This window comes from Chenopodium album, chromosome 10 (assembly GCF_948465745.1).
Source record: "Chenopodium album chromosome 10, dcCheAlbu1.1, whole genome shotgun sequence".
Lineage (NCBI taxonomy): Eukaryota > Viridiplantae > Streptophyta > Magnoliopsida > Caryophyllales > Amaranthaceae > Chenopodium > Chenopodium album.
The window spans coordinates 33,722,270-33,794,358 of record NC_137843.1 but is presented as its reverse complement, the minus strand read 5'-3'; the positions used below and the strand labels follow the sequence as shown (position 1 = coordinate 33,794,358).

The window sequence follows — 72,089 nt, the reverse complement described above, 5'->3', positions numbered from 1 at the left end:
GGAAAATAAGAGATTTTGAGGAGATAATTGAAAATACAATTTACCAAAATAAATCACCCAAAAATCCATCATGGTGGCCGAAAATTTGAGCTTTCCTAAGCTCATATTTTCTGACCTCCCTTTAGATATTTAGGGAATTAATTTGCTAGTGTTTCGGGTGCTTTTATGTCCCTTTGGAGAGTTACGGCTCGAAGACTGGGCCCGACAAGGGTGCCTGTACCTGCAGAGTGAACAGAGCTCCGGATGGTCGGAGGTCCGCCTCCGAAGATTAAGTTAGTACGGATTCGGAGTTAAACGTGCGGAAAGTAAGTATCTTCTCGGATTCCAAGATTAGGTGTTCTCTGTTTTCGAGAGCAATAAATGATGTAATGATTAAGGCCTCAATTATTGGGGAATCTCTCTATTTATAGGGTCCTAGAAAAGTGTGCCCTTTACTAGGGTTTGATGACCTAGGAATTAGGGCGGCAACGTTTTGCGACTACATTGGGATTGGGACCTTGAAGGCAACCATTTCCCAAGTGCCATATCTGTATGACACGTGTCAGCATATGGGGGGTCCATTTGGACGCCTCTTAGAGCGACACGTGTTCACACGCTCATTGGGCCACTTGGCGGGGTATAAATACCCAAATCATTTGCCCCTCACAAGGGTGACGTGGCTCACCACGTGACGCCTGTGACAGGTGACGTAGGGAAAAGTAGGTCATTTTCTACCCTTTCCTAGAGCCAAAGAAAATTTATAAACACTCGACCAACCTAATACGAGTATATGGTAAGTCAAGGGTTGAACCCAAGGGAATGAGTAGGTGTAAGCTATAGCCTAGGTCAAGCTACTTCGAAGATTGAGGGAAGATGCGGTTGGTAACTAGGTATCAAGAAAACTAGATTAATCAAGAAATTCAAAATACTAAACACTAGGGATATTGGTTCCACATGCAAGCTTAATGATTATGCTAATTGAAGGATCACTCAATCAATTCAAACGTTGCAAAGGACAAACAATAGTTGCAATCAAAGGAATTCAAGAGCTATCTCTTATAAGCCAAACTAGGGTTCACTATGAATGGCTAGCTAGGAAAATCACTATCAAAATCAATCAATTAAAGCAATTCTCAAATCAAGGGTTCATGTCATTGAAATTTGCAATGCAATCTAGATTAATCTTATAGGTTGATCACACCTAGTCTAATTAATCACATGCACAACCATGTCAACCAATTTAATTGCAACAATTCAATCAATCAAGGATCATCAACTAGCAAAAATCATCAATCTAGCATGCTTCCCCTTCTCCCTAGCAACTAATCTACTCACTAATCATGGTGAAATTGAAAAACAAAACAAATTCAATCAAAATCATAATCATTTCAAGTTCAATCAAGAAGGAATTCAATCAAGAAGGAATTCAATCTCTCAACAAATTCCAAAGCAAGGAAAGAAATTCAAATCAAACATTCAAAAATTAAAGGAAATTGCAATAAGAGTAAATTCAAGGGAAATAAATCTCACAAACTTTCATTGTTGAGAAGAAAAAATCCAAGATCAAAATGAAATCCAAGATCAAATTCAAGTACAATCATGTAATCTTAAGCTTCTCTCTCTACTTTCTCTCTCTACTAAATTTGGAAAATAAGTGTCAATTACAAAATTAAGTCATCCCCCCCCAAAAAGGAAAAGATTAAGGGTATAAATAGAAAAAACGAGCGAAGGGGGCTGGGCGCCTGGTGCGCGCGCACCACTAGGCCGCACGCGCGCACAGGTGGGTCTGCGCACACGTACCCCCTTTGCCGCGTGCACGCACCCCTGCTCGATGCTCGTGGCCTTGCCTCCTTCGCTTGCTCGATCAATCTCCGCGCTCTCGAGCATCCTTATCATTGGTGCACTCGAGGCGATACTCGTGAGAAGGGCATCTCCTCTATCTTCCAAGCATAAGAATGCCTTGAGCCAAAGCATTACTTCTAAGGCCCTCGAGCTCGAGGAGCTAACTTGAATTGCGCTCTCGGAATCCCGAACTTTGCTCCATTAACTTTCTTGAACGCGCTTGAGCTTTCACCTTGGTGATCATACCTCCAGAAACTCAACATACCTACAAAACAAATTAAGGAAACCAAGAATCCAGAGAAGTAGTCGAGAAATGAACAAAATGACAAGAAAACCAATAAAAACATGCATTTCTCTAAACTTACACACAAACACGCAAAGCAAGCATTATTATGTAAAATCACGACAAAAAGGACTAAAAATGGGAATAAAACTATAAAGAAAACCTAGCCTTAGAGTGCCATAAATGACACTCATCAACAGGTGTCGGCCCATCATTGGGTGGATTTTTACTTTTTACTGTTTGGGGAATCTAGGGTTTTACCCTTGACTTTTCACCCTTTCTATAAATAGGGGTTTACCTCCCCCTTGGATTCACACTTGCGTGAATCTTGAGATAATCTTGAATCTTTGACTTCAAAGAACTTGACTTCTTCCTGACAGCATCCGACACCCGGCCGTTCGTCCGCCTATAAGCAGACATCCAGACCAGGCAACTCTCGTACCTTCATCTAAGGTAACCGTCTGATCTTCTCTTTTCTTTTTGCATTTTTCTTTTTCAAAAATGGTTTCCCAAACGCAACCGGCACGGCCTAGGTTAGTGATCAGCCGGTCACCGAGGATGGCTTAATCTAGAACTAGGAGTGCCGAATGCTCGTTCGAGGACTTCTCTTTGAGAACTTCTCCAAATCCGACAGTGTCTGTGCTCCTACAGGACACCATGGCTAGAACTAAGCAAACCAGTCGAACGTATAGGACGGATGGTTCCTGGTACCATTCGAAAAGTTCTACTGTTTACTTAGAAGGCTCCATTAAAGCGCCTGTTTCTGAGGTTCGCGAGGACCAGCCGAGCAATGTTAGCACCTCGAGCTCCTCAATTCTGGAGGAGTCGGATGACGAGAAAAAAATCCCCGGGTCGAGTGGATCGGTGCCGGATTTAGAAATGGGGGAGGACACTGCTGGCACTAGTCAGCAGGCCCCCAGCTTCCAAGAAGATTCTAATGATGACTCTAAGTCATCATCCTCTGACAACGCCTCCATTAACTCAAAGGAGGCGTGGTCCAAATTAAACGATGCCCGAGAGTCCCTTTTAGTGGACATGGGCGAAGGATGGGCGGAGCCATCTTCTTTGCGCCAGCTGGAATGTGCTCCCTATCTTTTGCATGTTGCCAAGAGCAGGCGGGAGAAGATGACGGCAGACTTTGGAAAGTTCATCTCCAATCATGTCATGGGACATGAATTTCTTCTGTCCGTGCCAGATGCTGAGGACACAGTCGTCTGGCCAGAGAAGGCCAGCTACGGCGATCAGTGCTTCGGCTGCTACGAGGCGGCCATACAAGCTGGTCTTCGCTTCCCTCTCTATCCGGCAATGGAGAGAATTCTTGATGGATACTTACTGGGTATCTGGCAACTAGCCCCCAATTCTTGGGTAAATATTTTGGGCTATGTTGCCGCCTGTGAGATGCTAGAGGTGGACCCCAGCTTTAAAGCATTCGCTCATATGCACTATCTAAGCAAGACTCCCCAATAAAGTGGGGCCGGCTGGTGTAGACACCCAAATGTGTCTCCCCAAAACCAAACCCAGTGATGAATACCTTTCATGTCATTTGATTATCGAACAAAGTGAAAGTGTGGAAAGTCTAATGTTGTGGTTAGTTTTTATAAAAACCTTTCTTTCTGTTTTCGGAAACCTGCTTTATTTTATGAAAATAGCCAATCCAGCTTAGTTTGGTCCATGAAAAGGGTCCAATAATGGTGTATTTAGATGGGGCTCGAGAAAAGCTTTCCAATAATATATTATAAGCCCAATTCCGATGAATAATGAGGAAGTTATGGCCAAAATACTAAACTGGGCCTGGTTTGGTTCTTATGTGCGGCCCAATGATCTAGAGGAGGGCCTATTATTAGTTATCATTCCTACAGCAATTAGGATTGATTATAGTCTTCTAGAATCTTCTAGAAGGTTCTTTCAAATCCTAATAGGGTTAGGATTGATAATTATGTTTTATGAGTATTATTTGGAATAAAAGAAGTGTTTTATATGAAAATACAATTTTACCCCTAACACGGATTTTACGTCTCGAATTTATCTAGAAGTGGATTCCGCGTTGAAAACCTCCTGCATCGCCAAACGACAGGTTCGTCGCCTGGGGACGAGCCCTATCGCTGGCGACAGGGAGGTGTTTTATTCCTTTTTTGATTCGTTTCTATCGATTTCGGTCTATTTTCTTATAAATAGGGTCCCTGGACCTTCGTTTTTAATCATCAACTCTCAACAACAATCATCTCTCTCTAAAGGCTAGAAGCTTTCCTTTTCTCTCTATTCTTTTTCTAAACCTTCCCTCAAACACAATTCCTCATACATTAGTTCTAGACACACCTAGTCAAGTTCGAAGTTGCCTTCGCCCTAGACGTGAAAGGTTTGATATTTCTGAGGGTTTGGTCCCAAATCTCTATTTTAATTATTTAATTTGATTGTTTGTTTTTATACTTTTCCTTGAAGTTACTAACGTGTGTATTTTGTTATTAGAAAGAGGTACGAGGCATTGAAGTAAGTGCTTTAATTGCTTTATTGATCTTTTGATACAGAAATCATGCTTAGATTGTTATTTTGATTCCTAGTATCATGTTTAGGGTAATGAATAAGTTTCTTATATCAATTATGATTTCTATGATGCTTCCTATTTTATTTCCTAATATCATGTTAATATCATGTTAGGGCTAAAGCTTTGATTTTTATTGTTTAGTGACAGGCTAGGGTTTGTTATTAATCTTGTTAGTATCATGCCTAGGATCTTGTTATTATTATGCTTTAGCGTTGATATGATTATGGTTATGATTACGATTGTTAATAATGATTATTATGATTGATTATTATGTTGTTTGATGTTTATTATTGTTATTTCTTGATCACCCCTTTTATGCATGTTTAAAGGGAATTTATACTTGTAATCATGCTTAATGTGATAATTAATAATCTTTTTTAGGGCTAATATGATTATAATTCAAGTGATTGCCAATAATAGTTTTGTTTGTGCATTAATATTTAACCAACATAGATTAAACAGGTTTAGGGTTAACCTAATGATTGCATGTTAGTCATAAAGCGCACATGAATACGAGTAGAATAAAGTAGAGGCCTATTTTATAGGGCGAGTTCTTTCTCTTTTAGATTGGATTCGTACCCTCATCCCCTTACACCAGTCATGGTTCCAGACCTATTGGAGTTGACAATCTCATGGATCGTTAAGATGTGTAACCTTCACCCTGTGAACGGTTTACAAGTTCCTAAAACTTGTTGGCGACTCTTTTGCTCTAGCTTCCTTCCCTTTGGACGCCACCATACTTAAGTGTATGATCACAGTGGGGCTCAATTGTAGGATGGCTTGAAATATTCCCTACAGTTTTTTGGCGACTCCACTGGGGAGGATTTCTATTTTAATTCCTGAAATTTATTTTGGCAATAATTTAGAATGAGTGGATGAGACTCGAAAAGTTCTAAGTATTTCATGTGCGTAATTTTGATTAACATTATTGTCATATGCATGAAAAAGGTTCTCATTGGAAAGACCATCTGTAATGAGTCAAAAACATGGGATTTTTACACGTAGGAAATTTGAGAAATATCTTTCACAACTAGAATCGAAATAATACTGCGAAAACTGGAAAATTCTAAGAACACAGAAAGCTGCTGAGGCATGTAGGAACTAGCGTCTAGAAAACAGAGTGCGTCGCCTGAAAAATGGCCTCGTCACCTGGCGACAACCTTGTCGTCTGGTGACGGAGTTATTTTCTGGCGACAGACTCTATTGTCTGGCGCCAAGTTCTTCCAATACCGAGCCAAAACTCTGCCTTCTTGTTTTGACTAATTCTAGCACTGTTGGCTTGATTCTACTTCCTGATTGAGTTTTTTTTCTCTTTTCTGAAACCCATATGTGTTCTACATATGGACATAACCCTCTGGGAATTCATGCTCCATCTACCCAATCGAATGCTCCTGGCAACGAAGGGTACGTCCAAGATTGTTGAATTCACCAAACCATGGATCGGAAGCGAGTTTAACTCGCGGGGTCCCATCCACACACACCAAACCTTCCAAAGGTCAGGCTTCCGCGCGGTGTATCCGGACTCATAACCGTGGACCCTCTTTGACTAACCCATATCTTGAACTTTAGAGAACTAGAGCCATGGTTAGGTTGCAAACTCATTGCATCATGTTGTGACTACTTGACTACTTGTGCATTATTTGCTTGTGCATACTTACATGTGATTAAACTAACCGTTTGGTTTGACTTGTAATTATGAATATGCTTAAATAAACTAACCAATGACTAAAAGACTTTTCTTAATTAATTGATTAATTAATTTGAGCAAATAAATATGTCTAAAATCGAGTCATAGTTCCTTTGAGTCATAAGTGTCAAATTGTTTTGGTCATAGCCGGAGTTCTAGGAAGAACTACGAGTCGTACAACCTATGGATCTGTAGCCCCGAGTGTTATATTTAATTTGGAGTTGGTTTCGTCTCAATCAAAGTCACAGATCAAAATTTATGACTAAAATACCACAGCCTATCCAGTTTAATGCATATATGTGAGGTCTTAACTTAGTCTTTGCTTGAGTCTAGTCACATAGTCTAACCACATGGTCATGACACGAGTCTTAACATGTCACCTACACTCACTAGTCTTAGCACACACTTTGTATATGTCACCATGACCATGTCTTAGGTTCATGCATGAGTCGTCTTCCGTCATTAGAGTGGGGGGTCCAATCTATTCCCATTCTCTTCCACATTCTCTTCCATGTTGAATAAATCTTGAGTCAAAATAAATAATTAAAAAAAAAATTTATCCCTAATTTCCCTTTCCACAGTACTTGGTCAAGGAAAGGAGGGCGATTAATGAAGGAAAACACCTTCGTTCAAGTTCAACTTTTTGATATACCGATTCGTCAAAAAAGAAAAGCTAAGAAGATCATGGCAAGTCAAGAAGAAGTCAATGAACTTAAGAAGGAAATGGCTAACATGACTGAGGTGTTGAAGGCTTTAACCCTTCAAATCAATGACCTTGTGAAACAAAAACAAATGGAGCTCATGCAAGAAAGCTTGAGCAAAATATCCAATGACTATAGATTCCAGGACATTAGCTCGCAAGGGGTCTTAGTGGACAAGGAACTTCTTCCGCAGAAGTTCAATGCCACTGACATCCCTAAGTTTAAGCCAACTGACAATCCTTACTTTCACTTAAGGGCCTTTGAAACTGTAATGAACATTAATGGGATTGGTAAGAATATTTTTCACTCTTTGTTCTCTCTATCTCTTGAAACCATTTTAACATTGGTTCTTCTCCCTTGATAAAGAGAAGACCTCTACTTGGGATAGAATAAAAAATGCTTTCATTGATAGATATAAGTGTAATATTTAAGTCGAAATCGACTATAGACAACTTGAGATCTTAAGACAAAAAGAGAATGAAGGTTTTACTTCTTTCTTTAACAAGTGGAAGGAAACTTCCGCCAATATGATAGAAGTTCCTACTGAAAAAGAATCCGTGAGGATGTTCATCAAAAATTTACAAGAAAAGTATTCAAAGCACTTAAAATATCAACACAACTTGAATACTTTCAAGGCCGTCTATGACATAGGCATCGAGATCGAAGATGACCTCGCAAAGCAAAAAGCTACTAACAATAGTAACCACAGTGGCTGGAAAGGAAAAAAGAAAGACAATCCTTCTTGTTCCGAAAACGCCCACTCTAGTAAAAATGTTAGTACCTTTGATCTCAGTGAAGTCTTAGGCATGGATAACCAAGGATCTAAGAAGAAACTAAGGAAAGACTTCACCTCCATTGGGATGAGCTATGATGTTGCCTTCGATCGACTCCATACTAAGGGACTCATTAATCCCATTAGACCCATTCAAGATCCCGCACTTGAAAAGAGATTGCCTAGTTGGAATCCAGATGCACGTTGTAAGTACCATCAAGGTAGGGGTCATACTACTGAGAGCTGCTGGAAGCTAAAGGAGGCCATCCAATATTTGGTCGACAATAACAAGCTTCCTATATCTCCAATTGGAAAGAAGACTGAGTGATGATAAAACACAAGACACGAAGCGAGCTTCAATGACAAGATTTCGTGACCTTTTTATTTTTTTCTATTTTCTGTTATTTATCCCTTCCCCAATAAGTCTAGCATAGACACCTTTTATTTTCCCTTAGATTTATTTTGTAGGATCATTCTTTCTCTCCCTTTAATAAAATGAGCATTTGTTTCCTTGCATATGATCATTGCATTGCATAAAAAAAAAATAATAAAAAATCCATTTCGAATTAAGAACAAGGTATACCCATGATTAGAGGCACCTCTTGTAGCCATGTTATACCTTTCACCCTTTCAAATATACAATCCTTTCTTTATAAACCACTTTGTGCCTCGTCTAACGATAGACCTTTCTTTCTTCAACCCACATCTACCTAACCTTGGGATGGGATGGTGTGTAACTTATGCAATTTCAAAAGCTTGAGTGATTTCAAAAAATTAAAATAGCAAAAACTAATAAAAGTGTGCAAAAGGGCAAGTGTTCCAATGTCTTTGATATGAAAATATCTTTGATAAGAACACGTCTCGGATTGCGTTTCTTATCGAGTGCTCGGTACCGTGCCTGAGAAACATGAATGCCAAGTGAGTGATAGACCGCATGATCGGGATTGCCCACACTTGTTTAAAAAAAAAGGGTTCAAAATAAAAAAAATGCAAAAGCAAAAAAAAAAAAAAAAAAAACGGGAGAGCAAAAATAAAAAAAGAAAGAGCTCAAAAGTGAGAAACCTCAAGCATAATAATACAAAGATTCAAAAGGAAGGTTGCACACCTTGGGGTCTTGTCTAGGGTCTTGAACCTTTATCCCTTTCTTCTTCAACCTTTAGCCTAACCACGTTACAACCCTTCAAAAGACCTTTTTAAGGTAAACACACTTGTGCGAGGTTCGGCTAGAGCTACGTTCGGCCTGATTCCTAACGTATATGTAGGCAACCTCACATTGGGGTGCGGCCGTAATAAAAATGCATTCATGTTTACGTTCATTATTGATCATATCAATGAACTTCCAATGCTCATCCCTATCCATTTAGAGCTGGACTTTGGGGCTTAATCCCTACATTGTTAGCTTACCCAGCCTAAGAGTCACCACCATTTGACTTTTTTCAATATATTTTTTCACACTTAGCCTTTGCAGCCTAGCTTTAGTGTCACTTTCACACACTGCACAGATACATGACCAAATAGTCCTTCCCTTAGGAACCCTTTGTCATGAAATCTTAACACAACGTTGAAGCATAATTTGTCATAACGAAATCACTCATCACTCATCATTGCATCACAAAGTATGAAGTGTTTAGCCTCCGTGCCTAAGTTACCCAAATACTTTCATCATTGAGTCAACAATTGAGATAGCCTAGGATGAATTAATCCTTGCACCTTGAGAGATAGTATCAAACAACATTTGACTAAGCTCATTCAACATGCACCATCAAAAAAACTTCTTCCTTTTTGTGTCTTTCTTTTTCGGGAGAAAGTCGGTACCCTCCACAAAAAAAAAATGACGGAATGTTTTTGCTTTTTTGCATTTTTTGAGTCGCACGATCACACTATAATGCACAGGCGAGTCATGAACGTTGAGTCATGTGTCAAGCACTTTGAGTCGAGTCATGACAAGTCATATGTGTTAAAGACACATTAAGTCTTTAATGAGCCTTAGGACAATCCTAAGATAATTAAAGAGATGAGCAAAGTCCTATAGTCAAAAATATAAATGCAGGTACATCCCAACAAGCAAGAACATTCCCGGATTTTTTCGAAAAATCGCGAATATGACACATGAAATTCTTCCAAGGTAAGAGGAGTTTGAGCAAAACTTACATGGATCAATAAATTAGAGATGAAGAGCTTTAATTTACAAAATATTTGAGTAGGATTTGGTTGAAAGGAAACGACCAAGTTTAAAGTTTGGAGCGAAATCGAGCAACAAACAGCAACAGCAAGGGCAAAATAGGGAAGACCCGACTCCAACGCCAGATGACAATACATGTCGCCTGGTGACAGAAGCAAAGTGCGGCGACACATTTTCCAGCGGGCGCTGGTGCCGCGACACAATGTGTGGTCCCCGTATTAGATTATGCGGACCTAGTGCAGCAATTTTCGGGTTCCTTGGTACGCTAGTTAGCCCCTATAAGCAATTTGACATGATTAAGTAGTCGGCTTGATTACAATAGCAATAAGTGATCGACTTGACAAAAGATTGTCTCACTTAGCTTAAAGCGCCTAAGCATTGGCTCATCGCAAGCACCGAAGTATTGGTTCACAAAGAATTCCTAGGATGGGAGATTTCCACAAATCAATTTGAAGCCTTTAAGAATCTTAGATATGGTTCTTGAGAAGGATTTTCCAAAGATGAAAGGGTCGATTTGAAGATTCAAGATGAAAATGTCTTCAACAGGGGGACTTTAAGATTAAAGAGTCTCTCGCTAAGATTTGAGAAGATAGCACGAGATGGGCGGTCTTCGACAGCATTCGCTAAGATTGTGGAGGTTGTCACCAAGATTTGAGAAGATAGCACGAGATGGGCGGTCTTCGACAGCATTAGCTAAAATTGTGGATGTTGTCACCAAGATTTGAGAAGATAGCACGAGATGGGCGGTCTTCGACAACATTCACTAAGATTGTGGAGGTTGTCACCAAGATTTGGGAAGATAGCACGAGATGGGCGGTCTTCGACGGCATTCGCTGAGATTGTGGAGGTTGTCACCAAGATTTGAGAAGAGCGGTTCGTGATGAGGCAGAAGACTATTACAGCGGAAATTGAAGGCAGCTGCAAGCGTGTTAGTCTTCAGGCAGTATCCCCTAGCTTGAGGAAGATCATTAAACAAAAAATTGGTTACTATAGAGACGTGTGCTTGACGGTGCAAGATACGCGTTTCTTAACTCTTTTATCTGTTTTAACTAACGCTAGTTTGCAGGTATAGACGTTGCAAGAATGATTTGGGATCGCAGAACGTTCTGAATCATTCTCCATCCCTATCTCTACTTTGACTTTTGTTTTCGAAACATAAGTTTCTCCAAACTCAGTCAAAGTGGGGGCTTCTGTAGACACCTAAATGTGTCTCCCCAAAACCAAACCCAGTGATAAATACCTTTCATGTCATTTAATTATCGAACAAAGCGAAAGTGTGGAAAGTCTAATGTTTTGGTTAGTTTTTATAAAAACCTTTCTTTCTGTTTTCGGAAACCTGCTTTATTTTATGATAAGATCCAATCCAGTTTAGTTTGGTCCATGACAAGGATCCAATAATGGTGTAGTTGGATGGGGCTCGAGAAAATCTTTCCAACGATATATTATAAGCCCAATTCCGATGAATAATGAGGAAGTTATGGCCAAAATACTAAACTGGGCCCAGTTTGGTTCTTATATGCGGCCTAATGATCTAGAGGAGGGCCTATTATTAGTTATCATTCCTAAAGAAATTAGGATTGATTATAGTCTTCTAGAATCTTCTAGAAGGTTATATTAAATCCTAATAGGGTTAGGATTGATAATTATGTTTTATGAGTTTTATTTGGAATAAAAGAAGTGTTTTATATGAATATACGATTTTACCCCTAACACGGATTTTACGTCTCGAATTTATCAAGAAGTGGATTCCGCGTTGAAAACCTCCTGCATCGCCAAACGACAGGTTCGTCGCCTGGCGCTGCAGTGCAGCGCCTGGCGACGAGCCCTATCACTAGCGACAGGGAGGTGTTTTATTCCTTTTTGAACTCTGATTCGTTTCTATCGATTTTGGACTATTTTCTTATAAATAGGGTCCCTGGAGCTCCGTTTTCAATCATCAACTCTCAACAACAATCATATCTCTCTATTCTCTCTCTAAAAGCTAGAAGCTTTCCTTTCTCTCTATTCTTTTTCTAAACCTTCCCTCAAACACAATTCCTCATACATTAGTTCTAGACACACCTAGCCAAGTTCGAAGTTGCCTTCGCCCTAGACGCGAAAGGTTTGATATTTATGAGGGTTTGGTCCCAAATCTCTATTTTAATTATTTAATTTGATTTTTTGTTTTTATACTTTTCCTTGAAGTTACTAACGTGTGTATTTTGTTATTAGAAAGAGGTACGAGGCATTGAAGTAAGTGCTTTAATTGCTTTATTGATCTTTTGATACAGAAATCATGCTTAGATTGTTATTTTGATTCCTAGTATCATGGTTAGGGTAATGAATAAGTTTCTTATATCAATTATGATTTCTATGATGCTTTCTATTTTCTTTCCTAATATCATGTTAGTATCATGTTAGGGCTAAAGCTTTGATTTTTATTGTTTAGTGACATGCTAGGGTTTGTTATTAATCTTGTTAGTATCATGCATAAGATCTTGTTGTTATTATGCTTTAGCGTTGATATGATTATGGTTATGATTACGATTGTTAATTATGATTTTTATGATTGATTATTATGTTGTTTGATGTTTATTATTGTTATTGCTTGATCACCCCTTTTATGCATGTTTAAAGGGAATTTGTACTTGTAATCACGCTTAATAAGATAATTAATAATCTTGTTTAGGGCTAATATGATTATAATTTAAGTGAGGTTCCGAAGAGGCCGACTGTCCTTTAGATGGCCAAACGGATGCTCGGGAAGATTGATCCTGATGACAAAGCTTTTTTGAAGGGAGTCGACACCCTTGACCTGGATGCCATCCTAGCGCTTCTTTGTGAGCTAAGACTTGTGATTTTTTCATCTTGAGCAATTCTTATGGCCGCTTGATATTGATTTCCTCTTAATGTTGGCCGAATGTAGGCTATGCTGCCCGTGAGTGGGCTTAGGAAGCCACTCAACGACAAGTCCAAAGAGGTAAAGGCTCCTAAAGCTCGGGCCGCCTCCTCCTTAAACACAGCTCAATTTGAGATTGCACAAAATGAGATTCTGACACTTGATATGATGTATTCCCAAGCGTCAGCCAATCTGTAGGTCAAGCAGGACTGGACGCAGCGAGGGGGCGGATCTCCGAGCTTCAGAAGGAGATTCAAAGCCTCAAGGACAAACTGGAGCCCCTCAAGGATGCGAGAAAGAAAGCTGATTGCCTAGAAGGGCAGGTTGAAAAACTCAAGGGCCGGCTGCAAAACCAGGAGACCCGGCTCAAGTCTAAATACAAGTCCCTGGCCGAGGAGGAGAAAAAGGACCTAGTCAAACAAATGATGGAGGATTATGAATCCATCATGTGGATGGCTTGGGAATCATTGCAGTTGGGCTCTCACTATCAAATTTAGAAAGGCAAGTTTGACGTAGCAAATGATGAGTTTAACGACCAGCTCATGAAGCAGGTGGAGGAGGCAGCGGCCGGGGACCTTGAGGAATCCGACTCCTCGGACGAGTCATCCTCGGGGGACGATGAGGATCAAGAGGTGGATGAGAAGAATGATGAGTAGGCGCCGGAGGACAAGGATGCGGCTGCCAATGCTGAGAACCTCCCCTGATCTTTTAAGCTTTTATGGTATTTCTGCGGTCGAATGGCCAAATATTTTCTTTTCCGGCATGCGTGCCGAGTAACTGTGTATTTTTACCAACCAAGGGGTCGGGTGAATCAACAATTTCTGGCTCAGCCAGCTAACTTTTCCAGTTGTCCATTGTGACGGCTGTTATTTATGTGAATGCAACATCCGGTCGTTTTGACCGTTTTGTTTATATTGGCGTTTTTCTTTAAAAGTTTTTAAAGCATTCAATTTTCCAATACTATATGCATAGATTTTTAGCTAAGTATTTAACTTGTATACTATGCGATTGCTTGTTTTTCCGAATATCCTTGCCCCTGGCCGGATGTCGATTTGTTTTAGAAATGGGTTGATTGACTTAGGAATTATTGATACTTTAAAGAGTATGACTGGTTTCTATGTCAATAAATCAATATGGTGATTGCCCCAAACCAAGCGACAGACGGCCATTTTGAGCAGTCGATTAAACCTTTGAAAGTATCCGACCAAAGGCCTCAGCTGGGCGTTTAGACGTTTATTTAAGCCACTAAGTTTTGAACTTAGCTTATAATCATAAGTATAATCTTTCCGCCTGTATTGCCCCAGAGCAACAACAGGCAGTAAAATTTACATAGTATAGCCTCTAAAATGAAACAGCTGCTTTCCATCTGTGCTAGAACAATTTGGAAAACTCAACACTTTTTAGATTTCAAGTTAGCTTAAATCAAACGACTGCGAGCGTTGCCTTAACGCAAACGGTAGGGCTGTTTGTTTTTGGTTAATAGAGCAATGTACCACCCAAATGAGAGATGCTCTCTTCGACGAATTTGCCCAAATGGACGTCGTCGGTTGTCTGACTCATGTTGGAGCAGACAGTTGTTCTCATATTGGAGCAGACGACATCTTAAATGAAATATATCCGGCCTTTGGCCTCTTAATAGAAGATTAGGTAGCCACTAAGTTTTTAACACTTAGCTTTTTTAAGGGTGAGTAAGTTTAGGGTGGACTGCTCTTGTGCAGGCGACGCTTTTCAGTAAGGTTTGGGACGACTGTTCTTTGGGCAGGCGGTCCCTTTATAAGGTACTTTAACCAAACGCTTAGTGAATAAGGCCACCTGCGTATTATGCAGGCGGTACCTTACAATAAAATTTTAAACTCGGTCTGTCTGTAAATTGTGCAGGCGGTGTTCTACAATGTAATTGTGAGACATGTCTGTCTGCACATTGTGCAGGAGGCACTCTATAATAAAATTTTAAGCATGGTTCGTCTGACATTGTGTAGGTGGCTCTCTATGAAAATGAAAAGACATAGTTTGGGAAAGAAGGCAAATTTTCATAAATGAGACAAAAATTTACAAGATTTCAGAAGTAGTACTTTTTCAAGTTATCTACATTCCAAATTCTTGGTAGCTGCCTGCCGTCTGGTGTCTCTAGACGGTAGGTGCCACCTCTTACTTCTTCATATATACAGCAGGGGCCTTCCCAATTTAGGGTTAGCTTTCCCTGCTCATTCGCCCTTCCGACTGCCTCCATTTTTCGTAGCACAAAATCCCCAACCTTTAGGGGTCGCTTGTTACTCTCTTGTTGTAGGCCCGAGTGATTCTCAGACGGTAGATCTCATGGCGCAAGGTGGCATGCCCCTGCGCTCTGGAAGTGAGTCCAATGCCAACCACATGGCCTCCCAGTTTACCTCTTCATCATACAATATGATCCGAAGAGTCGGCTCATAGTGTTCGATGGGTAAGACGGCCTCTGCACCGTACACCATGAGAAATGGGGTCTCTCCAGTTACCCCTTTCGCAATTGTTCTGATGGCCCATAGGACATGTGGTAGCTCATCCGCCCATAGGCCGCCAGCTCTTTCAATCTTCTTTTTTATGACGTCTGAGATTAACTTATTGAAGGCTTCCACCTGGTCGTTTGCTTGGGGCCGGCCGACTGATGCAAAACAACTTGAGATCCTTTGATCTCCGAACCAAGTATTGAGTTGAGGCGTCTCAAACTGAGGACCATTGTCAAAAACCATAGACATAGGCACCCCGAACCGACTGATGATATTCTTCCAGATGAAGGAGATGACGTCCTTTGTCTTGATTTTTTTACCGCCTCAGCCTCTACCCATTTGGTTAAATAATCTACGGCAATAAAGATATACCACCGTCCGCCTGATGCAGAAGTATAGGGCCCTAAGATGTCCATGCCCCACTTGGCGAATGGAACTGGGCTATGGATGGCCGTAAGGTCGATGGCTGGACGATGTATAAGCTTGCCGAATTTTTGACATTTATCACACTTTTTCACCAAAGTCATGGCATCTTTCTCCAGGGTAGGCCAGAAATAGCCCTGCCGCCTGGTTTTTTCTGCTAGCGACCTGTCACCTATATGTGAGGCACAAAAGCCCGCATGTAGGTCTTCCAGAATTTCCTGCCCCTTTTCGGGGGTGATGCATTTAAAGAGCAGCTGTAGAAAGCCTTTCTTAAAAAGCTCTCCTTTACGAATTTCAAAATTGGCCGCACATTTTTTCAGTGCGGCTGCTTCTAGAGTTGAATCCGGCAGCGTGCCATCTAGCAAATATGCTCGATGCTGTCTATCCAAGTAGAAGTTCGGTCAAGTACTCCAATGGGATTTTCTTCAATACTTCGCTTTTCCATTACTTCCCAAAATACTGACCGAGGTGTGTCACATGAGGCGGATGAAGCTAGCTTAGACAAAGCATCCGCCTGATTGTTTTCGGACCGAGGCACTTGACTCAGATTGAATTCTTCAAGTGTCCCGGCCTCAGCTTTGACCGCCTGCAAGTATTTGATCATAGCCGGATGGGTGGCTTCATAATCACCATGGTATTGGCTCATGACCAACTGGGAGTCAGAGTAGGCGCCAATCTTAGTTGCCCCTGCCGCCTTGCACATGCGGATGCCGGCTAGTAGGGCTTCATATTCGGCCTCATTAATTGAGGCCTGAAACTTGAACCGTAATGCATGCTCGTACTTATCCCCTTCAGGGGACTGATATATAACTCCTGCACCACAAACGTTCATAGTGGAGCTCCCGTCCACATACACTTTCCAAACCTGATCAGTATTATCCAGCGCAGCCGACCTTATCATTTCGACAATAAAGTCGGCTAATGCTTGTCCCTTTATTGCCTTGGTTTGAAAGTGATTTCCAGTCCCTGTAACTCAATAGCCCATTTGAGCATTCGGCCTGATGATTCTAGGGTTGTCATTGGCCGCTTGATCGACTGGTCAATGTAGACCACTACAGGATGTGCCAAGAAGTAAGGCTTCAACTTCTTGACAGCCATGTAAAGAGCGAGGCCAAATTCAACCATGGGGTACCGAAGCTCTGGGTTCTTGAGAACGGGGCTAATGAAATAGACCGGGAGCTGGGTGCCATCTGTTTCAGCAAGGAGAACGACACTGAGGGCATGATCTGAGACCACCAGGTACATGTAGAGCGTCTCTTTGGGCAGAGGGCTGACCAGCCTTGGCAAAGAGTGCAAGTGTTGCTTCAATTTTCGGAAGGCCGCCTTAGCGTCATCCCCCCATTTAAACATAGTCTTTTTCCTGATCGCCTGGAAGAAGTAGAGATACTTGTCACCTGACCAACTGAGGAATCTCCCCAGGGTCGCCAGACAACCTGTTAACTTTTGTACTTCTTTGATAGTGCGGGGCGACTGCATGTTAATGATCACCTGTATTTTTTCAGGGTTGGCCTCTATCCCCCTTTGATCAATTAGGTTTCCGAGAAACTTTCCAGACTCAACACCAAAGACATACTTCTTAATATTGAGCATGACCTTGTGCCGCCTGAGTGTAGCGAATGTTTCTCGGAGGTCAGCAAGGTGATCCTCCTGCTGCTTGGATTTGACTATCATGTCATCAATATACGCCTCCACATTCCTCCCAATCTGATTAATAAAGACCGTATTAATCATCCGTTGGAAAGTAGCCGGTGCATTCTTCAAACCAAACAACATCACCGTATAACATAATAACCCCTGATCAGTAACAAATGCCGTCTTTTCTTGATCTTTTCCCCACAGGAGAATCTGGTGGAAGCCTGAGTAGGCGTCCATAAAACTCATCAGGGCATGTCCGGCTGTAGAGTCAATCTTTGGAAGTGGATAACTATCCTTCGGACATGCTCTGTTTAAGTCAGTGTAGTCAACGCACATGCGCCAGGTACCATTCGGTTTCTTTACAAGCACAACATTCGCAACCCAGTCAGGGAAGTTACATTGCCGAATGAATCCAGCGTCTAACAACTTTTTTTACTTCGGTGGCTGCCACCTGACTTCTTTCCTCGCTGTGATTTCTTTTCTCTTGTCGAATGGGCTTCTTTTTTAGATCCACGACGAGTTTGTTCTTCAAAGGCAAAAATATCTTTGAATTCTTTCAGCAGATGGTGCAAGTCTGCACCCAATCTTTCGAAGGCAGTCGTCCCCACCTTAACAGTTCGTTTTGGATGACTGTCATCCAGAGGAATATCAATGTGCTCACCAGCCGGCTGGGGACGGAGCTCATCTGACCGTTCCCCGGTCAGTGATTGCTATTACTTTTCTTTTTTGACCACCACCAGCTGGTCAATTTTTCTTTTTTTGGCTGCTGGTGGGGCCGAATGATCATCCTTGATTTCATCAAGCTCTATTGGCTCTTTTCCCTGGCCGGCTGCAGCAGCCGCAGGTTTGACGTCCGAGAGATAGCACTCTCGAGCTGTCTTCTGGTCCCCGTTCAGGGAGCCAACAGTTCCACCATCCCTCTCATACTTGACCAACATGAGAGAAGGGATGATGACGGCTTTGCACTCGTTAAGAGTGGGTCGGCCAAGAATGAGATTGTAGGCAGTCAGCTCTTCGACCACCAAAAACTGGATGGTCATGTGCCGACCGTTACCCTTCTCTCCTAACCGGACAGGTAGATCTATCCGTCCGACTGGGTGCACAACTCCTCCCCCAAACCCAATAAGTGGATGGGAGACGTCACGCATGCTATCCGACCTATATTTGAGGTTGGATAGGCATTTTTGGCTGATGATGTTAGAGGAGCTTCCTGTGTCAATCAAGATGCGGCCAACTTTTTGGTTGGCCACTTCGCATTCTATGACCACAGGGTCATCATGCGGCCGACAGATTTTGCCCCTGTCCTTCTCGGTGATGATGACTTCGGGGAAGGCGGACGTGCCAGCCGCCTGTCCCTCTTCAACATGGTCCTTGGTGCCTCGCATTGTCGGGCCACCTCCGGCGAATTCGCCTACTATAGTGTAGAGCGGCTCCTCATCGGTTTTGGAACTACCAGTAGGCTGTGGAGTCTTTTTGCTGGACTGCCCCGGATTCGCTTTGGAAGTCACTTTGGACTTTTCACATAGGATTTCAGCACCACTTTGTCGGCCAGACGATCAAGTGCCCACTTGAGGCTGAAGCAGTCGTTGGTGTCATGGCCGACATCCTCATGGTAATTGGCAGTGCTTGTTTTTGTTTCGATTTTCAGCGGAACCTTTCATTGGAGTCGGCTTCTCCAGGGTCAGCCGATCCTTTATCTCCATGAGGATGGAGTAACTGTCCTTGTGGAACTCGTACCTTGGAACGTACGGTTTCCACTCTTTTTTATTCTTCTAGGCCGGCTGATCGGAGTTATCAACCGCCCAGATCTCTTTTTTCTTTTTGCTCTCTTCAGGTTCTAGAGACGGATGAGCAGGCCAACTCTCCTTCTGCCTGTCAGACTTTTTGGAGTCCAACTACTTTTTTGAGGAGCAAAGTTCGGTCGCCTGTATATAGGCTTCCGCCTCCATCAAGGCTCCTTGGAGGGTGAAGATTTTCTTGCGGACGAGGTCGAACTTGAAAGTCGACCCGTCCTTCAGAGCTTTGAAGAAGTCTGTATAGCCTACCTCGTCAGACAACCCTTAAATCTGGATTCTCACCAGATTGAACCGCCTGACGTAGGAGCGCAGCCCTTCTTTATCTCCCTGCTGCACATTACTCAGGTCGAGACTTGTTTTCTTTGTAGAGATGTTCATAGAGAAGTTGGAAGAAAATAAGAACGCAAGCGTCTTGAATCTGTTAATACAACCAGCCGGCAAAACCAAACCCAGTGATGAATACCTTTTGCGTCGAATGATTATCGAACGAGGTGAAAGTGTGAAAAGTCAAGTGTTGCGGTTGGTTTTTTTATTAAATTCTTTCTTTCTGTTTTCGAAAACAACTCTATTTTATGAAAACAGCCAATCCAGTTTAGTTTGGTCCACGACAAGGGTCCCATAATAGTGTAGTTGGATGGAGCTTGTAAAGAGCTTTCCAACGATATATTATAAGCCAAATTCCGATGAATAATGAGGAAGTTATGGCCAAAATACTAAATTGGGCCCGGTTTGATCTTTACATGCAGCCCAATGATCTAGGGGAGGGCCCAATGATAATTATTATTCCTAAAGTTATTAGAATTAATTATAGTCTTCTAGAATTCTTTAGAAGGTTTTCTCCTTAATCCTAATAAGTTTAGAATTAATAATTATAATTTGATAAGTTTTACTTGGAATAAAATATTATTTTATGAAAAATACGATTTCAGTTTTCATACGGACTTTACAAATCAATTTTGATTCATATGTGGACTCCGTGTTTGAAAGCATGTAGAAATCCAGGCTGTCACCAAACGACAGGCCTGTCGCCACGCGACAGACCTTGTCGCCAAGCGACAAAGTCGGTTTTGCAGCGACAAGAGTGGAGTTTTATTCCTTATCAAATTCTACCTATTTCCGGAAAGTTTTCTTATAAATAAGGTCCTAAACCTCCGTTTTTATTCACAATCATAATCAACATTCATCTATTCTCTCTATGCTCTCATCTCTCTAGCTTTTCATAAACACAATTCCGCATTCACGAGATCTAGAAACACCTAGCCGAGTTCGAATTTGCCTACGCCCTAAACGTGAAAGGTTATAATTTCTGAGGGTTTGGTCCCTAATCTCTATTTTAATTATTTGATTTAATTGTTTGATTTTATATTTTTCTTGAAGTTACTAACGTGTGTATTTTGTTATTAGAAAGAGATACGAGGCATCCAAGTAAGTACTTTAATTGTTTAATTGATATTATGATATAGAAATCATGCTTAGATTGTTATTTTGGTTCCTAGTATCATGTTAGGATGCTTTCCTTAGTATGATATTTAGGATGATTTGCTTATATCAATTATGATTTCTAGGATGCTTCCTATTTTCTTTTCTAATATCATGTTAGTATCATGTTAGGGCTAAAGCTTTGATCTTTATTGCTTAGTGACATGCTAGGATTTGTTATTAATCTTGTTAGTATCATGCCTAGGATCTTGCTATTATTATGCTTTAGCGTTGATATGATTATGGTCATGATTATGATAATTATAATTATTATGGTTATGATTATGATTGTTAATTATAATTATGATTTATGATTATTATGTTGCTTGATGTTTATTTATTGTTATTGCTTGATCACACCTTTTATGCATGTTTAAAGGGGAATTTGTACTTGTAATCACGCTTAATAAGATAATTAATAATCTTGTTTAGGGCTAATATGATTATAATTCAAGTGATTGCCAATAATAGTTTTATTTGTGCATTAAGTTCAACCAACATAGATAAACAGGTTTAGGGTTAATCTGTTGATTGCATGCTAGTCAGAAAGCGCACATGAATACGAGAAGAATAAAGCAGAGGCCTATTATTTAGGGCAAGTTTAATCTCTTTTAGGTTGGATTTGTACCCTCATCCCCGAACCCTATTTGGTTCAAGACCTTTTGGAGTTGACGATCTCCTGGATCGTTAAGGGGTGTAATCTTCACCTTGTGAACGGTTTACAAGTTCCTAAAACTTGTTGGCGACTCTTTTGCTCTAGCTTCATTCCCTTTGGACGCCACCATGCTTAAGTGTATGATCACAGTGGGGTTCAAGTTTGGGGTTAATGGCTTGAAATATTCCCTACAATGCCAGAAGGTGATCTTCTAGGTTAGAGGTACCATCATAGGTCCCTATCAATACATTTTTAACCTTGGCCGGCTATTCGGCCTCGGCTATCTCCTTGGAGAACACAGAGGGTTGTTCTCCAAGGTTTTGTAGCCGAAGCTGCCAATCAATAGGCTGGTAATGGTATGCCGCCTGTCCTCCGAAAAAGGCAGGCTGGATGTAAGGCAAAGCAGGCGGCCTGTATAATGGTTGGGCCATATACTGTGCCGAGTTGATTACATGGGGACCCATATGGACGGAGGGGCTGCCTGACGGAGTCCCATGTACAGATTGTGAATTCCTCACTAAGGTATTCTTGAAGCTATCTGGATAAGTAAACGTGGATGCCGACTCAAACAGCTGCTGGTTCTTCTTTTGCTCGATGTAGAGTCGAGCATCAGAGAATGTCTTTTTACTGTGTTCCGGCTGTACATACCTGATGGCCTTTCTTTTTACCGTTTCCGGAAACGGAGTCTGGAGGTCGATCTGGGGCCGAGCCTTCTCCTTCAAAACAGGGTGAGGAGTCGGTTGATGGTCCTTGACCGACTTCTGCTTCTCAGCCTGGGCTGGTTTTTTGGCCGACTGTTCCTTCCTAGGAGCAGCCGTCCTCTTGGTGATTAAGTTTTTGATTTCACCCTTAAAACTGCTCATAAATTTCATGAGCTCATCTCGGGTGACTTAGGCTGATCCTTCCGCCTGAGTGTAGGATCAGACTGTTGCCCAGGGGGCTGACTGGTAAGCATTCCGCTCCCGTCTGTACTTTTGACGGATGCGTTTGGAGATGAATGACCCATCATGGGCCATATAGGTTTCGATGTCTCCATCGTCACTAGAGTCATGGTCCAAATGGACCTTTGCTTCAATTGTAGGCCAGTTGTTTTCTGGAGGCGGTACAGGTTCTTGTGAAACCATCTCTGAGGTACTCTCCCCACTAACGGTGCCAAATGTTTCGGGTACTTTTATGTCCCTTGGGAGATTTACGGCTCAAAGACTGGGTCCGACAAGGGCGCCTGTCCCTGCAATGTGAACAGAGCTTTGGATGGTCGGAGGTCCGCCTCCGAAAATTAAGTTAGTACGGATTCGGAGTTAAACGTGCGGAAAGTAAGTATCTTCTCGAATTTCGAGATTAGGTGTTCTCTGTTTTCGAGAGCAATAAATGATGTAATGATTAAGACCTCGTTTCAATTATTGGGGGAATCTCCCTATTAATAGGGTCCTAGAAAAGTTTGCCCTTTCCTAGGGTGTGATGACCTAGGAATTAGGGCAGCGCCGTTTTGCGGCTACATTGGGATTTGGGCCTTGAAGGCCGCCATTTCCCAAGTGTCATATCTGTATGACACGTGTCAGCACCTGGGGGGTCCATTTGGACGCCTCTTAAAGCGACACGTGTCACACGCTCATTGGACCACTTGGCGGGGTATAAATACCCAAATAAGCTAGTTTTAAGGAATTAAAAATAATTGTGTAAATAATATTTATTGTATAAAATAACCAATTAAGAAAATACCAATTATTCACTAAATAAATTCACTAAGAAAATTAGATTTTCTACACTTAGAAAATCCAAAAATCATAGCTTATTATTTAGGAAATTTGGACCTCCTAATTTAATAATTAAAATATTATTTTGATTAATTAAAATATCCGAAATATATATAAATAATCCGGTTTTTAAAATTAAATAAATGGATGATAAATCTTATCCAAAATCCAAAAATAATAATTGAGTTTTTAAAATATTTTTGGCGCCAAAATTCAAATATCATTTTGGCTCCAAATTTCAAATAGTAAAATAAATTACTAAAATACCCTTTCTAAGAGAATACTAATTAATTAAATAATTAGAAATACGTTTCAAAAATACGGGGTATTACAGATGAGGAGGTATATGGTGAATAGGAACAAGGAAAAGTGGGAGGACTCCAAAACAATTACAAGCAACCTTACCCCATATGTAAGGAATGTCTTGGGTAGGATAGAGTTTGTGGCTAGGAAGTGTATTGTGCAAGCATCAAGAGGGCAAACAATTGAAGTGCAGCTGATGGATGATCAAGTAGTGGTTGATTTGGAAAAGGAAACTTGCATCTGTTACCATTGGAAACTAACTAGGATTCCCTGTGTCCAGCCTATGCATGCATTTTGGATATGAGGGGTGACGTAGAGGCATATGTTGACCCATATTACACCATGGACATATATAGGGATTCTTATGAACCTCTTGTCCAACCAATGCCTAGTCCCAAACACAGGGAGAGAGTAAAAATGAGGGAACCACAACCTTTTGCTTTTAAGGTACAACCTGGGAGACCAAAGAGCAAAAAAAGAAAACTTGAGCCAAGAGATTGTTCTATTGCAAGTAGTCAGCCTAGCACAACAAAGTGGAAGAAGCAATGTAGTCACTATGGGGGATTTGCCAAGACCTACAAACTATCGGTTGCACCAAATATAGATGTCACAAGGTCAGCAGGCAGACACTCCTTGGATGGTGGAGGAGAGGAAAAAGAAAGAAATCAAAGCTACAAAAAAGGTAAAACAAATAGTTTATGTGTTGATGTACATTTCTTTGCTGTATTATGTAATCTGACTAACTGGGACTATCTTAAACCATGTCATAGAACGCAATTGGGGCTGGTCCAAACAGCATAGCAAACAAAAACTTTTCTCAAGAACATGAAGGATGTTTTCCCTTAAGTAAGCAAGCAAAATTAGAGTCGAGGAAGGCAACCTCCAGTCAGCCAAGCTCATCTCAGCCAAAAACAAAGCAGAAGGCTAAGTCAAAGACAAAGGCTTCCTCGAGCCAACCTGCAACAAACACAGTTCAACAACCACCCCATATAGGAGGGGTAACAAGGGCCAAGCTGCAAACTCTTAAGAATGTAAACCTAGCTCAGTGATGTATAAATGGCTACTTAAAAATGTGTTTGTTTACTTAATTATGTCAGTTTTTATACGGTTGTCATTAACATATAAAACATTAGGAAACATTGTGTCAGTTTTTTATATGGCTTTCATTGCCATTAAAACAATATGAAGAACGCATCTTTTGGAAACTATATATCAAGATTTCTGTTAACTTTTCCAATTTACATTTTGTTCAAATACAGCGTTCCCCAATTCCTACTTTAATATGTGGATGTCCAAACAATTTTCTCAAGTTAAAACCATCACAAATGAACATCAAATACATGCCATAAATAGTTTGATTCTAATACATATTTTATTACACACAAGCTCCCAACACTTCAAGTCATAACATGTTCATTCAAACACCTACTTCTTATAGCTTACTACTAAACACCCCTAACCATTAGGAAAACTATAGCCATTGACAAACCAATACAAATAGCCATGCCCACCCAAGCTAAACAGTTGATTGAAGATATATGTCCTGCCTTGCACTCCCTGTTCATTCTTTTTCTTTCAACGTTCAAAGCCTTGCATCTCATCTTCAAATTGTCAACTTCATTAAGTACGCACCTCCTTTGCCCACTAATTTCATCAACCTCCCTTTTTCAATTCATTGACTTCACCTTTCAGCAGCTTCATATCCAACAGGAGGTTGTTGATAACCCCTATTTGCCAATATGTCCCATCAGGTTGATCAACCCACTTGAACACCTTGCAGCCCCTTGTTTCGGTGATTGGATCAAAAAACTTGCAAGATCGAAACTTCCTCCCTGGATTCTCCTTAGTCTAGGTAGGTAGCTTGGCAATTAGCACTCTACATTGACATTTTTTTCTCCTTTGAAGGGGAAGAGATAATAAAAGACATAATTTGCATCAATTAAGGTCGAATACCACATTTAGTGTTTTGTACACAAACGAATTAACATGCTTAACAACAATTTTCAATTAAAATTGTTTATTACGAAAACCCTTGTAGACAAAATTATATATATCTATTTTTATACGTTTTTTTTAAATTAAAAAAACTTTTTTTTCCAAAAAAATCAGTGGGTTCAATGAACCAATCTTTGGGGGTTAGGGAAGGCAGCCGACCGTTTTTTGGTAGGCTGGGAGTTAGGCTTTGGGTGTCATGATGGGGAAAGGGAGGGGGTGGTAGTTCTTAGGTTTTTTTTTTTTCCTTTTTAATTTTTTTCTTTTTAATTTTTTTTTAATTTAAAATCAATCACGTGTTGACACATGTCATGGTTACTTGTTATAAAAAGTGGTTGATCTGTTGGGACCATTAAAATCAAACTGATAGCATAATTGGATTATTTTTGACAATAAATAGATTACTAAAAGTAAATTGGCGATGAGATTATTAAAATACATTTTAAACAATAGACAATAAAATTAAAAACTGAAAAAATATTAATAACAGACAAAATGGCCACTCAGGTGCAATGCAAAAAGTGAAGTAGGCAGCTGTTTAAATCCTCCTCCTTTTTTCCTCCAAACTTTCAATTCAATTTCTCATCAAATTTCCATAAAAATTCACCACCATTTTTTTCATCTTCTTCAATCAAACTCAAATGCCAATTTCTCCAATCCCTCGGAAATCACAGAGACCCAAACTTGTTCTTCGTAAATGTTATTCATCCATTACTTCTACGACTTCTCAATCTCATCAATCTCATTTTAAAGATCCCCCCTTTTCTTCCATTAATTCCATGCCTTCTTCTAATCCCAAATTCACTTTGTTTAATCGTTTTCTCTGTTCTAGAAACTAGGTATTCTTTTATTTAGTCAATGAGTTTTCTTTAATCTATCAATTTGGTAGTTAATGGTTGGATTATAGTTTCAATCGTTTGAATGAATTTGATTGTTTTTGAACTTAATTTTGATGTGGATTTGGTTTGTTTTGTCTGTTTGGCGGCTCAGTTTCAGTTGTTTTTCATTAGTAGCTTACGCGACTTCGTTGTGGAAGAGGGTGGCAGTACTTCAGGTGTGTAATTTTCTAATATGCTCCGTATATGGCGCTTTCTAATTTCTTCAATTTTTATTTTGGAAAAATTGTCTGGAATAATCCCACTTTTGGGCCATCTGCTAAAAATAATCCCTCCTTTGGATTATTTTTAAATAATCCCACCTTTACCACCGATTTTTTTAATGGTCCCATTTTACCTGGAACCGGTTGTGTAGGTAATTTTTTTTAAAGTTTAATTGACACGTATAGTTACTTGATTAGTCAAAATAAAAAAAAAGTAGTAGTTAAAAAAAAAAAACCACCAGCACCACCATCCCCACCACCACCCAAACCCAAACCCTAGAACCACCATCCCATCCGAAACCACCGCCACAGCGCTGTCCGGAATCCCACCGAGCCAATCCAACTCCAAAACCCCATTAACTCATTAACTCAAGACCCTTCGAAAACCACCAAACCAATTCCAAAATTGGGCTCAATACGGAATTGGGGCAGGGGAATTCGACCAGGCTGGAATTGGGGGATAGGGGAGGTCGGCGCGGCCGGAAGGAGACGTGGATATTGGCGCGGCCGAAGGGGTATGGGGGATGTCGGTAAAGCTGAAATTGGGGGATAGGGGAGGTCAGCGAGCTTGAATAGGAGAATGGGGGTGGTCAGCAAGCCTGAATAGGGGGATGGAGGTGGTCGGATTTGTGGGACAACCAGATTCCTGGGTAAGGGCGATCGGCGCGCCGGGAACGGTGGTAAGGGAGGTCGGGGCGCGCGGGATCGGTGGCAGAGGAGGTGGTTAAGTGGATTGGCTGGTGGTGATTTATAAAATTAATTAATGTTTTTTTTTAACTTTTTTTTAAAATTTTTTTAATTAAAATTTTTGGAATAATCGGATGCCGACACATGTCAAGTAACTTACTATAACAAGTTAACTGATCAGTTGGGACCATTAAAAAAGATTGAGGGGTAAAGGTGGGATTATTTAAAAATAATCCATTGGTGGGATCATTTTTAGCGGACGACCCAAAGGTGGGATTATTTCGGGCAATTTTTCCTTTTATTATTATTGTTTTTAATATTTTTATTGTTTTACTACGAAGTATTTTGCAAGACCATTTTTTATTTTGTGAGTATATATTGTGTCAGTGAATTTTGGTGCTTCAAAACTAAAGTTGAAATTGAAAAGAATGGAAGATATAAGGAAAGATGATTCAATAACTAAACGTGAAACAACTATAAAGAGATAATTAATTGGAAAATTGGAAACCAATAATCCCACCTTTACATTTTCTTCTCAAAACAATCCCACCTTTTCGAATTCCCACAATAATCCCACCTTTTACCCTGATATTCTTAAAACAAGCTTTTTTTCATTTAATGACCGGTTAATTAAATTTTCTTTTTTTTAGCAGGTAAATACACTAAATACAGTTGGTTAAGCGCCATTAATTTTACCCTAACTTGTGCTCTTCAATCTCGTTTAAAAGGCCAGCCACCCCCCATTGAATTCTTTCCATCTTTCTTCTTCCTCTCTGCAATTTCTCAAAGCTTCAGAATTTAGCTAGCAATGGCAAGTCAACACTCCCATGGCTCATCTTCGAAGTCCAAGAAATCAGGGTCTCCTCTTTTCCCTGTTTACTGCTATCACGATGAGGTTGCGCCTTTGAGGACGGTGAAGCACGACGATCCCACCCAAGGAAAGCGCTTTTACGGTTGTTCTTATTGGCTGGTAAAATCCCTCCATTCAATTTGTTCTTTAATTATAATTGGTGGGATTATTGTGTTGTTTGATTAGGAAATTAATTAATTTTTTTTACTAGGAACAGAGGACATGCGGATTCTTCAAATGGGTTGATGAGGTTGATGATATTCGCGATCTACAAGCACGGATAGTTGATAAGAACTCAATTATCATGGAGTTGGAGGACAAAATTGAGCTGCTGAAGGAAAAGGTGCGGAAGTTGAAGGCTAAACAGGAAAAATTGGTTGATGAGGTTGAAGAGATAGGGATTGCCACGACTGAAACCCTCTTCGAGATGAAAGAGAACAACAGTGATAAGAAGCTCATGTTGACCTTGATCTTCTCTTGGGCATTTTTCACTGTAGTGTTGTTGATGAGGTGAAGGGAGTAATACTAGGAGGTAGTACTAGGCAGGGATGTAAATGGTCCTTTTTTGGGGTTTAATCTAGGTTGGTGGGATTATGTTGTGGGGTGTAGGTCTTTTTTTGGGTTTAAGAAGCTCATTTGTTAATGATGGTTTAATTATTGTTTGTAGTAGTCATTTCAGTGAAAATGCAACAGTAGTAGCTCTACTTTTGTTGTTGTCATGGTTGTAGGTGTTATTTGATAGGGCTGCATTATTTAGGTACTTATTGTATATCTTTTGAACTGGATTAATATGATGATATTTTGAAGTATGTATCTTGAATTGGTTATATTGGCATTTATCATACATTTGCAAACAACATGTGCATAAAAAACTCATTTGGCATGGAAGATTATGAAATGTAATAAAAAAAGAGACATATGTTGAAAACATACTTAACATAATTGAAACATTAGCACCAAAGTTACATCAGACTAACAGATGTTCAATACATTACAAAATTAACACAATTGAAGTACATAAGGGTTACAGTCACAAGAAAAAAATGAACACTTAACAATCTGATACTAAGAACACCAACAAGCCCAACCTAATCCTACTTAATTTGTCCATCATTTGCAGAGGTGGATGCTTGACTAAAGTTGAAGGAGTATGTGCTGGTGAAGGCACATACATTTACAGGTGCACTAGATCCTGGTGCCTGCAACACACAGTAGTATAGATAAGTAGTAGAAGTTCACAAAGAAATTGAGAATAATAATAATAACATAAATGAAGATGGGAGCTTACATTGGTGAAAGATGTTCCATCAGGTGTCACAATAATACCTAATCCATGAGGCACACCAGTGCTCCCACTTCTTCCCCTTCTCCCACCCCTTCTCCCACCCATAGAACCCCTGCCACCAGCTCTCCCACCCCCGCCAACTACTTCACCTCCCTTACCAGAAGCTCTCCCTCCCCTACCAACTGATTCCCCTCCCCTGCCACCAGTTCTCCCACCCCTTACACCTGATTCCCCTCCCTTGCCACCAATTCTCCCACCCCTTACACTTGACTCCCCTCCATTGCCACCAGTTCTCCCACCCCTGACACCTGATTCACCTCCCCTGCTACCAGCTCTTCCTCTAGTAGATCCTCCCTTTACCCCCGCTAGCACCACTTCTAGTCACAACTCTGCCTCCTTTTCCTAGTCTAGAGGGTTCTGCAGTAGCTGTGTGGTGAGCATGGGTTTGTGAAACTTGTTGTTGTTCTTGTATGATAGGGGTTTTCTTAGGCCCGCCCCTTGGTCTCTTTGTAGGAGGTTCAGTTGGTGGGAGGGTAGCATATCTAGGGTTAGTGCAACCTCTTTTGTTGTGGCCTTTTTCCTTGCACAAAGTGCAAGTCATTTCCATGCCATGCTTACTAAGCCTTCCAAGCTTCTTGGGATTTTCAAATGGGTCCTTTCTCCTGTTTCTCCGTGGTCATCCTAGTCCAACTTTGATTAGAGGTGGGTCAAGGGTAAACTCTATTCTAGGCTAGTGCCTCTCACCATCAACTGGAGGGATTGAAAAAGAATAGGCTTTAGTGTACTGAGATATTGTATAGGCTGCATCTACAAAGTCCTCTGCATTTTTGTGTATGAAAAAAATGGCAGCCACAGCATGATAACAAGGAATTCCAGTGAGATCCCATTTCCTGCAAGTGCAAGTCCTTACATTCAAGTCCACTTTCAAGCTGTCCAAGCGGTAGTTAACTTGGAAGACTATGTGTGTAGATGGGAGTACATCACATTTTGCAGCTTATTCTTTCTCTTGCATCAGTTTCTTAGCAATCCTAGGGCATAAGGCATTGGTCCACTTCATCATTTCATCCCTCTTATTGACAAGTCTCTTCATTAGAGCAGCCCTGATGTCTTCAAACATGTAAATCAAATGCTTTGCCCTAGCATTGATTATGTACCCATTGAATGTCTCAGCCATATTGCTTGTTATAACATTAGTCTTCTTATCTGTTTTCATGAAAGCTCTGCAAAACACACTAGGATTGTGCCCTTTAAAAGCTTCTACACCAAGTGCATTTGTTTTTGTCAAAACCTCTAATGCTTCCTTATAGTCTGCTTAACTGTAAGACTTAGCACAGGTCCAGAACATCAGCTTGAACTCATCTCCCTTGTACCCTTTACTCCAATTAGCATAAATGTGCCTAGCACAGTGCCTATGCTCAGCATTTGGCAACACCATTGACACACTCCTTAGAATAGATTGTACACATATACACACACAGAGAAAGACTGAAATTAAAATTCAAACAACACAAACTAAAAGCAGCACTAATTCATCCCTGGTACAAAACATTTTGTTTAAAAAAAAAATGCTCAAAGAAGGTATACCTGGTGTTCATCAGACAGAATAACCAATCCAGCACCATCATCAAGGGAGAGGCTCTTTTTCAAGTTCAGCATGAACCATTCCCATGATGCATTGTTCTCACCTTCCACCATAGCCCAAGCAATAGGGTACATCTGGTCATTGCCATCCCTACCCACTGCTGACATCAACTGCCCCCCAAGAAATGTTTTCAGGAAACATGCATCCACACATATTAACTTGCTACAACCAGCTTTCCAACCCTTCCTCAAATCATCAAAACAAATGTAAAGTCTTTGAAAAGTTAGGGGGCCTTTGTTGTTATGTTTGTATGTGACCAAATCCACACCAGTGCTAGGACAAGCAGCTTTCAGGGCTTCAAGATACCTACCCAACTTTCCATAGTGCTCTCTCATGGAACCATGCAGCTTCTTGTGAGCATACCATTTCACTTTGTATGCAAAATCCCTCTTCACAATCACCCTATAGGCTCTCCTCACAGTCTCAATTATTTCTTTAGCTGGCCAATGAGGTCTGGCCTTGAATACATCCAACAGTTGCTCAGCTAACCAGGTTGATTTCAGCTGGATGTTCTTCTCCATGTTTCTAAGGCAAGTATGCTCACCCTTCAATCTCTTAACTACAAAAGATCCTCTCCTAGAATCCCAGGATGCATACAACCAGAAAAGGACAACCCTGCCTACACTTTACACCTATTCTTTGTTGCCTCTTTCTGTTTGCAGCCACTACACACAAGTTCCTTCCTTGATAAATAGCAAACTTAGAAACAACTTGCTTAAAGTCTTCTCTAGAAGTAAATCTCTGTCCAATTTCCCACTCAAAGTTTGAAAAGTCAGTGTCTCTCCTAACTAGCAACCCTTTTCTGGCTTTTCTATCTTCTGCAGTGGTGTCCTCATCACTTGGTGGTGGTGTGTGTATCTCATCATCAGTATCTTCATACTCTGAAACAATATTCCCCTCCCTCACATCTTGATGCCTCACAACTGATCCCTCTTCTCTTTGGGCATTCAGATTACCCTCAGTAGCCTCAACTTGTAATTTATTTTCTAGCTCAATAATACTACAGTTAAACCCCTTAACTAGATCTCTAGCTACACTTTGCTCATCATCACTTGTGTCAACTTCCAACACCTCAGGTTCCCTCAAGTCATCCAAATCTTCTTCCTCAATAACTTCACCATCAGGCTCAAAACTAGCTTCATATATCTGATAGTCAGCTAGCAAATCATCCTCTTCAGTTACATACTCATTGTAGTCTATATCATGAGCTGCAACATAATCTGGGTCACTTTGTTAACCACTCAAATTGTTTATCTCATAGTCCTCACTGTCCCACTCATCCCCACTCAAGTCTGCATCATACAGCAATTTTTCTAAGGGAATGGGGCTTTCAGGTCTAGGATCTTCCCAGTCATAATCATCAGGAACCCTAGATCTACCAAAGTTATCCTCAGGGTATGAAGTGGTTTCTGGTTCTGTTTGAGTAGGTTGTGTTTGAGTAGGTTTTTCTGGGATAAAAGGGGTAGAAGGGACCAGTTTTAAAGCCACAGAAGATGCTTTTTTAGGTTTTGAGATTGTTGTTTTCTTTATCTTTTTTGTGGGGTCCATTGTGGGGTCTGATTTTTTAGTTTGTTGGGACAGTGAAATCATGTTGTCTGACAGCTCATTAGATTCCTTGGTCAACCTTGCAGACCTTCTAGGAGTGAGTTTTTTGGGTCTAGAGGTCTCAACTGTATTACACATGGGTTGGGCAATACTTGACCCTGTTTGTGATATTTTAATTCGGGTCAAAAAGTTAGGATCTTTGACATCATGGACAACATACAAGTCAAGGCATCTACTTTGCAAAGCAACTTCACCCATTGCTCTGACCTCATTGTCATCATACACACTCCTCAGTCCACTCTCCAAATCAAGCCCAGGCATTAAATAATACAACTTCAATTCACCAGTATAAACACCACATTTATCAACTAACTCTTTCAAATAAAACCAACACAATTCATCCGGGTCAACAGCAAAAGTCCTATAAAGCCCCCCATAATACACCCACAATCCATTTCTCCCTTTCTTAAACACACCACCATGATAGAATTTCAGACTTATACAATCCATATCAATCTGAAATCAAAAAGGGGGGTTTATCGCAATTTAGGGTTCAGTACAAAATTTGAAAAAAAAAACCTGCATAATTCTTCAATTAATTGGCTTCAATTACACACACAATCAGTTACACATGATCTAACAACAAATTTTTCACTTAATCGACATTTACACAAGTTAGGGTTCAGTCATTTACCTGGAAAACAAGAGCGCATCAATTCTTTCCCCAAATCGCAATTTCACTTCAACAACGTACACCGTATTTATAATGTGGCCTGATATTTCCACAAAAACAAAAAATTTAAAAATATTTATTCACCATGCATGGCAATCGAAGGCCAGTTCGTTAAGGAAGAAGATGAGAAAAAAAAAAGGATTAGTTTTTTTTTGTTTTTTTTAAAGGGTTAGTTGATAAAGAAGGAGGGAATTGATATTGGTTGACCTGTAGTTTAGGTTGCCTGTAAAAAGGCTTGTTTTAAGAATATTAGGGTAAAAGGTGGGATTATTGTGGGAATTCGAAAAGGTGGGATTGTTTTGAGAAGAAAATGCAAAGGTGGGATTATTGGTTTCCAATTTTCCTAATTAATTTAGCTCTAAAACTGATTTTCGAGGGATCGGAGAAATTGGCATTTGAGTTTTTACCGTAAAATTGTTTTAGAGCTAATACAAATCATGAATTATATTCTATATATATTAAAAAAAAAATCATGAACTATATTAGGTAGCTTGTATTTTTCAAAAAACTTTAGATAAGGTACTCTCTCCATTTTATAATGTTAGTCCTATATAGTATTTTGGGTGTTTAAAAAAGATATATCTATATTGAATATGTTCCATTTTTAACATAATTTTTATGGAATTAATTAGTTGTGGATTAATAATATGACTCTACCTTAAATTATGCATTATGACTTATGCTTCCCCCCCCCCCCCAAAAAAAAAAAAAAAAAAAAAACTTAAATAAAGTAAATTAATATGAATTATTTTGTACTTCAACGTTAGATTCCGAATATTCTTCTTTTTGTGATTGATTCCATATATCACTAACATTATGAAACGGAGGGAATAATATATATACTACACATAAAAATAATGTTATTACAAAGATATCTATGATATTACCCTTTGCTTATTTATTTGGTTATACACATTTGAATTTAAATTTCAAGATAGTAAAATCATTGTGCTAACAAATGTATATATAAGTACTCCCTCCGTCCCTAAATTAGAAGTCTATTTCTTTTTATTATGTGAGTAATAAATGCTACAAATAGGCTTCTAAAAAAGGGACAGAGGGAGTATATTTTTTACGGGAACATATGTATATATAATAGTATGCATATAGGATATATATTCTTGCACTTAAAAGTGATATTAGAAATGACGTGTCAAAAGCAAGTGTTCAAAATTCCTTCACTTTGATTCAACTTATAAAATTAAAAATAGTATGCAATGCTTTTGTTATATATATATATATATATATATATATATATATATATATATATATATATATATATATATATATATATATATATATATATATATATATATATATATATATATATATATATATATATATATATATAAATCAATTATTTTATTGCCTAAACCATGTGTCGATTAAGGTGTGTCAATTAAATAGGTATGGAGAGATTATTGCCTAACCTGGATGTCTCTATTAAGCATGTTCACTTTCCCTTATATTTGCTGAACTTAGATTTATTTTATTGAACAGAAATTATTTTGTTGAACTAAATTTTTTTTTTTTTTTTTACTGATTTCTATTATATTTGTTCTTTAAAGTTGCTGATTTTGCTGCACTGAAATTATTTTTATTTTGCTGAACTGAAATTATTTATACTGAATTGAAATTATTTTTAAAGAATATTATTTTTTTAAGGTGAAGTAAACATGGGCCTTATTAGGTATAGTTTAGGTATAAAATTTAAGTTATTTCATGTATATTATTAAAGTTGTAATTCTCTATTTACTTTTTTGGGTAAATTTTTGTAAAACTAACTGAATGTTGTAATTAAGATAGTATTTTATGGGTACTAACTTTGGCGTCTTTGTTAAGTTTAGGTTTAAAATTTAAGTTATTTTGTTTTTATGAATAATATATAAAACCATAACTCTCTACCTCTCTCTCTCTTTTGTACTATGTTAGTTCCCGTGCCATGCACGGTAATCTTCATTAATCATTATTAAACTATCATTATAATTAGTTTTTTATAAACAAAATAATTCTATAAATATAGTTTACAAATTTTGAGCAAAATAAAGGATTACCAAAGATATATTAGATATTAACTAATGTAGAAAATGAGCAAAGTTATGTTAAGATTTTTTTTTGTAGCTATATAAATATTTGTATTAAAGATATGTCAAACGTTTTTTTATTTTAAGTAATTATATTGTATAAGGTTATGGAATTTTTATAAATAAGATTTGTTTCTTTAATTGAATTTTATTAAAAAAAAATAAAAATTAAGGACACATCAGAAAATGACATGTGTCATTGCTGGTGTGTCTTTTAGTATATAGTTATTGATAACCAACTTAAAGGTTGTAATTCATTTTAATTTTTTGTCACATACTCGTACCCATGTTTGCATATCGAGTATCAACATGGGTACTTGAGATGAAACTAAGAGTCAAGTCCAGGTTGTTTTTAGTTGATTATTACTTTGTGGGTCTATTTTGTAAATTCATCCAATTAATGAGGGGTGATTGAAATTCGTATGTATATTACGTGGAACTAGGAGAGTTGGGGTTTTATTTGTCACTAACATATGTTGGTTCTACACTAAGGAAACTCAAGCTTGCCTCAACTTGGATGACATTCTGTAGGATGCACCCTCCTTGAATTGCGTTCTATGCCGCAGTATATCCCACTTGTTCACTTTTGCTTATGCTTTGCAATTCTAAAGGTCTAGAATTATTATTTGTTGCGTTGAATCTATATTTGATTAGCACCAGTCTCTTTGCTGCTCTTGAGAGTTTCCATAAGTTCAATGTTCTACCATGTGCAGGTTGAAGTAAGTGAACTCCGCAGCTATTGTAAAGGTCATGATGTTACTTATAGTAGTGTGCCTAAAGCTTCGCTCAGTTTAATAATGCCAATTCATCATCTTATATCAGTGACTTTAGTAGAAAAACTTTTGCTCTATATATTGTGATCTTCACCATGTTATTTCCTTTTCTGGTGTACAAATATCTTGACTGTCTTCCTCGGTTACTAAAAAGCCTATGCAAGGGGACAGAGAATTATAAGGAAGAGGTTCCTCCAAAGAAGAAAATTGCATATATGGTTGATGTGTGCTTCTCAGTTTATCCGTATGCAAAGCTGCTTGCTCTTCTTTTTGCAACAGTATTTCTTATAGGATTTGGGGCTTGGCATTCTATGCCGTAAGTGATAATAGCCTGGCAGAGGCTCTTTGGCTGTCTTGGACTTTTGTTGCAGACTCTGGAAATCATGCTGATAGGGTGGGCATTGGTCCAAGAATTGTTTCTGTGTCTAGGTATGCTAATATTTGCCGTGATGTTGGGCCTCATTTCTGATGCTATTTCTGAGAAAGTGGATTCACTGCGAAAAGGAAAGAGTGAAGTCATTGAGAGCAATCATGTATTGATCCTTGAATGGAGTGACAAATTGGTTAGTGCATTTTTGACAGCATTTCTCCTGAGGCTGAATTCTGCATTTTACCTTTTTACTTATTAGTTGCTATGCTGCCAATATGTTTTTGAAATGAATTATTTTATGAAATAAAAAACTTGGTTTTCTGTCCTTTTCAAACTTTATTTTCCATTTTAATTTAAAGTATGGAAGGGGGAGGGGCGGGGTGGTGCAACTGATGTATGTTGGCTTATTTGAATTTTAGTAGTTGTTTCTTTCACAGTTGCTGGCGAAGTATACTCAGAATTATCAGGCTATCGGTAGTTATTATATCCTGGTGCTTAGTTCCTGACCAAATCCTGAAAGTCTAATCTGTCTATTTGATAGCCCTCCTGCCCATCGGATTATAGATCTCATATAGTTTGTTTAGCACTACCTGTATTATACAGCAGTATAATGCATAAAGCTCTTAAGCATTGATCATTGATTAGTTTGAATACGCCTTAACTTGCAATAATGTAAAAACATCAGTGTTGGAGACTTGGAGCTATCTTAAAATATGCATTTCATGAGGTGACAACATAACTACTCTGAATAATAAGATAAAGGTTTGACTTAGTGGTGTGATGTAATGGTCAAAGTTGACAAGGTTTGACCATAAAGATCATGTTTTCCTTTATTATTCTGAAACAGAGAAGCGTAGTTTGCTTGAAAGTTTTAGGTTTACTCTAGCACTATCATCACCTTGGCTTTAGGTGAACTGATGCAATTTAACAGATGTTGTTTCAGAAATTTAAAAGAATATACTTAATAAAACCAACAACTGTGTGATCTTACATCTGCAAAAGATACACCCCATACAGGTGAAATTATTGAAGACCCTCATTGAACACTAGTATTGCAAATTGCAATGACTGCTGGCAGCGTTGGATTGTTCATTTGACTAATTACAATCAAATAAGCGATTGCCAGAGAGAGTCTGTTAAAATTTAAATGTCTTGTAAAATATAGGAAGAAGGGCTTCTACTGGAGTTCCCAGCTTTTTTTTTTTTTTTTTCCACCTTTTATATCCTTTATCATTTGAAATTAAATTTCTATCACTGCAGGGTTCACTTTTGAAGCAACTAGCAATAGCAAATAAAAGCCATGGAGGTGGTGTTGTTGTGGTTCTTGTTGAAAGAGACAAAGAGGAGATGGAGATGGATATAGCCAAGCTTGAATTTGATTTCATGGGGACTTCTGTTATTTATTTTCAATTTAGAGTATTTGGTCCATCGGCTTATCTGGAATGGTAATTTAAATCAAATGTGTGCAATTTCAGGTTTCAGTTTCAAAGGCATGTGGTATAATTGTATTAGCTTCTGATGAAAATTCTGACCAGGTTTCTGGAAAATCTTTCTGCCAATATCTTTCTTTTTCGAGAATTACCTGCAATGTGTGTTCTTTTCCCTAACTGTCATTACCTTTTTGCGTCAGAGTGATGCAAGAGCCTTAAGGGTTGTCCTAAGCCTTACTGGCGTTAAGGAAGGACTACGGGGTCATGTTGTGGTGGAGTTGAGTGATCTTGATAATGAACCATTAGTCAAGCTTGTTGGTGGCGAACTTGTTGAAACAGTTGTAGCACATGATGTGATTGGTCGACTGATGATACAGTGTGCACTGCAACCTGGACTTGCTCAGGTTACTCTACAGATTCCCGTGCTCATTTTTTTTCATCACCCATATTTTTTCTCTCTTTTAATTTCTCACAAATTTTTTAAAAAAGCCGGTGTTCATTAATTTAATGAATGGCGAAATTTTCGGACAAGCAATGTAGTGGGTATGCACGTGCGGTGTAATGATTGCTAAAATTGAATAAAGAAATAAAAGTTTCTCTCTCCTCGTTTTTCTCTTTCATTCAAACGTTGTTGCTTTCTCTCTCCTTGTTTTTCTCTCTCTAAAACCAGTTAACTTGCGATTGCGATCGTTTTCTCTCTCCTCCATTGTTGCTTTTCGAGCTTTTTCTCTCTTTTCTTTCACTTGTGAAGTTGTTTATCGCTTAATTCTGGTTAGTTTACTTATTTTTTTGAGATTTTTGTTAGTTTAAATTGTTTTGGTTCTTCGATTTTTAGGTTTTTTGATTTTGATTTTGTTTTCGTTTTTTGTAGTGTTAGTTTCAGCAATGGTGAAGAAGAAGATTACAAAGAAGGCTGTAGATGCTGAAGAAGGTGTGTTTATTTAAATTTTTCATCATTTTTTCGAATTTTCAATTGAATTTTCGCTTATATATGTCGAATTAGTAGTGCATGTTATTTTTTATTGTTTTCTGTTGATTTATTATGCATATTATGATAATTGAATTTCAATTTTGAAGTTATTATGTTTAATTTTGCTTTATTTTATTGTTCATTGTGATAATTGGTTCAAAATTTGATATATATGTGTTGTGGTGTTGTTACATGTTAAACAAATTTTGCATGTTTGTTTTCAGAAGTTTTATTCATTATTCTTCAAATTTTGATGTTAGGTTTTAGTTAGATTATGAGAATAGTATGCATATCTGCATTGTGTTTGTGTATATGTGTTTGAGTACCAGTAATATGTGCATTGTGTGTGAGTAATATATACATATGTTATTTATATGCATGACAAAGGTTATTTTATGCTTTGAAAAGGGTCACTTTATGCTGTGAAAAGGGTCACTTTATTCTGTCAAAAGGGTCACGTTTGTATTTAAAAGGGTTATTTGTTGTAGTTTAAAGGGTGACTTTATGCAGTGAAAAGGGTCACTTTATATAGTTAAAAGGGTCACTTTATGTTTGTTAAAGGGTTACTTTTTAGTTAAAAGGGTTACTTGTTGTATTTTAAGGGTGACTTTATGCAGTAAAAAGGGTCACTTTATTCTTTTAAAAGGGTCACTTTTTGCATTTAAAAGGATTTTTATGCATATATTCTAAATTTTCCCATGAGTAATTTGTGAATTTGTAATTTATGGTTATCCTCTGTATTAATTAGATATAGGTGGTTCAATAGGTGGATATCGTTATAAATCGCCTTCAAGGGGAAAAGGAATGGGTAAAGAGCCTGCTAAAAAGAACAAGGCAGCTCCTGAGAAGGACAAACCAGAGTCTAAAACTGTGAAGGCTAAAACTGTTCCTAAGAAGGCCAAAGCAGAGCCTCAGAAGGTTAAAGCAGCTCCTAGGAAGTCTAAAATTGTATCTAAGAAGGCCAAAGCAGATGCTGAATTGCAAGTAGTTTCTGATTCTGATTCTGATACTGTTGTGTAAGTATAAATGTTTTTTGTTTTGTATTTTTTAATCATATATATCATGATTCTGATTCTGATTCTGATTCTGATATTGTTTTACTTATATTATTATTATTTAGGGAAAAAAGACCCTTGATTGCAAGGTGCAGACCACACACATTGGAATTAATGATGAGTACTTTTAGTCCTAATCAACAAAAAGCTGTTGAAGAAATAGGTTTTGGTGGTTTATTACATCTGAAATTGAAAACTTTGAATCGTCAAATGCTACATTGGTTGGTTGAACACTTTAATGGTGGTAGCTGCATGTTCACTATTGCTGCTGGTAAAGAGTTTGTAGTTACTAAAAATGATATATGCGATGTCTTTGGCTTGCCTATGAGTGAGATTGCTGTTCCTGAACTTCAGAAGAATCCTGAAGAAGGTAGTGTAGATAAACGTATCATTCAGTCATGGCCTGGAGACTTGATTATGGTCTTACTGAGAAGCAACCTCTGCATTTGTCAAAAGTGGAGTCTAGGATGGTTGATTTGGATGATGGTGGTGAAGAATTCAAGAGATGTTTTGTGCTACATGCTATGTCTAGCTTCTTAGCTCCTACTACTAATAGGACTGTTTCATTGAAGTTGCTGAAGGCTGTGGAAAATGTTGATGAAATCAAAACATTTGATTGGTGTTCATATGTTTTGAAAAAATTAAAGAAGGCTGTTGTGAAGTATAAGAATGATGAAAATGCTCAAAATGTAAGTGGTTGTTTGCTAGCTTTGCAAATTATGTATTTTCATCGATTAAATTTCCAAGGAGAAAAGGAAAGTAGTACCCTTCCTTTGATTCAACATTGGACTGATGCGAAGATGAAGAAGCGGATCAATTTGGAGATTAAAGCTAGTGATTTTGGGCAGGGACCATTGGATACCCTTACATATCCTGTTTCACAGCCTGAAGTTAGGGATCCTGTAACTCCTGTTGTTAAGCAAACTTGTGGTCAAGGGGCTTCTACAAGTGGTAGAAGTGGCCGCATTCTTGCATTTGATCTTCCAGAAAGTGTGATGACTGATGATGAAATTAAAGAAATTTCAACTGATGTAAGTGTTCTTTTTTTTTTTTATTTAGTTATTATCTCTTTATATGCACTAAAGTTACCCTTTTTGTGCACTAAAGTTACCCTAAATATTCAGTTATAAGGGTTACTTTATGCATTTTAAAGGGTAACTTTATGCATAATAAAGGGTAACTTTATGCATTTAAAAGGGTAACTTTATGCATATATCATGAATTTTCATTTGTTTTTTATTTTTATTTTTTACATTTGTATAGTTTCTTATTGGTTCATATGTTTGCAGGCTATTCATGAAACATTTCTTTTGGTCAAAAGAAATATGGATGTATTATTGTTGGTTCAGTCACAGGGTTTTCAAACCTTGAGTGATATGATTGCTTCTCGCAGAACTGAATCATTATCCTCTGATGATCTTGTTGTATTTTCTCAAACACAACAGCTACTTTCTGATCCTCATTACCTGAAGCTTTTAGATGGTTTAATTGAGGAGTGTAACAAGATGAAGTCTATTCATGAAATGTTTCGTGATTTTTATGAACCTGAAGGTCATAACAATGATGTTCCTGATCATGAACCTGAAGGTCATAACAATGATGTTCCTGATAATGAACCTGCAGAAGATTTGAATTTGAATAGGTCTGAGGATGATGTCAATGGTAAAGGAAAAAGTGTTTTGATGAATAGGTCTGAGGATGATGCTGGGCCTTCTGTAGCAAATGCTTCTAGACGTATCGTCAGAGGCAATAAATCTTTTTGCTCACTCGACTGTGGGCCAGTAGGTGTGGATGTTCCTTTTCTTACTCTGTTTTTGAGGGCTAATGCTCGGATTTTCAAGAATTTGCCAAAGTTACATCAGGAAATTCTTGATTATTGTTTACTGAAGGATGATTCAATGATGAGGAAGTTAAGTGTCATTTTTTATGATAATTATATTTTATATGTTTTTTTTTCCTTTATTTTTTTTTTAATGCTTATCTTATTTTTTATTGTTGCAGTGAGAATCTTGTTACTATTAGGATGAATTTTTTAATTCCAAGAGAAGACATGGTATCCCTGGTAGCTCCACTTAGAATTAGATGGTGTATCATTGATTGCTACTGTCTGTATTTGAACGAGAAGGCATGTTTTGATTCTGGTCCTCGAAAATTCTTCTTTGGTGTGAGGCAAAGTGTAAGTAATTTGATTTTTTTTTTTATATGCACTAAAGTTACCCTTTATGTGCATTAAAGTTACCCTTTATGTGTACTAAAGTTATTATCTTTTTATATAAACAAGTTCTCATACTTTTTAATAGTTTGCATTCTTGCATGTTTGTGAAAACATTGGCAAAGGTGAAGTTTCACAAGCTGTTAATGATTTGCACGGTTTATGGGAAGGTTGGGTGAGCTATGAGAATCCTGAATGTGATATTATGGATGCTGAACTGGTATATTTCATGATAAATTACTATCAAAACTTTAAAAAAGTTCTATTTTGTGTTAATCTGTCTAAATCAGTGTTTTAATTTTTTCTGTTTCAGATATATTTTCCTGTTCTTATTGAGAATCACTACATTTTGTTTGTTATTGATCATACAAAAGAGGTGGTATATTATCTTGACAATATCATCTGGCGTGATGATGCTCTTGAATATACCAAAGAATTGTCTTCACACTTGGTATGTTTATGTTGATTCATTGTTATGTTTCTGTTTACTTATTGTTTCCATTTAAATTTTTTTTTTCTTTTTTCTTGTTTTATTTTATTCTAAACTTTTATATTTTATGTCAGTGTGATCAAATGGGTGTTTTTCTCGGAAAAAGAAATCATCCAAAGAGTTCTCAGCTACCTTCTTATAGGTTTCAAATTGTTGAGTTGGAATGGAGAAAAGAAAAAAAAGTTGACAATTTGGACTGTGGGGTGTTTGTCATGTATCACATGCTCCATTTTGTTGGCGAATCGTTCAAATTAAATGAACTGAAAACAGTAATTATTCATCTATTTTGTATGTAGTTTTTCCCTTTCTAATGCTTTTATTAATTACATATTGATAAGTTTTTTTTTTTCTATTGTGAGATTATTGGGAGAAAATTTCTGCGAGGTGAGATCTGTACGACACTGGTGCTGTGTGATTTGAATGAATCTAGGAATGATGTGTTGTCAGAATTAGAGAAGTTCAATGAGAAGAAGAAAGATCCTGCTTATTGCCAGGAAATTGAAATGAGAAGAAAGGATGCAATTGCTGCAAAGAAGAAGAAAGATAATGAAGAAAGAAAAATGGCAGCTGAAGTAGAAGCAAAGGCAGAGGCAGACGAAGAGAATCCCAAAGGAAAAAGGGCAAAAAAGAAGACAGACAAGTACACTCCTTCTAAAGGGTGAAATGACTGTTAGAAGCAAAGGTTGATTAGGTCTAGGAGTATTTTTTGAACAATGAAAAAACTTAATGTTTGTGCATATACATCAAGTTAAATGATGTAATTAAACTTTGTGGATAGTTTTTGGTTCTTTTGGAATACTGATGTATGTGCATACATTAAGTAATTTGAAAGGTTCTTGTGTATGTTTTTTGGGGTCACTTTTGTGCATAAAAAGGGTTACTTTGTGGCATATAAAGGGTTACTTTTTATATTTGATAAGGTATACTTTTTTTGGTAGATAGGGTAACTTTTATGCATGAAAAGGGTAACTTTTATTGACAAAAGGGGTAACTTTTATTACTAGAAAGGTAACTATTAACAAAGAAAAGGTTGATTTAGTGGATAGAAAGGATAAGGTATACTTTTTTGGATAGATAGGGGTAACTTTTATTGACAAAAGGGGTAACTTTTATTACCAAAAAGCGTAACTTTTAGTGGATATAAAGGATAACTTTTATGCATGAAAAAGGTCACTTTTATTCATGAAAAAGGGTTACTTTTATACGTTAAAAGGGTAACATAAGTTGATGTTTCCAAGAATTAAACATCTGCTAATAAAAGTGTCAATCACATTTTCATTAAACTTGTCATAGAGTAAAAAAACAAAAGAAAAATAGTTTAACAATACAAGGTATATTAATTTCGAAAAAAAAATGTTCTAAAAAAGATCTTAAAAGAGTCGTAAGTTAGGTGTCTTTGATCCAAATTCTGAATTTGGAGGTGGCAGTGCTGGTTTTCTTTTTCTCTTGCTTTTTTCAAGTCCTCCTTTTGCTCTCTTGCTTCTTCCTTTTGTTACAGCCCTTTTAGGATCAAGTATTTGTGGTACACTTGTGCTTGTACTCGATGCTGAAGAAACGTCAGTATTGCTTTGAGTGCTGTCTGCCACATCAGGAATGTTAGAAGCAGCTTCTGCACTTTCTTTCTGAGCAGCAATAGCAAGTAAGTCTTCCACCATTTTAAGACTGTTTCTGAAGCTTTCTTCCATAAATGCTCTTGTGTCTTCATTTTCTTGACTTTTTAAGATTAGATTGTAGAATTTCCTCATCATTGTTTGCCTCCATGGAATATATTGCTGTTTAGGATCCTGATTCTTCAACCTATCCCATGCCTCTGTTTTTGCAAACTTAGTCCATCTTTTTGAAACATACTTATCTGGTATTCTTGTTACTGAATGCAAATGTAGAATTCTAATGCAATGATAACATAACCATCCAGATGCTTCAAAATTTTTGCAAGTGCACCATACAGTTTGGCTCTCATGTATATAGTTTACTTGATGTGCAGACCATGGCTTGTCTTCTAGTGTTACTTGATAAAGTAGGCATTCTTCATTACTGCCTAACATCTGAACAGTTGTTGCCATAGAGTATCCAAACTCCTCTTCAAAATCTCTAAAGAGTGATAAAGTGAAAACCTGTACATCAAAATCATGTAGGTTCATTTAAATTGCCATATATTAGGTGTAATTTATGTAGTTGTCAGTTAACTTTTTACCTGTGCAGCATGCTTTAGCATTCCAGAGAGAGGCAATGAAGTGAATGCTATTGACTTGCTACAGGTAAACTCATCATATTTCTCTATGCTTCTCCAACGATTGGTTGTCTTCTTAAATATGGTATAAAATTCTGTCAAAGTAGTTGCTTTACTTGCTCTGAATCCTATAGCATGATTAGTGCTTTCACTCCTTTGTGACGATAAGATTCCTGCTGAAAAGAAATCTCTACTAAGGGCAGGACACCATTTGTCTTTCAACTCATACACTCTTTTGTACCAAGAGTGTTATGTCAACTCATATTTCTGCAACATTGCCTGCCACTTTTCTTCGAATTCTTGTTCTGTCACACACATCTTTAAGCACTGGTTGAATGCAAATTTGAATTATTTGTCTTTTTTAAGAGCTCCAAATCTGGTTATGGCATTTTGCTCCAAATGCCATATACAAAGTCTATGCCTTGTATTAGGAATCACCTGCATTGAAAATAAAGGGGTCACTTTATGCTGTTAAAAGGGTTACTTTATGCACTAAAAAGGATAACTTTATGCAGATAAAAGGGTAACTTTTATGTGAAAAGAAAAACTTTATTGTCAGATCTCAAATATGTAAGATGTCAATATAAATCTTTTACCTCCAGAATTGCATTTGCCATTGCTTGGTCCTGGTCAGTGAATATTGAAGTTGGTTTTCTATCCTCCATAGCTTTGAAGAAGGTTTGTAATAACCACACAAATGAATCTGTTGTTTCATCCCCAATAAAAGCACATGCAAACATACAATTATGCCAGTGGTTATTTATGCCAACAAATGGAGCACATATAAGATTATATCTGTTGGTTCTGTATGTTGTATCAAAGACAAGAACATCTCCATATATCCTATAGTCTTCTAGCATCATTGAATCTCTCCAAAAGATATTGCAAATTCTTCCTTCTTTGTCAAACTTCACTCTAAAAAAGAAGTTTGGATCCTCTGATTGTTCTTGACTTAAAATGTTCACTAAAGTTTGAGCATCTCCAGCCTTAATTTGTTCCATTCTTAACCTTGAGCAGAAATTCAGGTGATCTACAACACTATGGCCTACATTCTGTTCTCCTTCAGCCTCTGTAGCCATGTAATAGTAAGTGTCCATTGTAGTTAAACCTGAAGATTTCATTGTTTTGATTGCTTCAGCTTTTTCCTCTGTCATTTTTCTTTCAGAACGATGCAAATAATGCCACTGTGGCTTTGTTAGCTCGTGATTATGCTGAATAACATGAGACACCACCTCAAACTGTCCTTCTTTATTCACTTTTGCTCTTATGCATGCCTTGCAATTTGATCTTGTAATGGCTACTTGTCTTGGCTTTCTTGCTTTTACATTTACATCCTCTTCATCAACCATTTCAACTAACTTTGTTTTCTTCTGACCTGAATGTCTCTTTCCCTCAGCAGAACACACATAGTTTTTCTCAGTTATTATTTTTGTGTGTTGTTTGAATCTAGTTGTATGTTTTCTTATTGAAAATCCCAGTATAGCAGCATGTTTTTCATACAATTCCAAAATTTCTTCAAAAGTTTCTCTTACCACACCAACAAATGATCCTCTAAGATCTAAACCAGAAGCATCAATTGGATTTGTATCTGTTATTTAATACAAACAAATCAGATAATAACCACAGCCAGCATAAAAAAAGGGTAACATTCGTGTGAAAATAGGGTAACTTTTATGCATGAAAAAGGTAACATTAAGACATTCAAAGGGTTACTTTTTGCATACAATTTGAATTTTCAGCATACAATCTGAGTGTAACATTTGTGCATAAATAGGGTCACTTTTAAGCATGAAAAGGGTAACATTTAGACATTCAAAGGGTTACTTTTTGCATACAATCTGAATTTTCAGCATACAATATGAGTGTAACATTTGTGCATAAATAGGGTCACTTTTAAGCATGAAAAGGGTAACATTTAGGCAATCAAAGGGTTACTTTTTGCATGAAATCTCAAAAGTTCTGCATTCAATCTGAGGGTAACATTTAGACATAAATAGGGTCACGTTTATGCATAAAAGGGTAACAATTATGTATTCAAAGGGTTCTTTTTTGCATACAATCTCAAAAATTTATAGAAATTACCTTCACTTGCATTTGTTTTGGTTGTTTGTTCTGAATTTGAATCAATTGATTTATCAGGAACCACTTGATTTTCAGCATTGTGTATTGCGTCTTCTGCATTATCAATTGCTTCATTTGCATTATCAATTGCTTCATCTGCATTGTCTGGATGGTTGAATATTGGTACGAATTCATCTCCAAAACAATAAGTTTCTTCTTCTTCTATAATCGATCGATTTAAATCGATTTCAAATTCAGTCTCAACTTGCCTCTGTTTTTGTAGCAATTCGTGAATGAGATTGCTGCATTTTGTTGTATCGAAAGTCGAATTCTCCATTGATGATCGATTTCTGCAATTTGTAAGTTTTCTCACCTTTTTTCTCCTCGATTGATGATCGAATTCTTCTATTTGTGCGTTTTCTCACCTTTTTTCTCCTTGATTGATGATCGATTTCTGCAATTTTTGCGTTTTCTAACCTTTTTTCTCCTCGATTGATGATCGTTTTTTGCAATTTTTGCGATTTCTCACTTTCTCTCTCCTCAATGGATGATCGAGAGCTGCGTTTTCTCACTTTCTCTCTCCTCCATTGTTCTGCGTTTTTTTGATTTTTAGGTATAAAATTCCGCGATTTTAAATTCCGTGATTTCAAAAAAAAAAAACAATAAATAAGTTGCACGTGAGAAAAACCCGATGTACAGTAAAAATACTGTACACCGGGTACATGCAAATGGAATTGTTAATTTCTTCACCTGCGGGCTTCAATTTCCAATTACTTGCTTGATAAGAAAAAGCACATAACTTATTTAACTTCCTGATGGAAAATTTTCACTTTTTTGTGTTTATTTACATGTTGAGTTTTTTTTTTTTTTTTTTTATTTTTTTTTATATATATATATATATATATTTTTTTTTATTATTAACTCAAAAGGAAAACCTGTTTTGTTCAAAACAAAAAAAAAAAAAAAAAAAAAAAAAAAAAAAAAATTGTACAGAGCCTTTTCTTAATAATTCCCATGTTTCCTTTTCCAATTATATTCCTGGCACAAATGAAAAAGTGTTCACTCCTCTTGTTAATGTGTTCTAGTGAAATTAATTTTTGACAAGATTCTTACTTTATACTTGTGCTTGTCTTTAGACAGATATGGGAGAATATCTTGGGGTTTGAGAATGCAGAATTTTATATCAAAAGATGGCCCCAATTAGATGGTGTTCTCTTTGAAGATGTGCTCCTCTCCTTTCCTGATGCTGTGCCTTGTGGAGTGAAAGTTGCAGCTGAGGGTGGAAAAATCATGTTCAACCCAGAGGATGATTATATTATTAAAGATGGTGATGAGATACTTGTGATAGCTGAAGATGATGACACCTATGCTCCGGGAACCCTGCCAAAGGAATAATAATCCGCTCTTTATTATTATCTTTCCCACTTCATTGCGAATCCTCTTTTTAAAATTATTTGTCTTCCACTGTGGGGGTGTAGAACAAAATAACCATCATAACCCAAATGCGAGAAAAGGTAGTTGAATTGTGGAAGTATATATTGTGAGATTTATAATAATTTGCCTAGAGTTTTAATTACTCTAAGTCGAATTATGAATCACATTCATATGTACCTAAACAAGACCTCATGCATATACAAATAAAGATCATATAATGATTCAAAATTAACCTTGATACATAAATTCCTCTTCGCATGTTTTTACTCTTCCTCTTTCTTAGAGTAGTAAACTGGTTTAGAGAGAGAGATGGAGAGGAAAATATTGGACGTTTCGTAAAATAGATTACTCGATCCGTTTCTTTAGTCCCGTTTTGACTTTTTATCGTCAAATTTTAATAAATTGACTCAAAATTCACATTAATATATATGAAAAATATAGTCATATGATATATTGTTAGATTCATCGTGATGTGTAATTTAATAAGTTCAAGATTTTATAATTTTTGGTAATATATAATTAAAGATATTAATGGTCAAATGAGCATCAAAAAGACTGTACATAGTCAAAATAGGACTATAAAAAGGAAACGAAGGGAGTATGAAAGCTATATATTATGTTCATACAAAGCTTTATATCCAATCATTTTCAATTCAAGAGCATCTCAATTTCTTAGATAAGATATGATGTTCAAATTGGTTTGTTTGTTGTGCATGGTTACTATCATTTTCCTCCATATCATCTTCAAGTTATATTTTTTTGTTGTGCCAAGCTCTAGCCTTATCCACTTGTGGCGAAAGTTCCACTTGTTAATATATTAACTATGGATTAAAAGAAAAAAAAAAAAAAAAAAAAACTAGTTAAATTATAAAGGGTTGTTGCTTTTTGTATGAAAAAAAAAAAAAACTAGTTGAATAATAACTATGCACACAGTGGTAATGTTGATTCTTATATTTATTGACAAGTATCTGTGAGTTGCTGCTGCATGCATCTTATCATACATGGTTAAAGAGGCACCTTTTTTGTCACTTGCTTAGCATGTGATACTTATAATACTACACAATCTATTCCTTCTAAGGAGCTGTGGTTTCTTGCTGCATCATATTATTGCAGGTTCGTAGGGGTATCTCTCCGATAACGATTGACCCACCTAAGTATCTTTTGTGGGTGGCATCGAGACATAGAGGACATGATTATGGTAAGTTATTCACAGCTTCCATGATGTTTTTCATTAGTATATAATACATATTAGAGTAAAAACCACTGATGTGTTCATACTCTATCCATTCAAACTAGAATTTGAGTATGTAATTTTTCATAGACTACAAGTGTCAAGTCAACCTGGCTTCCATGACTTCCATCACTATTAACTAAAATATGGATCCTGCTAAGATGATGCTGTTTTATAGGATGCAGCTAGACATGATTTCCAGGCTCATTGGAACTCAAATTACAAGGATGTATAAGAAAATACCTCTTTGCCTTCCCCACATGTGCTATACTGCTATGCTAGGATTGCAAGGGCCAAGGGGTTTGTGTAACTCCCATGGTAGGAAATGGTACCCCCTAGGAGAATATGGTCTAATACTTGCTTACATGTGCCCATTTGTTCAGCACAGAATTGCAGCTTACATACTAAATTATGTCATATTATTAAGGCAAAACTGGCCTCAACTACGGCTTGGTGTAACTCCAGCACCATGTACTTTGCTTAGCAGTCAAAACACCACAAACTAATAGCTTGGGTGCAAAGCGCACCGTTAGTGAGTTTTCCGGCCCCGGAGCCGGTGATTTTTTCGATTTGCGTGTCAAAAAATGTACCGCAAAGATTTCGGAGGTCATTTTGACTCTTAAGGATCCAAATTGAGCTCAAAACAAGTAAAAAATAGCGTAAATGACTCAATTTGGCTTTAAAAACAATGACACGCAAATCGAGATATTTTATAACACGCTAAATGAATCATGTACGTTATTTTTTTCCTTTGTTTCGAGCTCAATTTAGGGCATTTAAGGGTCAAAATAACCCGAAACCTTTACGGGACATTTTTCGGCACACAAATCGAAAAATAAAAATTTAATTTACCCAAGCTATAGTTTAGAGTGTTGAGCCCAATTTTGCCTATTATTAATGATTAGTCCTTGTTGTCTCACAACTAAGGGAGAAAAGGGCCTCGAATAGGCAAATTAATGAACCTTAGAATCTACTAGAGGAGCCTTTTATAAGTATTACAAGGAAGAGAAGTTACAGTTATATTTTTTTATTTTTATTTTTTTTATTGAATCAACGTAAAATGCATAGATCCTTGTTAGCATTTGTGTAAAAGTTAGTATTTCTACTTTCAATACTTCGTCCGTTTTTCTGCACCATATGAACTTTTACACTATTCATATATAGGGCTGACAAACAGTCAGGTCGGGTCAGGTTTGTATACGGGTCATTTTGGTTTCGGGTTGAAAACCCCTAATCTGAACCTGACCGGTTTAATATTTCGGGTCAAAAAGCTCAATCCGAACCTGATTTTTCCGGGTTCGGGTCAACCCGAATTTCACCTGAAATGACCTGTTTTTTTTTTATTTTTTTATTTCCATTTTTAATTTGTATTAGAATATGGCAATTTCATAGATGTACAAATTGCATATGTATAATTTACATATATTTATTCAAAGCAAAAAATAAATAGATAATTTACATATTTTTATGCAAATAATTTACATATATTCTTCTAATGTACAGAACTTCTGAATTTGTGAGCTTCTACTTGAAGTAGCTTAAAATCTGACCTAAAATTCGCACATGCACCTATTATTTTTGGATCTAAAAGACTTCTTCCACGGGATTAAAAACAGAAATTCTAAGCATATTAACAAGAACAACGACAAAATTCTAAAAACAAAACCGTATTTTAGAAAGAAAAAAAAAAACCAAATAATAAAAGTATAAAAGAAAATTCAAAATCAGCAAATTACCTTGGTTGAACGTTTAAACCGTGAAGGAGAGGAAATCCCAAGATGAAGAGCGACTTACAAAGGATTTTAAGGTTTGAAATCTTGAGAAGTTAGAGAGTTGAAGAGAGAAAAAATTGAAATATAAGAGAGAAAGAGCCTAAAAAGGCTAAGTGTGTGAGGAAAGCCATTTGGGATTTTAGGGTTTTAGATATTATTAGAACCGATATTGGGTTGGGCCGAATTTTATTACATAATAGGTGTTTAGGGTGAAAATACCTTCTAAATGTATACCAATGCAATCGCGACACGTGTCTGCTAGTTCAGCGCTCAATGAGCCAATTAGAGCATAACACGTGTCACTCAATGATAGAAGGGTAAAATTGGGCTCTAAGCCCATAACCCTAAAAACTGTAAAGCGGTGGGAAGTCAATCTACTTAGGTTAAATAACCTAAAAGGCACATGTCCAATACCCTATAAATACTGATCATTTACATCAGTTTTAGGGGATCCAATTTATCCTCCAAGGGCAATGACCCCCACAATTACTCTCCCTTCTCTCTACTTTCTCTCTCCAAAATACATTCTTCCGGTCACTAACTTGATCGTCGGAGGCGGACCTACGGCTCACCGGAGGTTCGTTGTTTTGCAGGTGACCATGCCATTCGAGTGTTGCATTGCGGATCTGTCTCCCGCGGGACGTACACGCCCTCCACTCGGGTACGTACAAAAAACCCCAAAACAATAGGTTTCTTTAGTTTGTTTTTTGTTTTTCTATCTAGCTAATACATATTCGGGTTATCAGGTCAGGTCCTGAACTCGGCCTGCCTGATTTTGACCTGAAAATAATTTCGAGTTAAGTGGGTCATTTTCGGGTTGAAATTTTCAACTTTAACCTAACCCATTTAATTTTCAGGTCGGGATCGTGTCGACCCATTTAAGTTTTCGGGTCGAAAATCTCAACCCTAACCCGTAATTTTCAGGTTGGGTTCGGGTCGTGTTTTCGGGTCGGGTCAACTTTTGTCAGCCCTATTCACATAATCTTTTTTGGCCATCTCTTGTGATTTATCCGTAAGAAAAAACATAGTTATGTGGGATTTAGTTAAGTTCGTCTCGAAATCTATATTTTAAATATGAAAATTTCATAATTTTTACAAAAATATAGTTAAAGATATTAATTAATAAACTAATGAATAGGCAAGTGTGAAATCACTCATGGTGCCATAAAAAAAGAACGGAGGAAGTATATATCTTAGTCTCGTTGCTTTGGATAGTATACCTTAATGAAAGGAATTTAAGGGAGGCTGCCATTATAACTTGTTAGAGGAATATTGCAAATAAGATATCTTTGAATAGATCGGTGGGAAGACATAGACAACAATATGATCTGTGTAAGATCAATTCTGAAAAAGAAGCAAGAAAGGCATGTAGCCTCAAGACATTTTTTAGGCCAAGTCTTCTATGTCTGCCTTAAATATTACCCTCAAGGGGCATTTGGAATGTGTGACGGAGAGTTTGGCGATTAATTTGGGGGTTTACTAAATGCCACAATAGAATTACTCATGCCGCGGTATTGAATGACCTATCTACCCTTATAAATTCATTGTTTGACCTCATTCAATTTTCTCACCAATCATGCCCCTTCCACCACCATCACCCTAAACACCAAAGGCTGTAACTTTTACCTCCGACGTACACCACGAAGGTAGCCGGAATCAACCACCTATTGCCAGAATCATCCAAGTTTCTCACCACCTATCACACCAAATCAACCACCTACCACACCAAATCAACCGGAAAAAGCAAGAGGCTGATGACAATGGAATCGCGGCATGGAAAGGGGGTTCATTTGCCGAGAAACGCGGGGAAATCGCTGGCCAATTCGACGGTAAGTTTATTTTTTATTGGAAATTTTGCATTAAACCACCTTTTATAACCCTTTAATTGCAGGAAACCACCTTATAAAAATTTTTTCGCAAAAACACACCTTAATCGTAAATTTTTTTGCAATCACACACCTTTTCCCGGAAAATACCCATTGATCTTGTATTCCGGGGTTGACTCGACCATGAGACGCCCTAAAACCGCTAACCCTCCCTTTTCCCCAGCCACCCACTTCACGAAGGTACGAGAATTAGGTTTAGGGCTTGAGGGTTGGGTTTAAGGACGGGAATTGGGAAAGGGAGGGGATGAGGTCGTTGGCGACGAAGGAGGGAGGTGGACGCCGGCCACTGGAAGTTGGTGGCTGGGGAAAAGGGAGGGTTAGCGGTTTTAGAGCGTCTCATGGTCGGGACAAACCCTGAAAACCAAGTCAATGGGTATTTTCCGGGAAAAGGTGTGTGATTGCAAAAAATTTTACGAATAAGGTGTGTTTTTGCGAAAAAATTTTTATAAGGTGGTTTCTTGCAATTAAAGTGTTATAAAAGGTGGTTTAATGTAAATTTTCCTTTTTTATTTTCATGTTGTGCGCATAGTCGCATGCTATATGCGATTATACCGCGGCATAATTGCATTTAGCATGCGACTACGCCATGGTGTAGTCGCATATAACATGCGACTATACCATGGTAGAGTCGCATGCTACATGCGACTACACCACGGTAGAGTCGCATGCTACATGCGACTATACCATGGTAGAGTCGCATGCTATACGCGACTACACCACGGTATAGTCGCATGTAACATGCGACTATACCATGGTAGAGTCGCATGCTATACGCGACTACACCACGGTATAGTCGCATGTAACATGCGACTATACTGTGGTGTAGTCGCGTATAGCATGCGACCGGGTGCAATGAAAATTGAAAAAAAAAGTCCGACATATACCGGACTCGACGGCGTCGAAGGTTCGTCGTCCGCACCAAGTGTCTCCGATATGAACGCATACCGTCGTCGACTCATTTTATTGGACGGCAAGTACAATGTTGGTGGTCTGGTCAAGTTTGTTGTTAAGATGGAGTCGTGGTGGTGGACAGTCACGGTGAGTGGTGGTATGGGTGGTGGAGCTAAGGCTTGAGTATGGTCAAGGTGTGACAAAGTTAGTAGTTAGTAATGGTTGGATTATTATGTTATTTTCAAAAATATGAGGGGCATAAAAGTCTTTTAATACTATAGCTTGAGAAGGTACTGCGTGCGGACGGACGCACGAACTGTTTAGTGCGAGACGCTTGGCTGATATATTTTACTCGATGGCTGATATGTTTCATATGTTGGCAGACATGTTTTTCGTATTGGCTAATATATTTCTTTTGTTGGTTGATATGTTTTTTTCCCCTTTTGTTAGCTGATAACAGACATCATTTGGCTTATATGTTTCTTTAGTTGGCTGATATATTTATTTTGTTGGTTGATATGTATATTTTAATTGTTGGCTTATTGATGGGCGTTAGAACGGTCGCACATTCCACACTCTATCAAACACATTTATTAGCAAGCACTTCACAAACCAAGCACAATGATAAGTAAGAGTTCGGTCCACAAGGAACGAGATATAATTGCTAAAGATCTTAACACTCAAGCTAATTCGAAGTGTTTTGATGATTGGGGGTTCTTTAAGTAGACAAACAAACTATTGTTCTAAATCAAGTAATTAGAGGCTCTAGGGAATGGGATCCATTCAACCATGGCAATTAGGCAAATTGGGAGTAAAATAGACAAGAGATAGCAAGGATTATATGTAAGACTAACCTCATGCAATTAGGAAAACGACTTACACTACTAAACTTAGATCCCTCATTAGTTTAGCAATTGAAGATACATATTCAAATTGCAATAAGTAATGACATACTTTATTTACATTTCCATGTTAAACTAAGCATAATATGCCATCAAGCTCCTAATTCAAGGGTAGCTAATCCTATCATGAAGAACTAACAAGCAATCTCATACAATTAATTTAATCACAAATCAAACATCAAAACTCTCCCAAGTTTACTTAACTAACCATTAGGTTGAGCTTCACCTAACCCCTAGCAAAGAGGACTACTCACAACTTATTTCAAGTGACATGCAAACAAAGATTAGGGTTCTAACTAGTTTAATAATTGGGGGAAAGTGATTAACTAATGATAAAACTAACATCCAACAACAAATATCAAGAACTAAAGAGATTTAAATGACATGCAATGACAAAGTAAAATCAGAAATTAAGTAGAGAAAAGTAGAAGAAGTTACTAATTGAAGCTTCAAATGTTGGTTACATTGTTGAAATCTTGAGAATAATCCTTAAAACTTGCCACTACAATGATTTAATTTGAGGATTTCTAAGCTAAGTTATCAAAGATGATTGTTTCAAACTAAGAGGAAGTGCTAAAAACTATACAACTGCTGTCTCACTCTAAAATGAACTAAAGGGGTAGTATTTATACTCCCCGAATTACATAGGTTAATCAGTCAAAAGAAAACGGATTTCCAGCGTGGAGCGCTCGCTCCAGAATGAGGAGCGCCCGCTCCTAGTGCTGCGAGCCCGCTCCTCACATCTTCAGAAGAAGTCAAAATTCAAATCATCAGGGAGGAGCACCCACTCCTAACAGGGTGCACGCCCGCTCCCCTGTCCTCCAGCATTTTGGCAGATTTAAAATAAGGGGGAAGAGCGCTCGCTCCTTGGTGCTTGCACGTCCGCTCCCCACAGGCTAAGTTGAGGCAGAATGTGACGGACGCCCGCTCCAACTCGGATACACGCCCGCTCCTCACAGTCTCGGAATTTTGGGCAGAATGGTGTTATTATGATGGAGCGCCGGCTGTAGAGGTGCACTGTTCCTCCAGGAGCGGGCTTTCCCTTCATTGTTTCTTTGCCTTAAGCTCCTGTACGAGCTTTGATTGTTTGTCAAAGTGAGTCATAACATCTGCAAATCATGGACAAACACATACAAAGAGGAGGCAAAGCCGAAATGCAATATATATATATACAAAACGGGTTAGAGAAAGGGGAAATGATTGCAAAACCGGGTTAAAATCACCACAATAAGTTGTCAAATAAACCACTTATCAAATCTCCCCAAGCTAGCCAATTACTTGTCCTCAAGCAATTCACATCGTCCATAAACAACCTAAAAGATCAATTTGCTTAAAGAAAAGCACATGCATAGATAAAAGAATCCTTAAGCCTTAAAACTTTAGCATGAGTTATATGCCTAAGATCAACCACGGTCATGACTAGCCAAGGCCTAGCTAACCTTCACAAAAATATTCAACTTAGGCCTATTCAACACATCTTACCGCGTTCCCATCACAAAGTTCAAATCCTCCCTACTGGTAGTGTCTCATGACTCCTCAAAGGAGCCGGAAAAACATAGATATAGCAGGTTTCAAAACACTAGACATCTCAATGAAAAATTACCCTCTCCATATGCTTGTGAACCAACTCCCTCAACCGACGATGGCTTCAACTACTCTTTTTAACAATACACATAAATATGAGAATCTCGACACCAAGTTAAGGCATAGAAGAAAACTAAAAGAGCTTGTATTTGATTCCAAGCTAAAATGTAACCCATTAGGAACAACTCTAACTTTGATTTCCAAATACAAACTATGACCAGACTATAAGCAAAAATGCACCCCAAGCTTGTTTATTTTGCTAGGGTGGTGACTAATCATCACAACTTTTTGTTTTTCTCTTTGTTTTTTTTTCCTTCACTTTTTTTTTCTTTTTCTTTTGATTTTTTTTTTAATACAACATATCCTAGACCAATTATTATCTACAATGAACAAAGAAAATACATTTGATAAAACTAAAATTGAATGCCTTCACTTGCACTATGCATATACACCTTATTAATCACCCTTCATTAGTAACAAGAGTAGTTTAAGCCGCGATCTTAGGAGTTGAGACTCAAGTTCTCGATCTAGGTACTAATTCAAGGAGGATCCTTGCCACTCATTCAAAATGTTGATGGCTTGAAAACATAAAACCTCACTTTTTGGGACAAATGTGGGACCAAATAGTACCTTTCAAGGTTCAAATTCCTTTAAAACAGGCGACACTATCTTGCCACAAACCTAGACTTTAAGTCTCATACATTCGGTAAGATTATTCTCACACTAGCCTAAACTAGCCAATTCTAAGTTCAACCAAGGGCATCTAAACCATGCTCGAAATTTTATTACAAAAAAAAGCAAGTATCTACTACATACAATCCAATATCATCATCGCAATCTGATCAAAGACAAAACAAACTCTTTTTTTTTTTTTTTTAATTTTTGTGTTTTTCAAAGCTCATATTTTCGTTTTTGTTTTTATTTTATTTTTTATTTTTATTTTTTTTATTGAAAAAGTTGAAAAGTGGGGGATAAGAAAGCTAATTAAAGAATTTGGATATTAGGGGTTTGGATGTTAGGAAATTTGGATATTAGAGGGATAAGAAAATAAGAAGAAATTTGGATATTAGGGAAAAACCAACATCATCAATCATCATCAAAGCATCATCAAAGAGACCAAAAGCACACCAACCAAACCATGCGTTCAACCGTCACACTAGCCAACCAATAAATATATACCAAAGCTAATCATAGAAATAAGATGTTTCAAAGCACACATATAATGGAGAAATGAGACAAAAACATTAATATGCAATCGTTCTAGCCTAGGCATGCCATATCATCACGTATAGAACAACAATAACCTAAAATAGACATGCAATCTAGAACATAATACAACATGAGCCCTACCACAAGTCCCAAAGGCTAAGCTAAGTCTTTCATGCCAAACATTCCATATACAAACTCAAACTTCTCCATACATTGCACAAAAGCATCACATGAAAGCACATATCCTATCAAAACCGAAAACTACCCTATACAAAAAGACCTCAAGACCTCCCTCAAGCTAGACATTTGATTACCGTTTCCATAAAAAAGTGAATACAATGAGAAACATCTCCCTCCCAAGCTAAAACTCGACACCGACCTCGGTGTTACAAATGACGGGAAGGACAGAAGGGAACGGTAAAAACAAATGTCTGATGGCTACTCCCAATCATCCCCCTTAGGCGGCGAAGGCATGTAATTGTATTTTGGGTCTACATCGTCGGAATAGGAGGGTTGATTCACGTATGGAGGAAGATCATAGTTGGGGCTATTTCGGTAGTGACCGAAGTCCGGTGCATTACTAGTACCCCAACCACCATCATACCCTGGTGAAAACCCGAAGCATCTCCTTAAGGGGTGGTTATCGATTGTAGGGTAATGTTAGTGGGTAAAAGTTCCTCTATTTCAAGTCTTTGATATACTGAATATGGCATAAGGCTGACACTAGCCCCAAGGTCATACAAAGCATTATCAATTTGCATTTTATATATTGCACAAGGGATAGAAGTGCTAATCACATTTTCTCAACATCTTATAGGTAATGATATGACATAATTTACCATAATATCCTTTATAGTATATCAGGTAATTATGAGTGTATCAGGAACTCCGGCTTTTAACCAATATCACTTTTTGAAAGGTGACAACATTCTCAGAACATTGTATCATAGTATGTGACTAATGAACACTATATATTGGACAAATGGTGTATAGGTATTATATAACTGCAGCTAGCATGCACGGTTAATTGGTTGCTTAACTGGTCTCTATTCGTTGCAATATTTGCAGGGGAATAAGATGTGTATTAGACCTGCAGAGTTCTACTTATATGAACAAGAAGGGTTATGTTTCTTCGATGTGATGATTAGAGGCCGCCAAAGACAAGAAATTGTGATAGGCTATCGCCTTGCTGACTCAGAGCATGCTGTAATTAATCCTTTGAGGAAAGCAGAACCTCGAAAATGGTCTCTTGATAATGTCTTCGTTGTAATCTCTCGAAACTAATGGAAAGATCTGTCATAGCAGTATATTAGGACTTCATGAGCGTTATGGTATAATCTCATGTCTAACATTAGCCTAGTCCTTACAGTCAGAAGTTTAGGATAGATCATACATATGCTGCTGTTATAATCTGCTGTTGCTGTACGTAGTCAATCATAGAATCAATATATATATATTTAGCAGAAAAGCACGCAAGGTCAAGTTTAGAAACTACATTTACCTATATATGCCTAGCTCTAACAGCATAATAAAAGTTGGAAAGTAAGAAGTCAAATTATGAGGATGAACATTTCAATATTTTCAATACAAGTTCTTTTGGTTGTCCCTCAGTTAAAAATGCCTTATGTTGTAAATTTTCTTTATGGAGCTCACATCCTATAATTTCTAATCCAATTGATATTAATTATACTTTATCCCATTAAATTCCATTGTGACACTGTAATGTAATGTTAAATTTTATCAAAATTTAGGAGTAATTTGAGGTTAATAAGTACAAACATACCCCTTGTGTGTGTTTCGGGGTACGTACTGCCGCTCATATCTTCACTTGGGTAGGATTTGCAATAGCTAGAGGAATAGGGGTCCAGATTGTATCTCGGTTTTTCACCAACTTTTTATAAGTTGAATAACTTTAATTGTTTTTGAGATGATAATAATAATAATAATAATAATAATAATAATAATAATAATAATAATAATAATAATAATAATAATAATAATATAATAATAATAATAATAATAATAATAATAATAATAATAATAATAAGTTTTTTTTGATCTCGGCTCCCCACCAATGTCTTGTAAATTGATTGACTTTGTAAGTTTTTGTTTATAATAATAATAATACTCCTTTCGTCTCTTGATACAAAGCCTCTTTCTAGTATTTATTACTCACATAATAAAGAGAAAGAGGGTTTGTATTAAGAGATGGAGGGAGTAATAATAAATTCATTCCTCCCAACAAACCACCATAGGCCGAGGCCAGATCGTTGGAGTTAAATTTTTCTTTTTGTAAGTAAAGGCTAAACGCTTGAGATTTTTAAAAGTATGAAATTTTCGAAAATCCCAAGCGTTTGGCTTTTATCCAGAATTTTAAAGGGGAGTTTAGAAAATTCTAAGCGTTTCCCTTTGGGATTTTTGCGTTTGGCCTTTACCTAAATTTTTTTTTTATAAAAAAAACCGACTTTAACTGCAATGACTTTGCCCTTGGCCAGTGGTGATCAGTGGTGATATGTTGTGGAGGAGAGAATGTTAAATTGAGACAGAGGGGTTAAAACACAAAATATACGCGAGGGGTATGTTTGTCCATTCATGTTTTAAAATGTAGGTGTTACTTGGTAAAATGTAAGCATTGTTTAACCACCCTTTTTCTTATTTTATTTTTTATTTTTTACAATTTATTCCTATGATTCTAGCTGCTTGTGATTCCAGCAGCCACTTTTGGTGTAAATGAATAAGCTAGCTCTTTGCAAGAAGGGCTTTTTGAAGGACAAATGCCAGGGAGGGTAGGGTTTTTCCTTGATGAACCGAAGGAGGCCTAAGCCTTTTGAAAACCCAGAGAGCCACAATGGTAAATGATGTAAACGAGATATGATCCCAAGTACTCATTGCAACCCCTTAATATGAAGTCTATGAATACGCAATCAGATACTTCCTTTGTTCTCCAAATATTGCAACTTGGGGATGGAATATGAATTTAAAAAGATTAGATAGATAAAGAAGAATAAAAATAGGACCCATGTAATAATGAGAGAGAAAAAGAGAAATTAAAAAGATGTGCAATTATTTGTGAAAACAACCTAAAACGTGTTGTGAAATATGGAGAAAATATGAGAGATGCAGAGAGAATTAATGTATCTTTATTCCGTATGATGGAGAATATATAAATACAATATAATTAGGGTTTGGTTGGATAAGAATATAAAACCTAGATATAGAACATTCCGAAATGATATAAAGAGGATAATGGATATCTACAAACATTTCATAACATTCCCCCTTGGATGTTCATTATCGAATATTGTGACTCGTTAAAACCTTAATAGGAATAACCCTATGGTATTTATATACTATTACACTATTAAAAGTGTTATCTGCACTATCTTGCCACATATCATATCTATATTTTGGAACCGATCACACAACCCACACTTCAGGTGTAATGATTCATGTATAATTGGCAAGATTTTATTTCAATTCATACACATAATATAATATGACCAAAATGTATCTTTAATGCTATGCAACATGAGTCATAACTGAATACAAATCAAATCATAAATGTGCAACACATCTTGATAGTATATAGATAAAAGTTGGCGTATAACTTTTCAAACTACGTATCATTATAGGGATCATAAATTTCTTTTCCGAATTTTCCAACTTTTGCTAATTCTTCTCCCCTTAAGTTGGTAAAATATCTCATTCATAGGGGCGTCTAATTCTATACCAACTTAGTATACAAATTCACATTGTAATTCATTTCATAGGGAGGATCACAATCAAAATTTATCTCTCAGAAGATTTGTATTAAACAAATTTTATCTCTTCAAGAGAACTATTTCAATGAAGAATCATTTATTCGTCAATTTTACATTGCATGTTTAGTTATTATTACACTTTCCATAATATGTTATCTTCTGGAAATCAATGTCAATGGGGAGATATGTGTTGTGCAGAATGTACGTTTTTCCTTCTTTTTCAATTTTTTTTAATGTGCTGACATATGATAGTCCCAATTAAAAGAATTGTTATACAATCATAAATCACTTACTTGTAATTCTACTAGGTGGTGATTTTCAGGATCTTTAAAGACTTAAATAGTTTATTTGGTGATCTTCTGGTCACTTAACAGTTGACAATAATACATAGGTTATTCCGGTGATCTTCTGACACCCATTACTCTTTTTATAAAAATTAAAACCTATTAACTCTTGGAATTTTCATCACTACAAATTATTATAAATCACAATCCAAATATAGCTCAATCTCAATGTTATGTCTTGTCATTCAATTCATTTCATATATCTAACATTGAGAGAGCGTCAACACATTATCAAATGAAACATCAGGTTTCTATAACGGGTAATAATTAAACCCGGATGGCCTAATAAACTTGATACTTAATAAACTTGTTGGACATTCTAAACTCTTCTGGAGTATTCTATACAATCATAAGCTTGTTGGACATTCTAAACTCTTCTGAAGTATTCTATATAATCATGGTATTGTAAGGAGAGTGTGCCCCATCGTAGGGGATCCTTCTCCTCTATGTCCATGGCCTTTTAAAATCCTAGAACTTTACACTTTATAGGGTGTATTAGGATTTGAATTTCGGACTGTTTGGGAGACCTTGAATTAGAGTTGATCCTATCATTATGCTTTTTTGTAAGAAACTAGTAAGGAGTCGCCAATGAGTTTTAGGAAAACTCATAACTCTCGTTCATGCCTTTCCCCCAACTAAAGTTCAAGGGATATTTAGCATGCATGAATCATAAGTTTACCCATGCCCAAATTGGTCAACTTGTACCAGAAATGAGTTCGGGAATGAGGGTACTAAAATAACGTTCCCTTTAGGGGGAATCACTATTCTAGCCTTAATAAGACCTCTACTAGATATTACTTTTCCACAATTTCATTACCAAACAATATTGCAACGTGATACCTAAAACTATGTTAGTTGATTTTACTTACACGCATTAATCACGTAGGAATTACATTGCAGAAGTCGTTATTCTTATTTAATCAATATTCGTGAAAGAACAAAAATAAACAAGATTCGCCTTGGCTTAGGTGATAAAACAATCAATTAATTATCCAAATTCTAGTCTTGATTAACAAAAGAACACTATGTAATTGATTAATTAAAAATCCGTTTCAAATGATCAAACAACACTAATTAATTGATTAAAGGATATTTAGACAATAAAAAAATGGTGATGGATCTAAGTGCTTGGGAATTTACCACTTTTCCTTGCCAGATGTTCGTTTAGAACACTTATGGACTCCTTCTTGTTCAGGAACCTCCACCGTAAGGACAAGTAACAAAAGAGGTGAGTGCTTAGGACAAGAGGGGTGATCAGTGCATAAGTTCACAAAGTTTCTGCCAGCTTTTTTAGGTTAATTTCTGTCTTTCAAAACTTCGTATTGAGCCCCTATTTATGGGGAATGGATACATTTAAAGTTTTGAACATTCTACCACAGCAAGTAGCACACGCATTTCAAAAGGTCGCGCGCGCCTGCTGCATGCAAGTAATTAGGATGCGCTGCTGAGGGCAGCACAACTGATCTTCTTGCGCGTGGATTTTTAAGATTCGATTCAGTATCTATGAGAAATTTTGAATCTCCTATGAGCACAGGATGGGAAGTTACATTGAGTTTCACGCACAACCTTTTTGGTAGCGCGCGCCAAGTCAGCACGACTCTCTGAGTTGCGCGCAGTTTTTTTTCTGCGGCAGCCTTAAATTTTAACGTAGGCACCTCTAAATCCGTCAAAATTAGGTTTAATCTCGGTATTAGGCCTAATTATTGATGTAATACCCTAGAAATTCCTTTCTTTTAAAATACCTGTTTTGCCGTGTTTAAAACTCAAAATAGGAAAATCTAAGACATTACCGCTACCGTAAAAACGACTAAGACAACTATTAAAGACACACAGCGGAAGACTCTCCTTGAAAAATATTTAAAAACGACTCAACTTAAAAAGTCAACCAACGAAAGTAAAGTCAAACCAAAGTAAAAACAAGTCAACCTACAACTTGGAACCATTGTAGGCCCTTATCAAAACCGAACCAAATTCAAAACCTTTGCGTTAGTCTCACAAACAATAATATCATAAAATAATTGAAATAATAAACATATCATAAACTTATGGAAACTACCATGATTCGCTCTTCACTCATGCCCATCATGAATAAGCTTCATCACCTGAAAAGCTTCTCTCTACTTGTTTCCACTACTCTCCATTAAATGGGTCATCATAGGGCCAAGGTAAAGACAAGACCAACAAACACACAATCAGCAAAGCCGAGTACATAAGCGTAGTTAAACACACTAACATGCTTCCACCTATCAACACAGAACTTACCTCGTTGCACCTGTTTACAAGCACGCAACATACGACAAAACTTCTCAACTAAGTAACTAAATAATTTATTTAGTATTGATTACGCATCGAACAGGTTTTCCCCCTAACCTGCCCCAATAAAGGGGTACTAACACGGGAGCTAACCGTGCCAGTATAAAAGAACCACTCGTAAGTGGCGGAATTCCTGCGCATAATAATAAAAGGAAAATACAGCGTCCTGTGCTCCCAGTAGAAGTTATGGTTAAATATAAAACCCCATAACTACCCCCATATGTTCATACTCAAGGTATATACGTTCCAAGAGTTTTGGTGCGTAATCTCTTTCACTTTACGTTATTTACATATTATTAAACTTGGTAATGACTCTTAAACCATAATCTACAATCATAATAATTATTCAAACAATTAAACATTCCAATTTAATTCTTGAATAATTAGTGACCACATAATATTTAATGTTGAACCCTTTTTAAATCTACCTCGGTGTCAAAGACACCTTAAACGCGTAATGCGCCAAAATTCCTATCCCTCGGTGTTAGAAACAACTTAAGTGCACTAAGGCACCAATATACAATTTATTCCTCGTGTACATAGACACTTACATAGCTCCTTTTCCATGCTTATAGCATCAATGAAAATTGTATAAACCATAATAACATTCCCTTTTAATATTCCAAACCAAATTAAACATTTAGTTTAATTAAACATGCTTTCTATCATGTCATAAATAAAAGTGTGGTTCATATTCAACATGCCAAACGATTATTTTCAAATCAATAATCCATCACAAATAAATCATGCTTCATAATTCAATCACCAATAACAACCAAATCACAATTTCTAATCATAATCTAGCATGATACTACTTGGAATTAATTAATCACATCTAGCATGCTACTACATCATCGAAAATATGCTAAGTACGTGAACGTACCTTGAATACGATCTTAATATCGCCACGACTAATAGAAATCACTCACTTCAAAGTCTCCTACAAACTAAAATCATAATAGAGCATTAACATCCACTCTACACAAATTTCCAGCAATATATACTCTTATTAAACCACTCATAATTTAATTAAAACAAGCTGAAATTTTATTTAAAACCTCATACTTTAATCCCAATTAATGGGTAATTAAAATTCTTTTAAGAAACTTGATTTTTAGCATACTATCAAATATTCCAGCAATATATATTAATAAAAACTCGCTGTAATTATGTTTTAAAACCCTTAAATTAAAGGTTTAAACCACCCTAAATCATATTCCTTCAATAATCAATTATTTATAAATCTATAGTTTCAAAATTGGGGCTTTTTAATTAGAATTAAAATCTGAAAATTAATTTGTACCATACATAATATCAATCATCATAAAATTAACACAAAACCCTTAATTTATAATTAGATCTAGGATTTAAACAAAAATAAAACAAAAGATTTAATTTTTTTTTTCGAAGAAGGGGTGGCCGGACAGCAGGTCGGTGCCACTGCCGGCTGCTGCCAGCCTGCTGGTGGTCGCCCCCGCTGCCGGCTGGTGCTGGTGGTGGTCGGCAGCCCACCGTGGGTGGTGGTGGCTGGCGGTGGTGAACCGAAAAAGGGGAAGGAAAAAAAAAGAAAGAAAAAAAAGAGAGAAAAATAAAGAAGAAGGGAGAGAAAGTTTACCTTGGGTATTCTCCACTCTGGGCAAAGTTTAATAAGCCCAAGTGTTGAATATTTATACCCCTTTCTCTAGAAACCCTTCTTACCTAAACTTTCCCTTTTTACTCTTTCCTAATTAAACTTTAATAAAATAAAACTTTCCTAAATTAAATTCCAACTTAGTAAAATAATTAATTAAATAAAACATTCCTGTTATAAAATATTTCCAAACTTGTTTAAAATTAATAATTAAAATATCATAAATAATTCGTTTCAAATTATTTAAATACCCCACAAAATACTTGCTTTAAATAAAATACGTATAAAAATATGGGGTATTACAATTGATCGGGCTTAGTTTTAATTAACTTTGGTTTATTTTGTATTGGGTGGAGCCAGTCGTTTTGTGTTTTCATGACTTAATCAATAGTCCATAAATATCCTTCACGTTGATCCAATACAAAGATGGTTTTATGTATTGTCATAGCATTTCCGGTCGGGACAGGAGACCAAAAGTAGGTGTCTACAGTTAGCCCCCACTTTGATCGAGTCTAGGATAGACGATGATCAAAGTAGTCAAGGAAATGAATTCGAGACTCATTTTGCAAAGTTCCTTAAAGATAAGGAATCTTTCAGTAGTGTTGAGAATGTCGAAACTATCCTCGATTCACTAAATGCTCAAGACAAGTAGCTGCTAAGACCAGAAAAAATATTTTCTAGATTTAGTGCGCTAAAGAATTTAGATTGACCCTTTGCAAGAATAAAACGCTTTTACAAGTAAAGGTTGTCCTAGGTGATGTCATGTTATATCGGTTTTAAAAAGAGTAAATTGGATAATACCCTCTCAATATGTCATCGGCGGTCTAAAGTACGTCGATATGTCATTGAAACTTTAGTCCATGATTTTAATAAAGTAAAAGATGATAAAATGGGGTGTGTTTCAGCGTTTGTAGCCTAGCACTTGAATAAAAGATTGACACTCGCTTGCCAAAACAGATACTCGATGTCCACAAGGTAGAAATACATGTCTCAAGACTGGAGGCATATATCCAAATTCCAGTGAGAGAGGAGAAAGTCGACAACTCCCTCACCAGTTTTTTCCACAAGATGAAAACACGTGTCTCATGACGGGGGGCACGTGTCTAAAAGGTGCGAATTCACCATGTCTCTCTTTATGCAGGTGGTGGACGACACCCTAACTGTCCGATAAAGCTAGAAAGCTTATTAACTAATCGTATTTTTCGATTGAGAAGTGTCTATTCTCGATGGTTCGACGCACCTGTCGACTCGTTAAGCTGACGCCTAAAGTTGTATGGAAATTCTACCGTTTTTCGCTACGCGAGGTAGATCACGTTGCTAAGTGAGTGTAGTTTTACGTTGCTAAGTGAGTGTAGTTTTACGCTGTACGATACGCCATCTTTTTTGTTCTGCACGCAAAAAAAAAAAATGTGACATTTCTAAAGTTAGTACAATAAAATGCAAAACCTGTCTATGAGAGCTTTTACGTAAAGCACCACTACGGAATATTTTAAGACACTTTTACGAAAAACATCCAAAATGTATGCTTAGGTCAGGCACAAAGCATGGCGTGCATGCAGGATGATGCAAGAAACTACCAAAGAAGAAAAGAAACTACTGGATGCAAAGCAATTAAAAGGATTTTGATTATTCGCGTGTTATTATGTTTAACAACACACAAAACCGTTGGAAAAAATTCAAAACGGATCAAAATCTGAGTATCGGTCTGTTTAAGTGACCAGTATCCGCGTGTTACTCAGTGGGTCGCGCTTGCCAGGCGCGCGCATGTTTCTGAGTTACACTGGGCTGTCACGCGCAACACATTCAGTTGCTCGCGACACTTAAATCAGTAAAAGAAAATCGCGAAGCGCGATTTTTCATTTCACTCTTTCTTCTTCCTCCTTCAACATTTTCTCTCCTTTCTCTTTCTTCAAAGCTTGATTTTTTTATTTTCAAGGCTAAAGGAAGTAGATCTCGTCCCCTATTCATATTTACCAAAATGCAATGTATGTATTTCGTTGTTTTTTGCTCGTTTTTTGGCCGAATTTGGGGAAAATTGAACCGAAGAGCCCTAAGTTTCGAATTGTGAGGTTTTCGACTCGATCAATTATTCTTGAAATTGTTTGTTCCATGTTGTTATGCTATGTTTGAGGAGTAATTTGCAACAAATTTCATGAAAAATGGTTAAGTATTGAACCTTGTATGAGCATGTATTGTTTTTAGTTCGTTCTTCGTAAATTTCTTTAGCTTTCTGTTCGAATCTGTTGTTTTTTGCTTGGCCACTTGGTTATACTTGTTAATTATGAAGTAAATTATAGTGTTATGCCTACAATTACTTTCATGAATCATGTTTCGAAAAAATTTGATTTTGAGAAATGGCGCGAAGTATACATTCTCTTTGATTTTTGCCATTTTCAAATCTCAAAATTTTCTGGTAGATGATAAGTAACATTTGTATGATTGTTATTCATCGAAAACTATTAATTCTCTAGATTTGTAGAAATAATCTCTAAAATACTTAGTTCAACTGGTATAGGATGGCGTTGTGGGTGTTTAAGCCCCCCATTTACTGAGTTCAATTGCAGGTATCGTAGCCCCCAAGTATGGGTGGTATCGATTTAGTGTTTTTTCCTTTCGGCAGCTGTTATGTCGCCGAAATAGGTCTAGGATTCGTCCTATATATTTTTTAGGACTTTGGGAAAGATACTTAATCGTATTTTTTTAAATATTCCATCGATTACAGTATGGACTCCCCTCCGTTTGTTGATGCCGAGGAGGAGCTGTTCCTAACGAGGCAGTTTGCCCTCGAAAGAGGGTGACACGTCCTCACGAGGAAGGTTGGGAGCTGCATGTCGATGCTGAGCGACGTCGCCATGAGGATGTGGTTTGGGAGGCTGATAAGTGGTTTATTTGACCACTTATTGTGTTGATTTAAACCCGATTTTGCAATCTTTTCCCCTCTTTCTAACCCGTTTTGTATATAAATGTTGTGCCTTGGCCTTTCCCCCTCTTTGTATGTGTTTGTCCATGATTTGCAGGAATTATGACTCCCTTTAACAAGCAATCAAAGCTCGTGGGTGATTTAAGGCAAGAAAAGAAAGATAGGAGAGCCCGCTCCTGCGTGCACCTCTATCGGAGTGGCCGCTCCTTCCATTCCCCAACAATCTGCCATCTTCTGAAGCAGTGAGGAGCGGGCGTGCACCCGATCAAGAGCGGGCGCTCCTAGCTCCTCCATCACATTCTGCCCTTCTCATGGTCTGTGAGGAGTGGGGGTGCAATCACTAAGGAGCGGGCGCTCCTCCTCCTTCAGGTTGAATCTGACTTACGCTGAGGAACAGGGGAGTGGGCGCGCACACTTTTAGGAGCGGGCTCTCCTCCCCGATGTTTTGATTTCTGACTTCTTTTAGTGATCCGAGGAGCGGGCGCTCCTTGCTGGAAACCATTTTTATTTTGACGGATTAACCTATGTAATTCGGGGAGTATAAATACTTCCCCTTTAGTTCATTTGGAGGATAGATATAGTTTTCAGCACCTCCTCTTAGTTTGAAACAATCCACTTTGGTAATTTAGTTTCGTTTTCCTCAAATTAATCATTGTAATAGTAGTTTCAAGGATTATTCTCAAAATTCAACACTTGTACTCAACATTTGAAGCTTCAATTAGTAATTTCTTCCACCTTCATCTATTTAATTTTTGATTTCATTTTGTAGTTGCATGTCATTTGAATCTGTTTAGTTCTTCATAATTTGTTGTTCGATGCTAGTATTATCTTTAGTTAAATCACTTTTCCCAATTGTTACACGAGTTAGAACCCTAATCTTTGTTTGCATGACACCTTGAATGAATTGTGAGTAGTCCTCCTTGTTAGGGGTTGGGTGAAGCTCAACCAAATGGTTAGTTAAGCAAATTTGGGAGAAGTATTGATGTTTGATTTGTGATTAAATTGATTGTATAAGATTGCTTATTAGTTCTTCACGATAGGATTAGCTATCCTTGATTTAGGAGCTTGATAGCATGTTATGCTTAGTTTGACATGGAAATGTAAATTGAGTATGTCATTACTTATTGCAATTTAATTATGTATCTTCTATTGCTAAACTAATGAGGGATCTAAGTTTAGTAGTGTGAGTTGTTTTCTAATTGCATGAGGTTGATGTTACATATAGTCTTTACTATCTCTTGTCCATTTTACTCCTAATTTGCCTAATTGCGATGGTTGAGTGGATCCCATTCCCTAGTGCCTTTAATCAATTGAATTAGAATTATATTTTGTTTGTCTACTTGATGAACCTCAAATCACTAAAGACTTCAAATTAGCTTAAGTGTTAAGATCCTTAGCAATCATATCCCGTTCTTTGTGGAATGAACTCTTACTTATCATTGTGCTTGGATTGTGGGATGTTTGTTTTTAAATGTGTTTGATAGAGTGTGTAATGTGTGACCGTTCTAACGCCCCATCAGAGGCCCCTCCCAATTGAGATCCTTAGGTCCTCAAGTGGGACCCAGACCACCACGTTTTGGTTCGAGGTTGACGCGACATAGTGAGTGTTTTCCGCGTTTATACATTTTTTGTTCTTTTTGTTTTTTCAAAAATATCAGAACCGAATTTTCTTCTCGTCTTCTTCTTCTTCTTCTTTTTTTTTCTTTTTTTTTTAGAGTGAGCCTAGTATGCGCTTATACGGCTTTGGTGACTTGAGGATTCGTTTTGAGAGTTTGCCCATGATGGTGAAGGAGGTGGTAGATCTTTCGAGGATTAGCCCCCAGCTGGTGGCTCTTCGGGATATATTGAGTCAGCCTCTTTCGTCTGCTTTCCTCCACGGTTTGTTGGAGTTTTGGTGGGATTCCACCGATACTTTTCACTTTCCGTGGGGAGAGATGATGGTTGCCCCTTACGATTTCTCCATGATTACAGGTTTTCCTTTCGGAGGTGAGCTTGTGGTCATGGAGAACGTGAAGGGGTTAGACGAGAGACTGTGTGATCTCATGGGGAATGGCCTTGTTGCGGCCCTTCATGTGTATGCGTAGTCTTGTCCGTACTCAGTTCTTGCCGACGAGCTGTCGGCTGATGAGGTTGATCAACAGTGTACTCCTGAGCAGCTAGCTCGGATATACATTGCTCATGTTCTTTCCGTCACTATTCTGAGTGATTGAGGAGAACATTTTGCTATTGGGTTACTTATTTGCCTTAGTGGCTTGGGGTAAGTAGGTAACCTGAATTGGGCGGAGGTGTCGTATGCCCGTATGCTTACTGCTATGGGTAAGGCGACAGGTGATGGATCCCGTGATAGCTACTGAGGTGTCCCGGATCTCTATTTCATGGCATAGTCGTATTCTTGAGGTACGTGTTCATTGCATTTATCATATGTGCCTATTATTTCTTATGGCTCTTTTGATCACGTCCTATTTTTTTAGGCTTGGGAGTATTCATACCTGCCTTTTTGTAGCCCCCAGGACACTTGGGGCGACTCATTTCCCTATCGGCCATCGTTTGGTCATGATAAAGAAGAGACGAGCTACTGCGGCCGGCGACTTCCGCTAGAGGATTCTCTCGGCGACTCGTGCGTCGGTGAGTATTGTTTAAACAACACATGTCTTTATTTTAGAAGTTGCAATTTTGGCATGTGATTGTGTCTTATAGATCGATCTTCGCCCTTGGGGCTTGATCGTTGGGGTCCTTGAGACTGCCCGTGCAGGCGCAGTTCGCTGCCGTTTTCGGTCACGTTGCGTGTCGTTTGGCAGTTTTCATCTGAGGAGCCTTTGGTTCCCGCAGACCCTCATATTCGGATGTTGCGTCCGGACTTGCTATCCATCGAGGATCGAGCTTAGGCGATTCTTTGTTATCCAGCAGAGCAACTGGTGCTATCGGGTGTGTCTTACCCAACACTTGTTGCATTAAGGCTGACTCCTTTTCCAGCTTTTGTTCCGATTAGTCTCCCTTTTCTCCTTCTCTTTTTCTTTATTTGATTATTTTTTACTGTTCGGAACTTAACCTCTTTTGTTATTACATATTTTTAGAGGGTCAAGCTGTGTGGTTGGGTGTCTCCTACGGTAGAGATCTCATATATCGATGCCTTTGGATAGGTGATTCATGAGATTCTTTTAGAAGCGGAGGATGAGGACATATCGTTCGCACCAGAAACAGTTGTGTCGGCATGTTTTATTCAGTACATGTATTATTATATTTTTTTATATCATATACGTTTTTTTATAATTATCCTATTTTTGGAACATGTTCCACGAGAGACCGTGAATGG

General features: G+C 37.6%; 3 protein-coding genes across 3 annotated transcripts; 2 read left to right on the top strand and 1 right to left on the bottom strand.

Moving 5' to 3' along the window:
- The first annotated feature begins 26,024 nt into the window (after positions 1–26,024).
- LOC145565154 (ion channel protein) lies at positions 26,025–59,092 on the top strand. Its single transcript, XM_081625242.1, is given in 13 exon segments — positions 26,025–26,245; positions 26,374–26,437; positions 36,022–36,093; positions 36,096–36,375; positions 36,378–36,507; positions 36,509–36,644; positions 37,712–37,867; positions 37,927–37,986; positions 38,082–38,285; positions 48,040–48,300; positions 49,447–49,490; positions 49,492–49,531; positions 58,877–59,092. Coding segments are annotated over 13 exon segments (1,884 nt in total).
- On the top strand, positions 41,564–43,327 carry LOC145563893 (uncharacterized). Its single transcript, XM_081624292.1, has 4 exons — positions 41,564–42,082; positions 42,207–42,338; positions 42,432–42,569; positions 42,968–43,327. The coding sequence occupies exons 1-4, from the start codon at positions 41,930–41,932 to the stop codon at positions 43,268–43,270; spliced, it is 726 nt and encodes a 241-aa protein (XP_081480418.1). The 5' UTR covers positions 41,564–41,929; the 3' UTR covers positions 43,271–43,327.
- LOC145563892 (protein FAR1-RELATED SEQUENCE 5-like) lies at positions 43,865–46,353 on the bottom strand. Its single transcript, XM_081624291.1, has 2 exons — positions 45,435–46,353; positions 43,865–45,276 (listed from the first exon to the last, which is right to left on the bottom strand). Exons 1-2 carry the CDS (start codon positions 46,185–46,187, stop codon positions 45,187–45,189), a joined length of 843 nt encoding a protein of 280 aa, XP_081480417.1. The 5' UTR covers positions 46,188–46,353; the 3' UTR covers positions 43,865–45,186.
- Positions 59,093–72,089: the final 12,997 nt, after the last annotated feature.

Excerpts from the sequence above, each read along its gene's own strand:
- LOC145563893 (XM_081624292.1), top strand. The coding sequence starts at position 41,930 with ATGAATTTTTTAATTCCAAGAGAAGACATGGTATCCCTGGTAGCTCCA. Across the intron at positions 42,083-42,206 it reads TCTTTGGTGTGAGGCAAAGT|TTTGCATTCTTGCATGTTTG; the intron begins GTAAGTAATTTG and ends ACTTTTTAATAG. Across the intron at positions 42,339-42,431 it reads ATATTATGGATGCTGAACTG|ATATATTTTCCTGTTCTTAT; the intron begins GTATATTTCATG and ends TTTCTGTTTCAG.
- LOC145563892 (XM_081624291.1), bottom strand. The coding sequence starts at position 46,187 with ATGGTTGATGAAGAGGATGTAAATGTAAAAGCAAGAAAGCCAAGACAA. Across the intron at positions 45,277-45,434 it reads TGGCAAATGCAATTCTGGAG|GTGATTCCTAATACAAGGCA; the intron begins GTAAAAGATTTA and ends TTTTCAATGCAG.